The 71,305-nt window shown below is 40.5% G+C and overlaps 3 protein-coding genes and 1 long non-coding RNA gene across 7 annotated transcripts; 1 reads left to right on the forward strand and 3 right to left on the reverse strand.

Annotated features, from left to right (window-relative positions):
• Nucleotides 1-1,823: 1,823 nt before the first annotated feature.
• Nucleotides 1,824-3,171, forward strand: LOC114013952 (maternal DNA replication licensing factor mcm3-like). Its single transcript, XM_055798231.1, has 3 exons — nucleotides 1,824-1,968; nucleotides 2,066-2,219; nucleotides 2,867-3,171. Exons 1-3 carry the CDS (start codon nucleotides 1,825-1,827, stop codon nucleotides 3,007-3,009), a joined length of 441 nt encoding a protein of 146 aa, XP_055654206.1. The 5' UTR covers nucleotide 1,824; the 3' UTR covers nucleotides 3,010-3,171.
• A 5,283-nt stretch (nucleotides 3,172-8,454) lies between these two features.
• On the reverse strand, nucleotides 8,455-40,932 carry MEP1B (meprin A subunit beta). The gene is made up of 15 exons (XM_027795773.2): nucleotides 40,870-40,932; nucleotides 36,070-36,088; nucleotides 35,834-35,884; nucleotides 35,688-35,731; nucleotides 34,591-34,663; nucleotides 33,360-33,477; nucleotides 28,995-29,173; nucleotides 27,335-27,553; nucleotides 24,051-24,203; nucleotides 23,077-23,292; nucleotides 20,141-20,608; nucleotides 18,249-18,431; nucleotides 17,510-17,792; nucleotides 14,876-15,077; nucleotides 8,455-13,878 (listed from the first exon to the last, which is right to left on the reverse strand). The coding sequence occupies exons 1-15, from the start codon at nucleotides 40,930-40,932 to the stop codon at nucleotides 13,861-13,863; spliced, it is 2,289 nt and encodes a 762-aa protein (XP_027651574.2). The 3' UTR covers nucleotides 8,455-13,860.
• A 7,910-nt stretch (nucleotides 40,933-48,842) lies between these two features.
• Nucleotides 48,843-60,065, reverse strand: RNF138 (ring finger protein 138). 4 transcript variants are annotated; one of them, XM_055800153.1, is made up of 7 exons: nucleotides 59,258-60,065; nucleotides 57,709-57,874; nucleotides 56,091-56,206; nucleotides 54,516-54,584; nucleotides 53,921-54,026; nucleotides 53,005-53,078; nucleotides 48,843-51,612 (listed from the first exon to the last, which is right to left on the reverse strand). In XM_055800153.1, the coding sequence occupies exons 1-6, from the start codon at nucleotides 59,890-59,892 to the stop codon at nucleotides 53,040-53,042; spliced, it is 1,131 nt and encodes a 376-aa protein (XP_055656128.1). In that variant the 5' UTR covers nucleotides 59,893-60,065; the 3' UTR covers nucleotides 48,843-51,612; nucleotides 53,005-53,039. The 4 variants fall into 4 exon arrangements, with proteins under 4 accessions (XP_055656128.1, XP_055656127.1, XP_055656126.1 ...); XM_055800152.1 differs by having other exon boundaries at nucleotides 53,005-53,112; nucleotides 54,516-54,581; nucleotides 59,258-60,060; XM_055800151.1 differs by having other exon boundaries at nucleotides 53,005-53,112; nucleotides 59,258-60,051.
• A 3,021-nt stretch (nucleotides 60,066-63,086) lies between these two features.
• Nucleotides 63,087-69,202, reverse strand: LOC114011062 (uncharacterized). Its single transcript, XR_003552804.2, has 4 exons — nucleotides 68,484-69,202; nucleotides 67,034-67,127; nucleotides 64,655-64,760; nucleotides 63,087-63,597 (listed from the first exon to the last, which is right to left on the reverse strand). It is a non-coding gene; the product is annotated as an uncharacterized LOC114011062 (long non-coding RNA).
• Nucleotides 69,203-71,305: the final 2,103 nt, after the last annotated feature.

The following is a 71,305-nucleotide window of genomic DNA, read 5'->3' on the forward strand; positions in this document are numbered from 1 at the left end:
AAAAGGCAATATGCGCTGGGTGTTGGGTTTTCTTAATCGTAAGTATTACTGGCAAGTATTAATACAGCATCTTCCCCCTGCTCTGCCAGTGGCACTTGGTGTCACAGGACACCCGCTGCCTGGGCTGGTCCCGGGCACGCAGCTGTGGTGGGGAGCGAGCATCTCTGGGTGGACATCACTTCAGGTCCCAGTGTCCTTATTTACCTCAAGGCGTTAGCTGCAGCTCAGGGTAAAGTAGGTGCTATAACAGTAATACAGGCAACTTAGGTGCCATCGTGCCCTCCTTTCTTCGCCATACCGTTGTGTGGCTGTACTTGCTGGAGTTGCCATCCATCCTCCTCCGTTGTGGGGAAATATCCAAATATTGCATATCCCAAGAGCCAATGGTTCTGCTTACAATATTACAAATATCACATTAAAGGTATTTACAGAGAAATTATCTTCTTTTGGATAGTATGGAGCAGGATTAAGCAGTCATAAAAATTTCCGTCCATCAGGGTACCTCTGGCTGCACCCCTCCCCAGGCCGTGCCAGCGGGCCTTGGCACAGCACACAGGGGGCTCCCTGTTGGGGCCGGCCTGAGGGAAGCTTGGTATCAGCTAGGAAGGACTGGCATCTACTGCACAGTTAAAAAATTGTCAGCATGGCTTTAAGTGCTATGGGTTCTGTTGCAGATGCCTTCTGTACTGATTACAAAAAAAACCACAGTAGCTTTCCCCTGAGGATCCACTGGGGAAGATCCTGGTTTTTTAGAGCCAGAGCTAAGCCTCGCCTGTGGCTGCTGCCGCCTGCTGCACCCCCGTGCCCCACGGGGACATCTGCCACACCGCTTGTGAAGATGAGAACAACCATCACCACCTACCTCTGTCTCCTCTTTACCAACGTCCCTGTTAGCAGGGCCCGGACCCTGCCCAGTGACAGCCGAATGCCCCCAAGCTGCCCCCCTGCTCCGCCGGGAGCCCCGTTTGTGGGGGGCTGGGGCAGGTCTGCTCAGGGCAGCCGGGAGAGCTCGGCTGGGCCATGGCAGCCGAGGCAGGCTGAGCAAAGCAGGGAGGCTTGCCAGGGGCCTCCAGAGGCAATCCCAGCTGGAAATGGATTTGGGTTTGATTTCATTTTCGTTCAGGTCCTCTTACCTAGGAGACACAGCCGTGCCCTAGGGGGCTTGTGTTTCTCACATGCAGACCATGGGCTGTGTCCACTTCTCTCTCGGGATCGTTTTATACCAATTGCACTCTCCCCTCCCCAGAGCATTCTCTCTGAAGTGGCAGCCATCTCACCAGTGCTTCCCTACGAAGCCTGTAAACCTTCAAAAGATTGATAGGTCCTTAAAATTTCAAGTTAAGGTGGTGTTTCTCTGCTTTAAAATTTAGGTTTCTGAGATGGTGGCTTTTTCTCACCCTCAGAGGTTTCCAAGGGTTGTCTGATTGGTGTGTAGAAGAAGCCCAAGTGTCTGGCAAGCCTTTTGAAAACAAAACAAAAAACGAGTTGTCTCTCTTTCCTTCAAAGGTAGCCCAAACACCAGAGCACGTTCTTTGAAGGGATGTCACACCATACTGCTCCCCACCACACAGGTGTCCCAGCCACCCGTGTTGCAAGGTAAGGAAGACATTAAATCCTCAGTGCTGCAAAGCTATCTGACCTAGTTCTAGTTCTTTTGAATTCCAATGTTGGAACTTCGTTGAATCCTCCTTTAGGGTGGATTTCACTCACTAACCGTAATAAGAGGGATAAATCTAATAATTTCTTTGCCTTTGATTATTTTTGTGTTGTGAAAACAATGGTCCAGTATGTATTTAATAGTTCATCTATTTAATAGTTAATCTCATGACATTTCTCTGCATCTGGAGGAAAATACCCAGGACAATAATGCTGGCTAATAATATCAAACTGATGAGCAAAGAAATAGCACCCACGTTCTCAACTGATGATGTGGCAAAGATCAAGAAATTCTGCAAAACTCAAACTAAAGTAAGTTATAAATTGCACTAATACTGGCTAATGGATAATGAGATTCCATTCTAATGTTGGTAATGTGCAATGTAAGTGTTTGCTGTTTCTTAAATAGGATATCTTTGACCATTTAAGCAAGTCTTTAGCACCAAACGTTCATGGCCATGAGTATATTAAAAAAGCCATTTTGTGTATGCTACTGCGGGGTAATGAGAAAGTTCTCAACAATGGGACAGACATTAAAGAAGACATCAATATCTTATTATTAGGTAAGAGCATGTAGAGTTAATAGTGCATTGATAAGTTATTTTATTATCCCCCCTCCTCATCAAGCCAGTGTAGTTCTGTTATGCAATATTAGCAGGAAAATAAAAGCCAACCCAGTACAAAGACTCATTTCGTCTTATACAAGAATGTTTGTTAGTGTCTTAGGATCAATTTATTTTATCCTTGGGCACATTTTTACAATTATTTCTGTTTTGTCCCACACTTCCCTATTTACGTGACATCTGTTCTATGTTTCTAACTAGTGCCGACACAATGTGCAATCGAGTCTAATCCTGCACTGCTCATTCGGGCAAGACACCCACTGATTTCACGAATGGGCTTCAGTTTATCGCTTAAGTTGATGGAACTATTCTACTTCTGTCACTTGTAGGCACGGTGGCTGTTCAGTTGTGGCTTCATTTCTAAGTGCTTTCAGTACCCATAGTTAAGTTACCTTAGCCTGACAGTGCCAACCTGCTGCATAACAGGTCCTGGCAGAGGTGTCAGCTTCCTTACCTAAATCAAGCTCTTTGTTTCTCTACAGAGCTTCAACCAAATAGTTGATAAATTGCTTTAAAAATAGATTAACCTAAAACAATAATCGTTTTCAAGTCTTTCTGTTTGAGTATGTCTTTTCTTTCCTGAGGAGGGCAACTTGCACACTTCCTTATTGGCAGTACTGAAACAAAACTTCATCCACACGCACTACTATGGCATTTTCACCATGTCGGTAGAGATGGGATCTGTTTTCCAACAACAACCCCTTGCCAAAAGCACTTCCCCAGCACCTGAATTACCTTCCTGTGTATCCGAATGTAGTGCATGTGGAGACATGAAAATTCAAAACAGCTGTATAATGGCACTCAATGACCTGTTAATGGATCTGCTGCACTTTGCAACCCAAAGGACTGTCTATTAAAGCTTTAATAAATCTAAAAGTTGGTCCCTTAATAAAATGCAAAGGTAGGTTGGACATAGGCATACTTCTTTGAAATTAGGAATGAGATCTTAAATTAAAAGAAAAAAGGATTTATTCTGGGAGGATTCTGAAGCAAGAACTCTAATAAGGAAAGTATAGTTCGAGCATTTCTGTCTGTTTTATTGATTTCTGAGGATGTCTAGTACCTACCTGTGTTGCAGTAATGTCTGGAGGGGTGTTAGGTATGTGTTAATAGCATAGCAATACCAGCTTTTCCTTAAGAAAAGAGGTATGGTTCCTTTATATATATATATATTTATATATATATTTATATATATATTTTTAATATATATATATATACACACACATTTACACTCATGACCTTAGGAATGCCAGCTTCTGTTTCTTTTCTTTCCAGTTTGAGAATGAAATGAACAATTGCAATCCTTCTTACACACCAATACTGTTGGTGTAACCTTACAAGTGGCTAAAGCAATTTAGAAGCTAATCAGTGGTGCAAGATTTCCAAGCCTCGTGAGCATTCTAGAGGGGAGATGCTGGAAAAAACAAACTAAAAATCTATAATGCAGAGGATTTCTTACCAGAGCCTATGAAATTTAAGGCCTGAGCACATGTCTCTGTAATGCTTTGCCTTCTTTCAGTTGCGTGAACCTGTGCTTTTGGAGATGCTGGTGGAGCATGGCAGGCTCCTGTACCTGGAATGACCAAAGGTGTTGATCTGATTTGCTTGTAATTTTCTCCCATTAATCTGAAGCTGGACATTACTCCTTATTACATTTATATGGAAACTATGTTTCTGAATAACATGTGAAATAAAAGGCTGCAAGCTTAAGAAAAAAATGTAGCAATGATGTGTCAAGGTACTTACAAGGTTTAGGTGAATGTTTTAAACTTTGGAAATTTTAATCTTCGTTACTTGAAAAGAGGAAAAACTTTGACCTTCTCAATATCCATCTCAACATACTCATAACATACTTGCAACACTGTCAGAGACATCCTCCTCCTTTTACAGGGAAGTAGCTTAGAAAATGCTGAGAAAAAAATACTTATTATAAAGATCAAGAAGTAGGTTATAAAACCTGGCTGTAACTGCTGTTCAGCTGCCTGGCAAACTGTGGGTTTTGAGACCACAGCCCCAGGCTCCCCTGCAGTTAGCAGCATCAGGGTTGGCATCCCCTGACCCATCAGCAGGGACCCCTGGCTCTCCTGCTCCCACCATTTTCATTTAGTTATTGAGGTCTATCTGCCAACAGTGACAAAGCTGACAGCTGTGTGGGTTTGGGGACCAAGGGGGAAGAAGTGTCTTAGCAACGATTGTGGCTGTGCTGGAGCAGCGCTGCGAGAGGTCCTGGGTTTGCTCTCACCAAGTGCCATGCTCCTGCTTGTGACTGCTGGACTGAACAGCACCGTCATCGGGGCACCAAAACATCAGACCAGCAAACAGGTACTGGTGGGTTGTCTTTTCTCAATCTGATTTGACAGCAGTTTACTCTGTGCTCTTACTTAAGCCTCCTGATATAACTGTCTTTCCAATAAATGGAGGGAACTGATTTCCCATTTCCCAGGAATATTTGGGCAGATAATTGTAAAAATACTTTGTAAGCGCAAGAACATTTATCTCATTCAAGTTCATTCCTGTCAGAGCTTGAAAGTATCAAGATTCCAGTGCACTGGAGCAACCTGCCCCTCACATTATCAGCAAATATTTAATGACTATCCCTAATGCCCAGCTCGGAGGTCAAGGCCTGCATCCTGCGGTCCCTGGATCTGAAGGAGGTGACCATGATGCTCCTCCTGCCCTCATTTCTTTTGCACATCCATGGAGAGGAGTCAGGGCTCTGGCTGCTAGGACCCACAACTTTCCCACTTCCATAAAAGTTTTGTACTGCACGCCTGTGTATTTGCATGGGGTTGCTGTGTAAACATAACGAATTCTGAAGTTTAATGATAAATAAGCCCTGCTGCAGCTGGGACAAAGACCTTTAGCAAGGGTAATCCTGCTAATATGTGGCTCCATCTGAGATGATCCAAATGCTTAGGAGTGCACGGCTACGTCTTACACAGTGAATCTTGTGAGGGATGTGCAAAAAATATTCTGACTTCACCAGCAGCTACTTAAATTTCAAATACTTTTAGCGCATTTGTGACAAAAGCCAAAAGTGGTGGAGAAGGAGGGGTATTTACTGCACTCCTGTTTAATAAACTAAGGGAAGTCATGCACTCACAGATAGCGTACAAGTTATTTGGCACAAATTAATCATTCACATATGTGCTGAATAAAATAGTAGTAAAGAAAGGTCAGGACTTCTCTACTGTTTATTAGGCTGTTTGATATTTTACAGTACTCTAAAACCAGTGTGCAAAAGGCTTTGGCCCTACAGCTGAAAAATGGAAAAAATGCTCTGCTTTCTCCTTTAAGAGGTGAACTTCGTATTGCAAAATATTCCCTAAACAACTTCCACCACCAGCAGGGGGGTGCCAGGAAGGCAGTTGACAGCAGCTGTAACTGCTGATTAAGAAACTGATGCTCAGCCTTGCATTTCCAAAGATACCGAACTTTCCATCTTTTGAGCTCTAAAACCTTCCTGTTGTGCAACGAGTCCTGTGCGCCTGGCTGCACGCTTTGCACCCGTGTGTGCAGCAGCAAGCACCCGTGTACCTGAGCTCCTGCACTCCAGCCCGTGGGGTTTTTTGGTAACAGAGCCTTGAAATGGTCTTGATGCCATCTAATACCAAATGGAGATGTGTTTTGTATTTGTGGAATGAAAAAAAAATAATATTTTTTAGCCCACCTAGTCCTGGTCCACCAGATCATTGAGATGCTGTGGGAAACAAGTGAGAAAGTAAATGTTCAAGTAAGCTCAACCACAGCCAATATGAAAGTAAGCTGACACGCCTGCAAAGTGGTTTGTGAAATATGGGTATAAATCAAAGCAAGTGGAAGCCAAGATAACTTGCTATGAGGAAAGCAAGTGGCACCACCTAATCTAGGCACTCAGGCCTAATTGTGGCATAAATGAAAGCATTTCTATGGCTTGGCTAGCACAAAAGGCAGTGTGGCTTGCTCATTTGAACTCCAGGGAGGAAAGGGGTAAATAACCTCTAGGGAAGAAAGGGTAAATAAACTTCTATTCCTCCTTTCCCCACGTTTAATTTCAGAAAGACCTTTGAGGTTGCTGAGACTGCATTCAAAATGGATGTATTTGTGCCTATTTGTATTTCTCAGAAATTCAAATTTGTTCCAGAGCTCAAGATTCATTCTTGGGGGGGGGAGGTGGTTGCCAGCCAGTGCTCTGCAGGTCTTTCGTGGACTGGGGTGTAGTCAGTGGGGATGTTTGATGTCAACCAAGTTGCTATGCACTCCCACCGTGTGACTGTGTGGGGACCCAGCCAGGAAAGCCAGCATGGGGCAGAGCACCGGGACAGGGGCAGCCCCGCTTTTCCTGGCAAGGTAATTGGGTGTGGGATGGGGCTTCCCACCTAAGGGAGAAGGACAAAAGTTTATATCTGGTCTTCAGTGGCTGAGTGAAATAGAGCGTTGGTCTCCACCAGTTCCTCCAACAAATCGTCCAAGGCAAGAACCGCTCTTATTTATTGCCCCTGGCAGCAGCCTACACAGGGATGAGCTCTCCATAGGGACAGCAGAGCAGGCACCACAAGGCACCTAGCACCACTGGCTTTGTCCTCAGCAGAGGCCATGGAAGGGGTTATGCTTCTGAGTTTTTCTTCAATTTTCCAGCTTCCAGTGATGAAGTATGTTTTGTGTGACACTTGTGCCAGCGTAGCCCCTGCATCACCCTGGCAGCCAGTTTCCCACACGTCCCTGAGGGAGAGAGCTGCCCAAGGAGGCTCTGCAGTGCTGTGGCAGGGGCAGCTGGAGGTCTCATGATACTTGTAAGTGACAGACATGCTAAAGGAGCTAGCTAACAGAAAGGTAATGGAAATAGGTTTGAAAAGGACACAGGTAGCAGTGATTGATCTTACTGTGAGCTGGGAACCTATGAAAAGCAAAGCAAACAGGTGGGCTGCTAGGCAGGAGGAATAGTTCAGGCTTCATGTTGCAAAGGTGCATCTATGCTTCGGAGATAAGGTCTGCAGACTATGTGCAGTGGCCCATAGTAGGTATTCACTATCTCAATTTAATTTTCTTTTTTTTCCCTTAGAGCTTTTTTCCCCTTAAGGAAATTCATATTTTCTTACCCCAGTGGCTTTTCTTTTTCCATTCCTCCCAATCACACACACTAAGGCTTAAGCATGATCATTATTCTTTTGGCCAAGGCAAACCTGCAGTTGTCCTGAGTGGCTGCAGAGGTTGTTCCTTAATCGGCTGAGATGATAGATACTTTCATTTTCTGTTTCTCTGCTTACCTTTAGCTCACCCTGACAAATCTTTTCTGGTGACAAAGGCATGAAAGTAGCACCCAGAATGAAACCTGACTCTTCTAAGGAGCAACAGAGACTCCTACCAGAGTTAATAAGCAAAGTTTATTAAACAACTTAATAAGCTAGTATTTTATTAAGTTTACTAGTTACTTAATAAGCTAAACTGAAGTTGCAATGCTATTTTATGTAATTTCCAATGCTCTGTTCTGAGCAGGCAAACATCATTTACCTGAGTGAAAGCTGCTTCCAAACCCAAGTGTCCACAACACGATGAGGAGCATGAAGAAAAAAAGCAATCACAGATGAAGAGGCAGACAGGCTACTGACAAGATTTGACTGGCTTTTTGTAGCATAGACTGCGTGGATGCAGATGGTGTTAAAAAAATAATAATCAAGGGCAAATGCACATATGCAGAGCTCTAGCAGAACAAGATGGCTGGGTCTAGTTACACATTAGTAACTGCTAAGCAGAAGTGCTACCATTAAGTTAATCAAAATGTTCCATCAAATTGTTTAGAGGTAAGGTTCAAATCTGATAAAGAGCACACAATCTTTTTTTCCCATGAGTATTGCACTGGAAGAGCAATCATGTTTATGTATTGTAGGATTAAGCATTGCAGCCTTGGGAAACAATGAGGTTTGATTTTGTTCTTTTAAGTTCCAGACATTCAAGTGAAGCTTCCTTGATGCTATTTTATTTTTACAGTAGGTGAAGTCAAAGGCAGACATCAAGAATGGACAGTTTCATCTCAAGTGGAAGGAGTTTAGGAACTCGTGAGCAAATTAAAATGAAAACTGGAATGTAAACCTGTCTGCAACCTTTATGACACCAGTTATAGCGTACATGGTATAGGTAATAAACTTTGACTGGGGATGGGTGGGTGGGGAGAGAAAAAAAAATTCCATGAAAAAAACAGGAAAAGGTGACATTGGTGATAGTTTTTGAAGAAACTTAACATAAAGGAGACTGATACATTTGCACTCTAGAAAATTATTAATTTGGAAGTAGGAGGAAGGAGGAGTGATCTATCTAAATTGATATGGTCGTTGGGGTTTTTTTCCCAGTTTGTTCTGTTGATGCTCAGAAAGAGGAGAGGACAGGGAGAACAGCTACAGAGAATCTGTCTGCTGCAAAAAATTCATAATCTTCTTGCACAAAACAAATCATTAAAACTTGATGTTAGAGCTGTCTTTTGTAATAAATTATGATGTATGTAGTTGAAAGATGTGGGAAAATGAGATCACCATCTATTTAATTTAATAGCTTCATAACACAGAGCAAAGTACAGATATTTTGCCATTACTGCATCAAATACTACAAAAGTCTCTAAGCAACAACTCTACATTTGAGAAACAGCAACTGAATTTTCAGAAAAAGAAGCTTATTTGGTGGTTATCTTCTTCTTTTGAGACATGACTATCTGTACTACTGGCACTGAAGATGATAGCTTGAAAATGCAGTCCAAGTAGACAGAAGAATTAAGAAACTATTTAAGAGAATCAAAGGTACGTTAACTGACATGTGGCATCTGTGTCTTAGCAAAAGCCCCTGAGCTCGAATAACAGTGGAAAATGAGAGCTGTGACAAAAAAAAAAAATATGGAGAAATACCACTCTATTCTGATCTGTGCCTGAAAAAAATGACAGCTCATGCCTCCTGCCCTGCACCCTGGAACTGTGTCTGCCCAGTGTGAGTGGTACAAGACACCTGACATGCTTAGCTGCAGAAAGAGAGCTAGTGTCTAGGATCAGTCCCTTTTTTTTGCATTTAGACAATGCAGTGCCAGCCAGACTATTAAACATTATGATTCAGTTATTTGCTACTTGTGCAAAAGCTAGACCGAGTGAGCTGATCCGTGTGATGCAAATAGCAATGAAATTGGTCTAGTTTGCCTATATCAGGAATATGAAGCTGTGTATACTGTTTAGCATAGATATTAGGTAGCATGCCTAAAAGATTTTCTGCAATGCTGAGATTCCTGAAGAAAGACTGCTAAGTAGCTAGAAAAACAGCCTACCTTTTCTTTTTTTTTTTTTTTTTGACTCCAAACCTGAGCCACTAACTTGAATATTGGGGTTATTTTATTTTATTTTTAAGCTCATGCTGTGACTCCTGATAGACTCAGCAGTGGGGAATGAGTCATGCACACAGCTCTAAATACAATGTGCACATACTCTGCTGGGTCCAGCTGTACAGCTAGTCCAAAGCCCAGAAAGGGAGGAGCAGAAAAGACAACCTTCACTTAAACCTGGGTCTTTGCTAGGGGGGGGGAGGTCACCAGGTACCAGCAGAAACCCTTTGAATGGGGAACAGGAGCAGGGCAGTCGACCTGAGTAGTCAACATCCACAGCTCAAGCCCTTGTTCTGCACATTGTAGGAACCAAATAATAGGCTTTTTACACTAGTCCTGATCTGAAGAGAGTGGAATGCGCCTGACCAGGGGTGCAGGCAAAGCAAATCCTTGTTGCAAATTTTAAGCTGAATCACCACAGTGTGAGAAGGAAGGGAAAGAAAAGTGGAACTTGGTGCAGATTTAATGCTGGTGGCTTTTACTGTAATATTAATATCTCAGTTATTTCACACAGAGACGTTTACATTAAAGATTTTTAGTAAACCTTTCTGTGAATAAATCTGCTTTAGGAAAGTAAACACCCAGGCTACAACCCCACGTATGGCTCTTTGACTGACCAATGCAGTGTCTGATCTGTGATGAAATCTGTAAATGTGTCAAATGATTGTCTCCAAAATTAAGCTATTTCATTAAAAATAATAGATGCAGTCCTAATAACCATGTAGGAAAAGTCTTTGTAAAGCAGGGAAGTCAGCTCCAGAGGAAAACCGTAGGACCTGGGCTGGTGAATTTTCATTACTGTTTTCACAAGAGATGACCATTACTGAGGCATTGCAACTCTAACCAGTTAAATTACAAATCCAAGTAAAGCATCTAGTCATAAAGAACAGCAGTCCAGTTGAAATGCTTCATTTCCTAAACCACATGTGTACTTTTAATCTCTCACCTCCTTTCTTCACAGAAAAATAACATCACTGTAAGTCAGTTGTGCTACAGCTTTTTAAGAAAAATGTATTTTTTCAGGAACTTGAGCTAGTCATGTAACTTCTGTGATAGACAATAAAGGGCAATATTGAATCTGATGCTGGACTTCCCAAGTAATTTTTTCTGCATTGCACATTGAAAACAATGTATTTTTCTCTTGAGTATTTTTAGGTCGGTTAATGACATTAATAAAACCTCAGTCTCTTTTGGCACTATGGAATCTGCTCACCACTGAAAAGTGAGTTGTTCATGCTCACTGACCAGGAGATTCAGTTTTAAGTTGTACTCTTCACTGATTCATGTTTGAAATTAGTAAGTAGAAGCTTAAAGGTTTTCCCCATGGAATTTTACCGTTTCACGATATACCTTTTGGAATTTGTATTTTGCACAATATATTGTAATAAATTGCTCGGTGTATTAAGCTGTCTTCTGATGAAAGCACGGGTATTTATGCCATTTCATGTAATCTGGATTTCAAAAAATATAAACAATCTCTGCAGTCATAAATCTGGTAGTTCACATTTGAAATTATGAAATGCCTACTGTTTATAATGTTACGTATTTTAGCCAGAGTCGAATTTATGAACAGTCTCATTTGTGTCTTCTTAACTCCATGTAAATCTATGTGCATATCTTAATCCTCCAAATGCGCCTTCAATTATTTGCATGAAAACTGCTGATGAAGACATGTCAAAATAGGGAAGTTATTTTAAGACAGCTATAGTAGGGTATCTTCCTATCCAGGATGTTTGTTAGCTCTGACAAATCTTTGTTAATTTTGGCTGGCTGTTTCCATGAATCTTTGGGTTCCAACAAAAGCTAATAAAACCAGCTATGAATGCTTTAAATATAACTACACTTCAGAGAATATAAATCAGAGGAGGAGTAGATATGTAATGTTGGTACAGAAGCATACACATTTGTTGCTTTGTCCCATGCAGTAGTGTTCAGAGGAAGGCTAGTTCCCTCATCAAATTTCCATACATTTGAACTGCTCTGGCCCAGAGTTAGAACAAATTGCATGGCAAATGTTAAGATCATCAACATCCATTCCAGGGAATCAAAGTAGCTGCTGACCTTTAAACGTGAACATATTAACATACCAGTCAACAAACCATCTGGCGTGACCTGACATTTCTGTTACTGGCATTCCTGCCTCTTGCAGCTCCCTTCCAAAACACTGAAAATGTGATGATCTGTGCCCATGGTGACTGCCATCCCTCTCTGCAAAGTACCCTCAGGGAAGTATACATTGCTTCCTCTGGCCCTTTTATTTCCATGCACTACTTTCTTCTCCAAATCCCACTGAATTGTAGCCCAGCTTGTCAAGGGCGTTAAGGGAGCCACCAAATCTAGCACCCCTGGGATCCTTCCTCCCCAGCCAACATGCCCAGCCAGGAATGGTCCCAGGTGATCTGTACATCCCAGTCCCAAGGGTGCAGCATGAAACCTGTTTGCAGGTCTGGCCTGTAGCAAGGTTTAGTGTGTATCCAAGAGACACGCACACAGGCACACAGAGGTCCCTAGTGCACAGGCTGCTGCACACACAGAGCTGTGCGGGTAGCACCACCCACCTATAACACTACCCAAACACACACAAGTGCAGACAGCCCTGTCCTCTTCCTCCCCTCCAGCTGATCAGAAGGGAGGTTCTCTGGTGAAAACATGTGTCCTCATCATAAACTCAGCCACATTCACAGTCCCCTTGAATGTTAGCATGGCCTCTAAATGCGTTTCATGTCCATGGCTGGACCTGGGGTCCTTTAACTGGTATGCAAGTCACCTCCTACTTGCCAGATAGAGCACTGTGATGCTTGCTAGTGAAACAGATGCACACGCTCACAGACTCATTGCATAAGCATTCCCACAATCACAGATCCCTTGAATATTAGCATGAACTCTCAGTTTACCTAATATCCATGCCTGGATCCTGAGCTCCCTTACCCCAGCCACTGGCTCAGACTGTGTCCTCCCGATGTGGAAATGTTTCTTCCAACTCATCAGCTAGTCCATCTTGAGGTTTGCTAGTGAATTATACATACACGCACAGAGAAATAAAATCACTGAAGAAATATGTATACACCCAGGTCTTCCCAGCTGCCAGCACTTAGACCTCTTACACATCCCCATACAACCTGATCGCTCCCAGTTGCTGCCACCCAAACCTACAGCCCTGGTGCCCTTGGCCTCTCCTCCAGTTGCTCGCACTTGGACCTTCAACACACATACAACGCACATGCACCCCAGTCCCTCAGCTCACAGTTTCACCAGTTACTGGCACACAGACTCTTGCATGCTAGTCCCTCCATGGGCTAGTACCCAGGCCCACAAGTCCTAAGACCTGTGGTCTCCTCTGGTTGTTGGCACACAGATCTCTTTTACAGGTCTGTCTCTCCAGTTGCTGGCACCCTTTTCCCACATGAGTTCCTCTCTGAGTCACTGTGATCCTTCCCTTTTCTTTGGATCCTTGGGCCCTTCCCCTAAACATCCCATCGTCATTTTTACTTAAGTCCACAAACCTCTTCTGATAGCTCATATCCCAAGCAGCCTCAATTTTCCCATAATACTCACGTTAATCATGTTTCCCCCTTCCTATCAGTTAAAAATTCAGGTTGACATTCTTGAAGGCTCTGCCTGAGTAGTTCCTTTAATGGACCATCAATCAGCAGCTGAAGCATTCTGGGTCCTCATTATCGTCTCTATTGTGACTTCCTCATTAATGTTTGTGTGTCTGTGTGGTTAATTTATCACTTTCCTCATTAGTTGTTATTTCTTTTATAGTGAATAGATCACAACTAAATAACTTAATGAACCAGACACTCCCACACTGCACGTACCCTGACATTACTGACTGACAGCTGTTGCAGGACTCAGAACAGCTGGGTAACCCATGATTACAGGGTCCAGCTCCCTTTTATTAAAGATGTCTGTATCATGATAAGGTAGCAAACCTAGACTTTACTGTGTTGATTGAAACTCAGGATGCAGTTTTACATGTTTTCTTCATATTCAGGTAGACTTGAAGGACTGGGCAGGCATGTCACACAACATATTTCCATTTTTCTCCGTTGCATGGAGGTACACAGCACCGTCAGACACTTCACTGACTTTAGCATAGTATTTTATCCAGATGATGAATTATTTTCCAGACTTTACAAACCTTTATCATGGTGGTTGAGATAAAAGTAATAGAAAGAACGATGACGCAGTTGTGGTTTTCCAGTGACGTTCATCTTGTGACTTTGATGCTTGTTTGCATTACCTTCAAAAGGATGTTTTATTCTAAATGCGGGGAGAAAAAACAAACAAATAAACAAACCCACATCTTATAAGTGTGTAGGGAAGGGAAAAATGTGTATAATGTAAGAGTGTTACTTGCAAAGAAACCAAAATTATATATTGGAGGGCCATAAAGTAACAGTGTCAAGTATTTGGTATTGCACAGAAGTACTGCACCTCAACAGGATATCACACAAAGAATATTAGTACAAAATTAAAAATGGAACTCTGCTGTCTGGAAAGCCATTCCTATTCTATTTGCTTAAAAAACTTCTCCTGTGCCTTGTGAGTCCCTCTAAGCTACATCACTGTTGCCATTTCCAAGTTTAAGTCTCTATTTAAACTAAGAGTCCATGTGCCTCAGACTTTATGAAATTTTCTACCGAAACCTGCCCAAATGCCAGTGCTATTCACTACATGGGCTTTCTGATCCAGCCATTCAGATAGTTTTAATCTGCTGTCTTCTTTTACCTCTCCCTAAGCCATGATTTCCATGGCTACTTTGTTCCTTGCATAAAAAATGGCCATTGCATAGGGAAACTAATTTTTAGATTTGCTTTTTGTTTCAGCATTTTGGGTTGGGGGTTTTAGCACCATATTCAGCTGTTTTAAGGAGAGATCTTCAGTAGAAAATGCAGTAAAATAGATGAAATACAAGTCCACTAAGTGGAAAACACAGTTTAGTTAACAAACTGAAAATTAGCTCCTTTGTTTACACTCTCCCACTCAATGTAGACTGCCATCAGGGCAGTAAGAGTTGCGGGGCTGGTGGAGAAGAGATTTTGAATGTATTGATTTTTTGGTCTTTGATAAATTAGTAGCACTTAATGGAGCTCTTTAATTCCTAAGCTGGTGTCTTCAGACTTCAAAAATGTAACATCTTCCAATTTACTTCTTACTAAATTTGATTGTTTACTTTTTAGTAAATATAGATAAATATGTGTGTGTGTTTTATATATATGTGTATATATATGTATGTTGAAAGAGGCAAAATACTTACTTCTTCTAAAGTCAGGCTCTCCCCAGTTTCCTTTCCTTGGCTGTATTTCTTTTTAAGGCACACTGCAGTTGTGATAGTGACAATAAGCATTACAACAAATACAGTTATGGTTGAAGAAACAGCTATTATAGTATTTTCTTCAGTTGAGCCTTTCCTTTCGCACTTTTCTCCCATGTACCACCAGTTGTCACCTGCTGGACATCTAGAAAGTAAAAGAACAAATGTGTGCTATCCCCTAAAGATTAAAGGCATGAAAACATCTACTTAAGAAAAACAGCATCTCTGATGCACTGTTTCTATATATAACCCAAAGCACAATGAAGTTATCTTAAAATGGACTTCTATTTTAAAGTTGTCTTGAGTGGCTCACTGTCCTTACACATCTGGAGTGCTTCTTTCAGCTTCCCACTCTTTTACAGGTCACATCTTCAGAGAGAGTCTATGCAGGAAACCCAAGCACCATCCTGATACTTTTGACTGCTAAACGCTTGGCTGCAGCTGATCTATAGAATGCTGCTGCTGCTACAGAATGGTCATCTTTCGCTACCAATAGAGAGGCCCTCTGGATCACTCAGTTCACTTATCTGCTTCCTTTTCCTTGAAGTTTATAGCACTTCTGTTGATAAAAAACTCACTTGCTGCTCCACGAAACTGAGAGCAGTCAATAGGACCAGTGCCATGTAATATTTGCTTGTGCTATAACTAATTAGCCTCATACCCTAATGCAGTTCTGCCTTTTGTCATGCTCAGCTTTTACACAAAGCCCTTCTACCTTCTTTCCTCAGTCAATCTAGAAAAGACTTTATAGGAAGGAGTTGAATCAGCTCCTGTGGCAACTGGTCCAGAAGCTTTTAACTGCTATTTTTATCCAATCAAGCCACATTTACCACCCTCCAGAAAACTTCATCCTCCTGTTTCCTCACATTTCCTTTGGTGTTTTTTTTTTATTTCTCAGCTCACCTTATGCATCAATTCAAATCTGTGAGATAAATGAGATGGAGACCACACACAAGCTGGACTCTCAAGGCATCTCTGACCAGATAGCAGCTGAACCAAAACTTTGATGCAGGAACTCCTCAGTTCAAGAACTGAGCTAGCTGAACGTGTTCCCACCACATTCTCCTTTCCCTGCTTGGTGCTTCTCCACTGGTAGATGTGGTATGTTCTGATCAGACCTCCTCCTTGCCAGAAGGGGCTTATTTTCAAATGTAAAGAACTTGTATGAGCTGGCTCTGCCCTCCCCCAAGAAGAAGGTAAGAAAAGAAATTGACATCCTAGCAGTTGTCTGGTTTTACAACTAAAAACAACCTCCAGGCCTCGATTCCTTCACCTTATCCAGCATCACAACCAGCTGCGAAACATTTTATGGGGAGCACATGAGGGTCCCAATGATCCAACTGAAAAAAAAAAAAGCTCTGCAGTACTGCTGAGTGCACACCTGCCCCTACATTTCTCACCCTGGTTGTTCCTTATGTATCGTTTTTCTAGCTCCTAAGCCATTTATTCAGAACTACCCTCAACCCTCAAAATTAGTCTGTTGGCAGTGTGCTGCAAAGACACTGACTATTGGGGGACTTCACGTGATCCAGCTCAGAGTTCTGTATCGCATTCTCCCTCGTTTCCCAGTAGGAAATTGGACTGGAAACTGACTGCTGGTCACACACTTCTCTAGGATGGAAAATAGTTCACATAGCCACTAGAGCTTCAAATAGTCCAGAGCTGTCAGAAAATAAATGTTCTCTTTCCATAATTTTGAAATCAAGCATAACAATCAGCACAACATTTTTTTGTCTTCTTGGAACAGCTTCTTGACATTTACTCATATTGGTGACCTGCTTCTGATGGGTTGCACAAGAATTGTTTTTTAAAATGTTTCTAAATGGGGAGATATAACATTTAATGAGTATTCCTGACCCTTGTTACTCTCAGGATTTAGATGTTTGCCTCACAGCATTCCTCCAATCTACCTGTCCTGGCACAGCATCACATAAGGTTACCATCTTCAGCCTTAGAGCTTGTTTGAGAGCTGGGACAATGCTAATGAGTCAGGTGGGTTACACAAATGTATCCACAGAGAATTAAATAAAAGTTGATATTCATTTCCTTGCAGGGCAAACAACATTTTTAGTCCTCAGCTTTCATTGCTGCTTTCAAAAGCAAGCAACTACACTTAAGTAATTCATGGTTATAATTTGCACTACATGATATTTCTGAAACAAATTCTAAAATAATATCTATGCTGCCTCTTGCCTGCAAACTATTAAACATCTTTTCTACTGATATGAATGCTCTTTTGTTTCAACTGCATTTATATTTAACTCTTCTAAATGTTGCTGCAGGGACTTCTAAGGAGATGCACAGTCCATTTTATAACATCACTGAAAATTATAAACACGTTTAAAATACAATTTACAGGGAAGTCAAGCAAAGTACTTCAAAATGGTCAAATGCTGAAGTTAGGAGCTTTGTTGCCCAAACTGGTCATAAGCTTTAGTCTCGCAGTAGCAATTGGGAATATTTGCCTTAAATCAGCTATAGTCTGTCTTTCCTTTCATTAGGAATAAAGATTTATTCTACTAGAAACTTCCATTATTCACCCTAAAACTGCATTTGAGAGTGAGTGAAGGCAGTTACCTGCACACCGGTGCTCCATGTACGATAATGCAGACACCATCATTTTCACAAGAGTTGTCTGGACAGAAACCTGGAACCTCTGGCTTTTCAGTCAGGGTGACAGAAGCTGTTGTGATGGGTGTTGTGGTGGTGGTAGACATAGTGGTAGGCTTGGTGGTCGTGGCGGTGGTGGGCTTGGTGGTGGCAGTGGTGTTAGAGGTAGGTTTGGTGGTGGTGGCACTGGGTGTGCTTATAACAGAAGTGGGTGAAGCACTTGGCTGAGTTGACAGTAGATGTGATATATCTGCATGATAAAAACACAGGAAATAAGATCTTTATTTCATGTTATTCTACCTCTTATTCTAATGGTGAGTTCTAATAGTAAAGAGCAAAAAGCCTGTCCACAGGTAGAATAGTCAGATAAATAGTCTTTTTTACCTTTAGGAAGCATGATGTATTTTGGAAATATCCTCTAGGGTTTTTTCAGAAACAGACAATTTTATTCTAAGTACTCTATTCAAAATAATTTGCACAGAACTAGCATCGTGTTATACATCTCCACATGAGATAAAGGAATTAGACTATGCATGTACCTATCCACAATTTATTCAGATATATGACCTGACTTCAGATACATGCGTAGTTCCAAAACTGCTCTTGTGCAAAGTATCACATGTATTTATATCTGTAGCACTAGTGACTTAGTATGTGCCATTCCATGTTTAGTGTATTGTAAAGAATATCAGCTATGTTTACATACCTTCCATTGTTATAAGAATATAAACACCATCTTCTTTAATAAAGTTGCGGCTTCTAAGTCTCTGATGAGTCAAAAATGAACTCGTTCCACTTCCTGGACCCCTCATGAATGTAGTTCCATTGGGAAAAGATGCTGTGGATCCCACTTTATCTGGTCTATCCCAAAAATAAGCTGATGAGGAAGCTGGGGAAAAAAATTAACTTCATGTGAGTGTGGAACCACTGTGAATTTCTTTCTAAATAGGGTCCTTTCCTTCTCAAATAATCTCTGCTGCAAAGTAGTACTGAGGCCTCTCTCAACAACCAAGACACACTGTGTCCTACTTTGCCTGCTTCTGCTTAACTGCTCAGGGATATCATGAATATGGAGAAGACAATAGATTACCTGAAACTCAAGGAGTAGGAGCAATGCTGAATCTGCCTACAATATTTGCAGGGGTTTTTTTGCCTGAGATTCCACGCTAATGAGATGCACAAAACAACGGAGATCTTCAAAGGCTTGGTTTAGCTTGAGGTATTGAGAAAAGAACCTGCTGGAGACGAGGTTAGTGGAGAGCTAGTTGAAAACCTGTTGTATTCTCTTTTTAGTTCTTTTAAACTGTGGTGGGCAAGAAGATGAGTAGCATATGAATCAACTGTAAAATTAATTAATTCAGTGCTTCTCAAAAAAAAAAAAAAAAATCTGTTAATGTGGATGTAGAGCAAAGGGTACTTGAACAACCTGAATGGTCACAGGCGACTGATGTTCCTTCCATAAGACCCTGTTCTAAATCTCAAAGCTGAGCCTGATTGTCTATGAAAATATCTGGCAGAGGGAGAAGAAACTGCCTGTTACCTCTGATGGTTAGAGAAAGGGTAGGAGTTACAAAGCTTCCCTTGGGAATCTGAAGCTATTAGAAATATCTGATTCAATTAGGGAAGGGAGAAGGAGCAGAGTGCAAACAGACTGCATGTCCACAGGGTCAGGGAAGGAAAAGGGCTAAGCACTATGGCCATAACAGCAGAGAGCACAGGGAAAATGTGAACCACCCATGGAGAACCTGGTGTCGTGCATCTTTCATTTACAGAGAGGACATTTAGTCTTTCTAGTTTACATGCTTTGTTTTAACATACAGTGTCATAGAAAAATGAACATAAATCATAAAAATTTTAAAATAATACTGTCAAGTAGACATTTTTGTGCCTTCCTTTCTTCACTAATATTACAATCTGAAAGCTCAGGAAGCTCGTTCAGTGGTGGAGGTGGTTTCTTTTGGCAAAACTGTTACATCAACACAGAAAGTTATTATGGCTTAAATCCAATCTCTATCCAATGATGCATATGGGGGTTTTCTTTAATACCTCTTTTTACCATGTCTCAGGGTTACATCTTTAGTTCAACTGCCTCCTTTCCAAGTTACTGTGGACCATTGCTCCTTATCTTCTCACACCTTGAACGAGTACAGATTATGTAATATGAATCAGTACTTTGTCCATCTGGAGATTTGCTGTACCATTTATGAGGGCAGGGATTTGTTTCCTAGTTGCACTTTTATCTGGTATGAACTGTGTTTATTGTTAATTCAGTATTTTTCTTTTCAAGCCTTCTGGAAAACTTCCATTCCCATTAAAGCACATATAAATGCATCTTCACAGAGCATATGAAAGAAATTTTAGGAGTGGATCATCCACCTGTTTCTTATGCAAATCAACTTTGAAAGCCCAGGTCCCCACTTAACCTACTTCTATATTTTATTTTTTCTTGTTTGTGGATCAATTATATTGTTGCTGCAAACAAATGAAACACTCCAGAAGCTGAAAAAACAGCACTGATTTACACAAAGAGAAAATCTGACTCCTTTTCTTTTGGCTGTGTTTCAAATGTACTTAATAGCACATCTGATTTTAACTAACCTGATAATTTCAGGGGGTCTGTTGTTATGCTTCTTTGGTTTGACATCCGTTGACGAATATCAGGATGCTGGTCAAGCAGAATCACTGTACCTTGCTGCCATGCACAGGGCCATTGCAACTGATCGTCATTTGCTCCAGAAATCAAGTGCAAGTACATTGCTAAATTAAATGGGTTATCGGTGGTACCGTTTATATACAAGCTGACCTGAAAAGCATATCCTTTACTAGAGTAAAAAGGTGGGCTGTATATTTTTCCTGCTGTCCCTGCTGGACTTGTGTTGAGGAGATGTGTGAAATTTCTGATATGCCAGACATGGTGGGGACACTGAGTTTCTGATAAGTTGATGTCATCAACAGAGAGGCCTCCGTCTGATAAGCCACTTCCTCTCACACCTTGAAACACAACCCGGAATTTACATGTGATATTCAAAGAGACATGATGGAGCTGCCAAGAACTCACAGGTGAACCTGAAAAATAAGGGTAGAGATTTCCGAGTAAGAAGTCAAACACTACACAGGACAGGTCTACAGACCCTATGCCAACACTATGTAAGAATTTCTCTGTTCCACTGGCACTGATGTGATGGAATATTTCTCTGGTGGGTGTTACTTTTTGAATGCAAGATCATATTTTCTGAATTCAATTTTTCAACTGATTTAGTATGCATAACAGCTCTTTAATTTGAGTGAAAACAGTGTTCATGGATTTTAAGGCTGTTTTTATTTTATATTTTTAAAGAACCGTGCATTAAATTAGTCCAAATGTTGTGATAATTAAATGCACAAAGATGGCTGTCACCTGTATTATTAAAAAGAAAAAAAATCATAACAAGGTATATTCAAGTTACTGAATAACAACATGTCTCAACAAAAAAGTGCCACAGAGGAACCTGGGAGCCCAGAATGACAAGATTGGTTCACACGGTTGTTTTTGTATGTTTAAATGGCTTGTTGGAAATTTGCCTATGCAGAAGCACTGTTCACCCATCAAATGATTAATGGTACTAAGTTCAAATTAAAGCCAGTCATTTGCAAAACCTACTTCATGTGATAAAACCTCACTGTGAGACTGGTGCTGCATCCAAAAGTGCCTGCACTGGAAAATTCCATTTAACTCCAAAAGCAGCTAACACAAATGCAAAGACCTCTGCACAGGGGCCTTGTAAGGCAGATGAAAGTAGGCCATCCTTTGTTAATAGCATGTGCAACAAAACAGTTTCCTTTGCTGTCTGATTTATGTTAACCTGTGCAGTAGACCAGACTTTCAGCTGCATTTATGGAATAAGCAGTGCCAATCCCAGGTACAGAAATCATGCTTCACTCTCCTAACGATTCTAAACACAACACAATGGATCTCAGATATGAGTCTTAATTTCTTGCCATTTTTCATTACCGTTATAATTAGGAGGGAAAAAAATAAACTGAGAAACAAGAACAGAAGCACCCCACTGTTTTCCATTAAACTGCTTTCTGCATGAATGAAAGGGTTTTGAACTGCACAGATTATATGCAAGACTGGGGTTTCTGACTTGTGTTCAATGAGCAGATCAGCTACTGTGCTGTAAAATGTCCCAGCCCCACAGCCTCCCCTGCTCCTAGCTGAAGGCAGCCACAGCTGCCATAGACCAGCAGAAAGGGTTCAGGGCTTGTCCGTCAGCCCCTCGAGCATGGTGGTTCAGTGCAAAGCCATGAGCAGCTCAGCCAGGGTACCGGGTGATGGCTGGAAAGGGCTGCAGTGTCACTGTTTCTCCAGTTCATCAACCACATTGGTGAGAGAACTGAAACAGCTAGGGGGAAAACATTATCTTAAACCATTCCTGAAAATTTTACGAGAGATTTTCAAAGGAGGGTGCCCATTTGGGGATATTTACGAGATCAGAGACTTAAAAGGAACTTACGGACTTGAGAAAGCAGGAATGGGAAATGGGACCTAATATACATGAAAAAGGATTTATGAAGAATGCTGAAGTGTGGAGAAATTAATCTTGGCTTCAAAGTAGAGTTTGAAAGAGTCTGGAGGGCTCAGACTGATCTGAAATCTACACCTGCTTCAGCAGTCCTGACACTTACACTAAGGATTCCTGATGGTACACAGGAATGATGAAAGCATTAGCTTGAAGAAAAGAGTGGAAAACAGAAAAGAAAAACAGGCACCAGCAGCAGTTGAGCCTAAAGGGACAAAAAGGGGCAGAAGAGTGGACTTGATACCTGTTTAGTAAAAGAACTTGCTCAGACCCTTATGTAACCAGAAGACTGAACTAGTCATAGCTGTAATGGAGACCAAGTAATAGTTAAATATTTGAGAAAGTATCTAATTATAAGGTGACTTTGGCAATTTTAGCTTAAAGAGCTCTTGTCCATTGACTGACCTCAGTTGCTCATTCTGTAGGTCATAGGCTCCTAAAACCTCAAGAACTTAATTTTCTTCAGACTACAGCTCAAATCGTGATCTGCTGCCCATATATTTCATTTAAGTACTTTTTAAACAAGGTTTTAAATTAAGTTAAATCTTACTTATCTTCTTTAAACTGGCATGTTAGGTATTCCAGGGCACTTTCACTTTCCATTTCTTTACTATTACTTTCTTGTTTATTGCAATTTACTTTAATGAGCAACTTCATCTGTTGCTATTGAGACCAGCAATTCTAGAACAGTTAAAATGACTGCTCATGGAATTTTAGCTATTTTGGTGAGAAAATTATCTTGATAATGCAAGAGTTTGTAATTCGTGGTAATCGATTATATTACAGGAAAACAGCTGACTGAGGATCCACTAAGTATAATTTCACCAGCAGAGAATCAATTACATAGAGAAGAAGCCAAAGAATAATGCTAGGACATGAGTCACTTTGCTACAATATTTTCTCCTCCCTCCCCCAGTACACTGAAAAGGTGCTGGAGCATATATTAAACCAAAATGCAATTTTATTCCATACCTTTTATCTCTTCAATGAGTCTCAAAGTACCATTCGGATGGGCTGAAGTATACTCCCTGACCCAGACATACAGCCGGTTGCTTTCATGACCGCTGTTATAGAAATAGAATTGTAAGCACTGAAAGCCCCTTTTGGGATACAGAATTCGGCTCTCCAGGATAGCTGTGCTTCCCTCTGCTCCAGCACTGGTGTTGAAATGCATGAAGTAGCCAGAATCTGTCAAAAGTCAAGAGAAATGAATGGCAGAGGAAGGAGAGAGAAAATAAGATTTTCCCAGTGTACTGGTATTCTTAACGCTGTGTTGTAATGCTAAGAGACATGGCCGAGCCAGGGTAAGGTAGATCCTGTATGAATTTGCAGACTGAGGACCATTATCGGTTCACATTCCCCATAGGCAGAACTGCTCTCCTTGCAACTTTTTTCCTCATTTGGCTGTCTCTAGCAATTTGTTCTCAAAAGCACGGGCTTTTACTCTTTACTCAGTGCCAGTAATTCACAGTTGACTCTCTCTCTGGAGGACTGGTTTAAGCTCCTGAGCTGAAGAAGTTTCCTCTGACAGGTTCAGAAACAACTGGCTATATTCTCAATTAATTGTTCACCTGAGCTCTGGTAATATACATAATTCCTAAATCCCAATCCTTTCCAAAGACCTACCAAGCAATTACTCAGAAAAGTAGCAGTCTTTCTGGTGTGCTTGTACCATAGGTTAGCACATTTTATATAGTTCTTGTATCAGGATGTGACACCAAGACTCGAAAACAGATCAAGAGGTAAGGACATTCAGTCTTCTCAAATTAGCAGAAAATCAAACATATCACATGATGTCCCGAAGTATGTAGATTTATGTTGCTTAGTTAAAAAATAATCTGTAATTTGACAACAAATAAACAGAGAACAAGGCCAAGATCAAAGTCAACTCACATGCCTCTGCAGAAAATACTCCCCAGAGAGATAAGAACAATTTTTTCTCATACCTTCACATTCTCCCATATTAGTGTGATCAGTATTTGGCCCAGCAGGAACCTGAGACAAACGCTGCCAATCACTGTTGTCATCTGAACTTTGAATCATGCCACATATATTTTCAAGTTCAAAACTGCATGTGTCCATGAAACTTATGGAGGAGGCTATAACATTTAAAAAAAAAAATTGTGAATCTATTACATGACATACATTTTAATTGTGAATGTCCAAAGCCAAGAGCAGAGAAAGACTAAATGCAAACACTAAGTAACCAGCAGCTTAAAATACCATCAACATTCATAGGCGTAACGATCAGGAACTCAAAGCATCTGGCGATTAACACTGACTTTAATAAGGTGTCAGGACCACTCTGTGCGCTAAGCAAGCACAGGAGGGTGCCAGCTGATTATCATATCACATCTTTTATTTACAAAAGGAACACTAACACCAACCCAAATCCCCCAACCTTCACACAGTCAAAATGTCCTGAGGCTCCCCATTCTTTCCTCTGCTTTCTTTGGGCCAGTCCACACATATCCACAGATTTTGATAAAAGTTCAGTAGTATATGAGCTGGAGTGCTCATTTTGAAATACAGTAGGGCAGAAAGTATTTCACTACAATAAGAAAACCTTGGTTTTCAAAACTCTGAATTGAAAAAAACATTTGGCAAAGGTACATTTGGGACCAGTCTATATCTCATCTCATACAAATTTCTAAGGTGTCTTGCATATAACAAGCGAAAAATTAAGTGAAGAAAGACTATGAAGTTGAATAGGAAAGGGAAAACACTGTATGAAATGTTTTCTCCATCCAAAGCAAACCCTGGATGGGTGAGAGAAGACACAGCCCAGGTTTTCCCCTGCTGTTAGTTTTGTTTCCCATTGTACCATGTCTGACCTCCGTCTAATACCAGTCATGATTTGAAAACAACTAAGTTAATAAAATGCTTTTCAAACTGTGTATAAAATATTGTGGCAGGTTTAAAGGTTCATTGCACCACAAAAAGGACCTTGAGCATCACAAAAAGCAACCTCAATGGCATGCCAAATGCTTCACTTAGGCTGTAGCTCAGAGAAGCACTTAAGTATGAACTGCTGCCAAATCAGTTGTACTGCTGAGATATTTTATACTGTCCTCATAGAAAGCTAACAATCCTCTAGAGCCTGCAAGGCTATCAGAAATCTTGTGTGACTGATACCTTTTAAGACACAGTATTGGTATGATGCTGTAAAAACCAAGAAAAGATTTTCACAGTAAGTTTTATGTTGACTTCTGGAGAAAGGGAAAAAAAAACGAGCTAGGGTGTCAGCAAGAAAGTAAGCATAAATGGAGACTCATTAAATGAAATAAACTCATTGAAATCAAAATACAAAGCATAATATGAAATGTATTTACCCAAACAGAAAGGAAGTAGCCTAACTACCCTAATTAGAAAGTATGGCCTGAAGTGGTGACCTGGACAACAGAAAGGAGAAAAGAGCAAGACCCAATAGCTTACAATGTATTTTTTAGATTAATTCCTTAAACAGGGGATGGGGGCACCGCTTGAAGCATCTCCATCTCCACCAAAAGCCAGATACTTTCTTGCTATGTTGTGAAAGGCTCGACTTGGAAGGAAATACATGGGGGAGGAGTGCTGAATCCTAATTCCCAGTGGCTGAGGGAAACCTCATGGTCAGTTCTGTTGGGTAATATGCTAGAAGGGGAAAGCAGACTACAATCTACTGTTACCACATGGTCTGAAAGACAGTTCTGAGGAAAAGATAAGAACAGCACTAAAGTATCAGTCAGGACTTGTCATGCTTTGGGTTCGTTGGGTTTTTTTCAATTTAAGAACCCAGTTTCCCATTTTCAATGCAATTTCCTAACCACACAGGCCTTCAGCAGAATTTCAGCTTAAACTTTTCCGTATATCACGTTCACCAACAGAAGTAATCTTTTGATTCCTCTGAGAGGATGCATGCCACCCAAACCATGTCTAGCATTCTCAGTCTTCCCCCTAACAAAGCATCAGTCTACCCCAGCAGCTGGGTAGGCGAGGGCTTGGACCTGCAAAGCACCCATCCTTTCCTAGCACAGGGAGCACTTAGTCAAATGGTGGCTGATCTGAAGACCACTTACCGCCCTGCGAATATTGTGCACACTAATACGAAGCAAAGGGACAGACTGCGGAGCAGGGCAGATCCCGACTGCACCGAAGGTGGTGGCAGTTTTGTTGCTAATTTCAACATGACTTGGGGTTTGTTTCATTTGGGGAATGTGCCTCTGGGTTAAGAAGTTAAAATGTCATGAAGTATTTATGTAATGCACCAGAATGATGGAAAGTATATAAGATTAATGGAGAGGAAGAAGGGCTTCATCCACTGTTAAAGACATCCCTGGCTGTAAGCACTTCTGTAACGCCTAACTGACTGTGTGCCAAGTGCTAGAAGCTAAGGCTGCATGTGTATGCTCAGGTCAGACCTACATGGAAAGAAATATTTTCATCAGAACTGCATACTCAAAAAATAACAGGGCAGTTTAATAATTATTTAAGGTACCTGTAGAATGAGGCTTAAAATATAACTGTAAACCGGTACTCGCTACTTGGGATACTGAGGCAGTGAAGTAAAAGCTTTTATTTGAGTACCAGGACACATTTGATGCAGTCACAATTACAGAATTATATTCCAGTTTGGTAATAGATCTGTGTATATTTCTCTGCCTCTTACTTCCACTCAGCTGGCAAAAATAAATCCCACATGAGAAAACAACTCTTTTGACCATTTCTGTAAGAGACTTGGCTTGAAAGTAAAAATAAAAATTTTAAAAGTCTGCATTTTCTTCGTAACAGCATCTGTACCGTGTCTGCATGAACACACACTTTGTCTTACAGATTCCGTGAAAGCAGAGTAGGTGTGATAGTCACAGCAAAGATATTAATTTCTGTACGGTGTCTGAGAAACAGCTGTGGAATAATGGAGGGGAAAAAACAAAAAGCTTTGTGCAGAAGCACAGATTTTAAACAACCACCCAAAGAATGAACAAAAATCAGCTGCTGAGTAAAGCTGGTTTTTAACTAAAGGTCAGATAAAATTGCACAGAAAACTCTGCTGCGCAGCAGTGTTTCTGCAGGAGGGCTATGTTATTTCTAGCTGTACCATTATTTCTGGTGTTCTTAACACAATTCACTTCTCCAGATATGTCAGCATCTCTTTCACTTGTGCCTGTATGACTCCAGCATGTATACATGACCCTCATTTCTGTCAAATACCAGAAACAAAAAAAAATTAAAAGAAATGGGAGAAACTTACAGCAATTGTACAGCCGGTTCAGTTTCTGGATATCATAATCACTGAAATCCATTCGCTGTCCTATAACATCCATGAAGTCTGGTATGTTAGTGATGATGGTGGGTTCAGTTCCATTCCTAAAAGCATTTTGGCTATAGTGCATCACGGAAGTATAGTCATAGGGAGCATTCAGGGAGTCTGATGTTTTATCATCATATTTTTTGAAATTATGCTCTTTACCTAAATGGGAAAAATAAAAGAAAAGATTGTTTGTTGCCCAAGAAGACCAAGTTTTAATGTAAAGACTTAAAGTAACAGAGAATCCATCAGATCCCCAAGTATTTTTTTTGGTAGTCTTTACCGGTACTTACTCTGTAAAACTATTCTATTTTTGCCTAAAGTTATTTACTTTCCTCTTTCAGCCACTAGTGCTGGATGAAGCAAAGGTTTTTTGCTACCAGAAATCTTTTTCCCATGAAACTACCTGTAAATTTTGACGGGCTTCTGATATCCAAAAGCAGAGATTCTGTTTCAGTACTCAAATTAATGCAATTTGCAACTGTAATGCCTCACTGTTTCTAATCTGTATTCTCTGACATTTAATTACCGGTCATTTTAGCTTACAATAAACAAGTTAGAGTTGTTGTCAGATAAGCTTCCAGAATTTAACTTTAGATTTTTTTTCTGGAGTCTGAGCAAAAAACATTACTAATTATCCAATGGAAGGTAAGGTTTCAAATGTTTCAGATTAGTCAAAATACAGTAACTATATTCTGGTCAGTGTAAAAAAGCTGCAGCAGTTTCAGACAGTTAACAATAGTGCAACTTGTCATTAAAGAGTCCGCAAAATATAATGGAAATCAAATAACGGAGTCTTAAGTCATTTTCTGTAATATATACTTGCATAGGCACCTGACTATTGATCACAACTAAATAAGAATGCATTAGATTTAATCATTACCTATTTCTTCAGTCTGTTGTGCATACCTGTGTTAGGAAAGCATCAAGTCTGTGTATACAACTTTGGTTTTGAACTGCCTGAAAGTCACAGAGGACAAAAGCAAGCTGAAGAGGCAGAGACTGATCAGAGTCCTGAGGAACCCAAATGCACCAACACTCAAGTTCACAAGCTGCATCGTTAAAGTCACCACTCATGTGATGCAGACTCTGAAACGGGTCTCTCCTCTCTGCCCACCCTCTCTGCATGCTCTGCTGCCTGCACTGGGTGTAGTGGCCAGGAAGAAAGAGGACAAACTGTGTTTTCTCTGGAGATTTTCTACTGGCTTTGGCCACACTGGGTTTTTCAGAGTCGGATTTTTTTTTCAATTACTTTCATTTTGTCAAGGGCTCCTAGAGTAACAGTGCTTTTAGACCATTCATTTAAAACAAACTAAATTATTCTCTTCCGCTGCTCTGCTGTACAATATGTAGCATAACAGGACTCAGATCTCTAGTTAGGGCTTTGGGAACTGCTGTGGCACAAGGAATAACCACAGCAACAACAAACAAGGCTTTTGGTCCCAAATAGATGTCACTTGCTATTTAATGTATTGATATGCTGGCTTTGAAAGAATAAGTCCGGGTAAGAGAATAGTGTGACCACCAAAGTGTGACTGGAAGGGATGTTCTGCAACTAAATCCCCAAATGCCAGAGCCTGAAAGGAAGAGCAGAGTGACTGACCAGACTGAACCCTGTCCCAGATGATGGACACGTAGTCATCCCGGTCAGACCGTGACTGCTCATGCCAGAATCCCAGGGCATGCAGGAACTCGTGCTGGATCGTCCCAATCCTGTCACAGTTGTCTCCGATGGAGAGCTGCTGCAACCCCTTTTGCTGGTTTCCCACTGAGGACCAGCAGCTAGCATCGGAATAAAGGGAGAGATGACTCTGAGATACAAACCATCAACACACCACGCAAACTCCAGAATCAGTCTATTCAACAGGTATTTTTTTAACTTGAGCGTTGAAGTTCTATTTTGCTATAGAGAGCATTTTTTCATTGATCTGTTCCTTACAGGACCCTTTCCTCTCACATTTAGCTCAGTTTTGATGAACAAGCAGTTCCCCCACTCCGTCTCTACTGTTTTTAATGGGTTTTCTTTAGAATAAAAATATTGAGCAATTTGTGATGGAAGAAAACTGATGAGAATTTCATTGGTACTCTAGCAAACATCAAAGACTATGGACATGATTTAGAGCAATTAAGTTACTGTAAATTAACAATTTTTAGCTGGACCACAGTATGTGACTCTGAGCACACTCTGGGCCTGTCCCTGTCACGAGGGGAACCAGGTTCATGCACATCTTCCCTCTGCCATTGCAGCTGCTTCTCTCCTTATTGTTTTGGCCTTTTGCTTTGCGAGGGGCTGTAGCTGCCAGGTAGGGTACGCTTCTATACGGCTGTGTTTACCTTCTGAAAGGCTGGTGGATCTGACAATGCTTTTCATAAACTCTTTTCTTTCTAGCTACTTGTAAGCTGCTGTACTCAAGCACTTGCTGCTGACACAGGCTCACAAGGAAGAGCAAAATCACAGCTGTGCTGGAAGTTTTTATTAAAGGATAAAAAAATTCAGTGAGCTATCTGCACAAGCCAATAAAATGGCACCCTGTGTCCACAAAGTAGCAAGCACAGAGAGCTACATTTAAATTGATATTTTACGCAGCAAATAAATCAACACTTACCGAATGAAGTCCATAAAATTAATCGGGCACAAAATATGCCATAGGATTTGCAGTCCTACCCCCCCAGAAATTTAAAAACACAAGCACACCATGTGCTTGCGAACCCTGTAACTTATTAGTGCAACATATTCCCTGGTATTTCCCTTTCCACAAAGCAGCACAGGCCTTGGCTATTGATTACTCATTAAAATCACAACATGAGACCTGGGAAGGAGCATATGTGGCATCCATAATTTCATGGGTTTCCCTTGAACAAGGCCTCACATTGATCATGAAGCTTTTTCTTGTGTTGTGCAGAGGTCTAAGTCCATCACAGTTCTGAGTCCACCTCATACCAAAGCAGCTGCCTCTGGCTTCACAGCTGTGCACAGCACACGCAGGCTACAGGCACATCCAGGACACTTGGCAAAATCAGCATCCAAACACTGGGGGATGCAGCTTCCCCTTGCCTTCAGATGCCAAATGCCTACACCACCATCGTTCTGCATCCGCAGAGGGAGTAAACACATGGTCTGTGTCAGCCAGCACTGAGAATAAAACGAGGTGAGTAGGACATGGCACTCCAGAGCAATGGGCACCTGGAACGCCATATTAGCAGTGTCCTCAGGAAGAGAGAAAATGGGGAAAGGTCCCAGCTTCCCCAAGTGTGAGAACTGTATCTCCTCTGATTCACTGCTTTCTGCATTGCTAGTTGCTCTGTCAGAGGCCAGAGGAACAGGGAAGTACCTGCTCTGACTAGTCCCACCAGCCTCCTGTTGGAAGATGGGCTTTAAGTAGATACATGCTATCAGTAGCCATGATGTGACTTCTAGCACATTTTTATACTAGTGTCCCGCTAGTAAATAACTTCCCACAGTATCACAGATCACCCATATCAGCACGCAGACGCTTTGACTTATCAGCAGCAAGCTAGTTAGCCAGGGATCTTTAACAATCCACTTCTGCATGGGTTCCCTTTGCTGTGTGCCACAGTGGCAAATGCTGAAGTGACCTCCCAGGAGAGCTCCAGGAAAACCTGATTTTCCATATGGAAATACTAGATATGGCACCGATCCTCCCTCGCCTGCTAACCATTTGACTCTACCACACCATGCTATTTTTTCTGCTGAATGAGTCCTGTTTATGAGCAGAGTAGGGAGAAACAGCACAACCATTGAAGGTTCCCAGACTGTTCCATGAGCTTTGCAGGCACTTGTCACATTTGATGCTCCTGCATTTCTGTAACCCACAAGCATCCCTCACAAATTCTGTTCAGTGCACAGGCTGGAGTCAAGAAAAGGTCATTAAATAGATCCACAGTCTAACCTCCACTGCAGATGCATAGACCTGAGGATGAGGTGAAAGGCTGTGTGCTACAGAACCTTATACGCACCTCCACTCACTACGTGTTATAAAGATATACCTGTTAACACAGGTAGTAGCCAAGGCTTGGCAAATGGTAGATAAAGAACGTGGGCAGGAAGGTGGCTCTTTGCACAGGGGTTGATGACACTGTGTACATACATCAGAGACTACAAGTGTGTTTTTACACAGGGCAGTCCACACAACAAAATGGCAGCTGGCTTCTGTAGTGGCTGCCTTCATTTGAATTCAAAAGGATGATCCAGACGAACACTTTATGGCCCACTACAAATCCTTTTGACACAAAATTCCTTCACTTTCCTCTGTTTTATAGATGCAGGCCAAGATCAGAAAGGCAAAGGTGATTTATCAACTTTTTCTTCGTGCAATAAAACTTTATGAATCCAGCTGGTGTTGCCAGGAACTTTGTGCTCCTGTCGGCACTGTACCCTCTGGACTGAGGTCTTTAGTCTGCAGTTACAGGAGTCATAACTGATCTAAAAAAAATAATGAGGAATGGCAGAGGTGAAATGTGTTGGTTTACCCACCTTTCACCTTGTCCCATTAAATCAGAAGAGAGGAATGGAGTGAAATGAGAGACAGTTAATGCAGAATCAGTCCTGGTAATTCCTCTTTAGAACCTGAATCTGCCTCACTGAAACTGGACAGCCATTTTCAGGAGACTGCGCTGTTTAGCTCCAAACTTTTAAAAAGTGCTGCTGAGCTTTAATTGTTTTGTAGATGTGTCAGCTGAGGTGATAGAAACATTTCAAAGCAAGCAACACACCAGGTAGTGAGGGCAAGATATGTTATCCAACTAGAACGACTTGTCTTCTTCACCACCTTGACTCATCTCTTTTTAATAGATATATAAATGAAATACCGTGTAGAGGCCTCTTACTTGCCATAGGCTAAATACTGTGGTTCTTTTTCAGGTACAATTATTAGCAAACTCAATGCATACTTTATGTGATGAAGGATTAAAAAATTTAGCTACATGAGTTTTCCATTTGGCTCAAAAAGCCGAAGAGTCATTAGCACAGGAAAATGCATTGCTCCCTAAGTCTCCATTTATACATCTTTTAGGGCTGAGTTTCAAGGTCATGTGTACAGTATGAACAGTAGAAAACATACAGAGCCAGAGACTGAAGAAACGTGAAAACAATTATCTGCTACAAACATCTCAGAACAAGCCAAAGGGAAACATTTTTATTATCAGAAAATCTTTCCCTATTTCTGAATGCATTCTTATACCAGGAAATTATTTTCTAAATGTAAATTTCCTCACCAGGCTATCAAGTTTTCCCTGATCTCCTTTTCTAAAAGAGAAATGATTCAGCATAGAGTAGAGAATATATTTGTTCTTGTTGCACTGTTTTGACAGAAACTATCTTAGAAAGGGAAGCAGCTGGGACAATTTTGACTTCTTTACTGGAGTCTCATCTTGCAAAATTTAAGGTGGAATAGCATAACTATTCCTCAAAAGAGGTAAATAAAGTGAAACCTCTGTAAAATATCCCAGTGTTATGCAGCATTTTAAAATATTGTGTTATATCTGAATGCTGGTGTGACATTGTTCAAATGCAAATCCATTCTTATATTCAAGCAAATTCATTGTCCCACAGTTAGAACTATCATATTTCTGCTGGGATTTTTTTTTTCCTAAAACCTAAAGTATATTAAGAATGACTACTGAAAGTAATACTCCATATATCCAAAGATCAGTCAAGAAAATAGTTGGCTTGTTTCTGAGATTTTTACTATGCCCAGAATATCACCTCTTAAAGGACTTGATTTCCTCTTACATTAAAAAAATCAGTATCAGCAAGAAGTTTTTCATTACTACCAGGTAATACCTGTTCGGGAAACTACTACAATTTCCAATTAAAAAAGGACTGGAAAAATGGACACAACAAAAATAGAAAATTATAATCATATATATGTGTTTTAGAGTGAATACTGGCCATGAAAATAGCCTGAAGCCAAACAGGATGAAATTTATTTTACATTACTCCTCTTACCCTGTTCCTTTGAACACAAATATGTAATTCTTCTCCCCTTCCCAAGGTTTGAAGTCAATACAGGTTTTCAGTCGATACTGTTCAAATGCCTTGAGGATGAGTCCCTTAGCATTCATTTCTGAAAAGCAAACAGTGTTCTTGTCAATACTGAGCCAATAGGTTTGTACTATTATCTGTATGGAGCAAGTCCTAAGGGTGGGTCTTGCTCCAGCAACCTTTGAGCAAAATAAGCAGGCTTATTGCTGGATTGAGACCTGAGCAGGGACCTAAAACCATCAATTGTACTGTTGTGACATTTTATCTTGCTCTTTTTTTTTTTTCTGTGTAATTTTTCATTGGTACTTGCATTTAAAATACGGCATGATGAGTATATAAAGTATGATAGCGCATGGTTCTTAATTTTTTAATTCTTTCATTTACTTTGCTGACATTTATGTGAGCAAGTACTACGTAAATAGGGAACGAAGACATCAGATTTTGCTTAGTGCGGACTGCAGGCTACAGATCTCTCACAGAATCTCTCCAGGACTTGAACAGCTAACATCGTATCTGGTTACCTCCTCTAAGTAACTTGCATGGTTTCAAGCCAGTTTAGATCTGAATCTAAACTGGGGGGGTGGGGGGTGGGGGGGGGTGATTATTTTTTTTTCTATGATGTACCAGAAAGATGACTCCATGCATAGTGAGAGTGCAATCTCTCCATGTGGTATACAGCAAGAAACGAAGCTCCCTGTCTCACCACTTGTGTCTGCCCTGAAAAGCCACAGCTGGGTGGATTCAAAGGGATGGAGACAAGCTAGGATGTGTTGCTGGCCCACATGAGGGGACTCAGCAAAGTGCCACTGCAAACTGCACTGTCTGCCAGAATGAAAACTTGTCGTCGCCTCTGTAGATGGTGTAATGGCCAGGTAAGCTTCCTGGCTTTAAAAAGATCTTCAGTGCTCTGCTTCTTTTTCTGCTTAGTAGAGTTTCATGTCTCAGACATATACACCAACTCAATCTGCTGGGCCATAGCAATGACAGGATAAGAACCACCCAAGAGAGGAGGTGAGGGCCAGCACCAACCCAAAGATGGTACACCCTGCTCGTGCACACCCAGGCCCAGCCCTGCCGCGGGAAACGGCCTGCTCTAGGCTTACAAGAGGAAAGGGTGCCACAGTATCTTTATCAACCTGTATTTCACATTTCTATCAACACGACATACAGACATTGTCAAGGGCAAATACTGTACCCAGGCTGTCATCAAGGACGTAAGGGATAACGTGGGGCCACCGATAGTTGTCACCAATGATGGAGTTTCGTTCCTGCATTTGAGAAAGAAAATAAGCATGCAGTCCTCAGTAAAAAGTGATTTAGAATCATAGACTAACAATAGCGCTAAGGCAAAGCAAATTTCCTACAATTCCATGTAAGACATATAAGAAATCAGAGAGCTCAAAAACTTTGGAAGCTCACTCAGAGGTCTAAGGTTTGGGCTGAAATCCCTTCACTCCCTTCTATCAGTGTCTCCAACTTCTGCAGCGTTTTCTCCATAGGAATTACCTGAGATTTTGATGCATGTGTGAGGAGAGCTTCAGCTCCTGTGGGAAGCGTTAAGATCTAAAGTCCTGAAAACCGTGCAGAGATTAATAATTTTGTAATTTTTCATAACGCAAGGGTTTGCTCCTGTGCCCTTAGCAAGTGCTGTCCTTGTGTCCACTCACATGCTCAAGCCAAAGCAGTTGATCAAAGTGAAGAGTAAAACACTACCAGCTTCCAGGGGTTCAAGACATTTTGGAGGTTTCTACTAGGTTTTTTTTGAGATGTAACTTGCTATGTAAATAATTTTTTAATTAATCAGATAGGGATATTGGACAGATGATTTAAAATGTGGTATTACAAATCTAATTTTTCCATTGGTTTTAGTGAACTACTTATATGATGAAGGTTTTGCAACACTGGTCTGTAAATTTAGTTGGCTCAGAATAAACATTGTGTACAGACAAATGAAGAACCTTTTATATAAACCTGCCTGGATGGTGATCAGTGCTGCTGAGTGTCTTAAAAGCTCAACTTCAAAAACACAGCAAAGGAAACAAGAAGCTAATAACATTGATCTAGTGGCTAAACCAACCTTATTCGGGATAACGTTTCCGCAAATGCACCCGACTCCTTCATTGTCTATGGCATTTTGTAGAAATCCATCCCCAAACATTTTCAGTTTATTGTTACATAAACAGCATTTATTGTCAGCAGGAGCAGGATGCATCAATCATTTCCACGCCAGCGATACTTTACATTATGTAAGTCAATGACACATCTCTGGTTTTATATTTTATTTGAACTCACCCCATCAAGTTTGATGTCTCCTTCAAAAAGGTCTAGTCCTAAAGCTAAAGGGAAGAGGAAATTAACACCCAGTTATTATATTGATCTGTGGTTACCATCATGAAAATAATAAAAAACAATTAAGAGAAACTGAATTTTAAAAAAACCTTCATTGATGTCAAAGATGTCTTGATCAAGTCCTCCATCTACATCTATTTCTGAAAAATAAAAAGACAAGAGAAGTAGGACATTAGCCCTTGCTGTTATCTTTATGAAGTGTGAAAATTAATGCAATAACAATAACAGTAATTATAAATCTGTGTCTGTCCTAGCAATGTTTATGAGCAGCTGGTTTTGTTGACTGCCTCCCGTGCATACAAATAGATCTCTAAACAGAACTCACCAGTTGTCTCTGGAGCAGGCTGGGAAGGGGGAAGAAAAAAAGATATTATTAGAAAGGCACATAATGAAATGCAGCTCACGTTACTCTCTCAACAGTATTAGAGATGCAATTTAAGCTCAACTGACAGCACTTAGCACATGGCTTTGTACTGGACTGACTGGACCCACAGCGTCCTCATTTGACTGGAAATGTTGATTTGCTTCTGTGTCAGCTTTGTGTCCTCCCCACTTCAGGCTGCCCAACTAGTCACCCAGGACTGCTTCTGTGAAGTTTTCACAACTGCTTTTCTCTCACAACTCAGGCAGTACAGAATATTCTTTCACAAACAGGAAAAAGAAGCTGTTATTTCTGTGACATCTACTACTGCTACTAATCAGGAGCTGTACAGAACCTATGGAAGTTATGCTAAACTTTCCATCATACAGCTGAAGATGGAATAGAATGAGTGGTCTGGTGTCACTCAGCAAGTCTTTGAAGGACTGGGTACAAGGTCCAGGTCACTTCAGCCCCAGTTAGTGCCTTAGCTGGACTCCAACTACCTAAGCAATCCCAACTCAAAGACTCTTTCTGCAACATGTAAAATCCAGAGACCATAATGAGATATAATGGGATAAACATAGTACACTTTCTTGCCATAACATGCCTATAGAACATAATCTATAAGGTTTTATCAGACTAGATGCTTCATTTTGGACTGTCTTGGACATACCAACATAACATTACACAACATTCTCACGCAGCGAGTAAAATAATGAACAGCCTCTCTAAGCAATTGTTGCTGGGTGGGTTTTCCTGTTTCTCATCCGAAGTCTTGTATTTGTATGTTTGAAAAGAAGGTCACAAACTGAAGGTAAAGAACACCCTTAAATTCTAAGCTTCGACAATGTAGCAAATGGTAAGATATAACATCAATTCTGCAAAGCAGTGTAGGATTTTTACTTTTATTTGTACTATAGTTCCCCCCACCCCCTAACTGTTTTTCTTTCTCCGTGTAAATAGCTTGTTATTTTTTGTACATGCAGTTTTGCATGTCTGTCATATTTTCCTAGTGGGATAAACATCTGCAACCTCCATTAAAAGCAACAAACAGTACAAGACCAGAGTGCTGAAAACTGGTAAAAATCAAGTCCGTGCAGTCCAGAGGAATATTAATTGTGGACACTTCTATCACCTGTATGATGGATAAGAAAATAGTATGGCCAGAATTTTCAAGTGAGATTCAAATGCACATGTTCATCTAGACCTGATTTTTGGCACATAATTTGAGACCAAACATAACTATGGGCCCTAAAACTTATGATGTTCATATAAAAAATTTAAACAATCGCAGGGGGAAAAAAAACCACCAAAAAAATCCCAAACAAAACAAACTTCCATGAAATTTCTTCATTTGGAAAAGGTTGAGAAAGAAAGCTTTGAAATTGTCAGAATGTCCTATTTTAGCTTTCCAATGAAAGATTCATTTTCAATCTGAAATGAGTGTCTCGTGAAAATTTCGGAAAATGGCAGAAAAAAATATTGTAAATACAAAAGCCTGAAATCTCATTTTATCATTTTGATTCACCTCAACTAAAATTAATTCAAACTGTTGCTTCACAGTTTTTGTCAGATTTTGATCATTTATTCTGATCGCCTAAGAGGAGAAAATTATTATTTGCCTAACCAAGTAGAGGCTATAATTTATAGGTCTAAGAGATAATGCCTAATTGGTATGAGCTGGCATAATCAAATGCTTAATATCTAAATGTTACATAAACAGGCAATGTTTTTAATCAACAACAACTGCTTCTGAATTTTCTTAATGAAAACTACCACCCACGTATATCCTTACCCAGCCTAAAGGCAGGATTCTGACCCTGAAGTGCCAGTTACAGAAACCATTGAGTGGAATCTGTTTCCTGACCCGGTTTCTCCTGAAACAACCCTGTTTCAGCACTTCACGGTTCTGAGTCGTTTCAAAATTTGGTAGATTTTAAGATACCCGACTCCTAAAAACCCAACATCATCGTACAAAAGTGACCGAGTCCATTGAAAAATTGTTTCCAGAGTTGGGCAGAAAGTGAAGGATTGATTTTGATCTCGCATTTCACCGAGTAATTGGTATTATTCAGATTTACATTGATACATGAGAAATAAGGATGCGGATTTCAGAAAAAAGAATAAGCATATAACTGTATACAAATACAGTTTAATAACCCCAAATATCTTTTCTAAATTTATGGATGACAAATCATCCATAAATTTGAAATGTCAATAGATTCCTCTTACATTTTGAAGTTGTATTCCACATATGTAATGATATTCTATCATTACATTTTGTTATTACTGGATCTGCATAAGACAGCATCCACGTATTCAAGTTTTGAAATGAAAGTGGAGCTTGTAAAAAAGGCTGAAAGTACACAGGCAGAGTCTTACACACATTTTGAAGACTTCATTTTAAACTCCCACTCTCATACAGATTTATAGGTAATGTAGAAGAAAAAAAAATGACAAGTAAAGATTGTGGTATTAAAAAATTAAAATTATGTTATTGTCTTGGGTTAAACATTGTCAATGGAGGAGAAGAACTATACCCATATTTGTTGAATCCCCTTATAACTGTTAATGGGGATTAAAATGTTTCTGCAGTTTCAATAATTATAAACTGCAATGTACCCATATCTACTAATCACAGAGTATAACAGTGTTAAAGGTAAAAACTGGCTAGGTCATGGAAAAGCTCCTCCATCAGCAGCCAAAGCTCACAAACTGAAATCAATGTAGCTAAGTCCAGCAGTACTTTTGGTGCATAAACCAATGTGAGTCCATGACTAATACCAAATTCAGCAATCAACTGAAACCCGGGTTGATCCTCAGTGTCTGAAAACAGTCACGGAATGTTTTATGCTGAAGGGATCCCTTCCATCATTCCTTTCTGCTTCCTTCTCAATAAAACTAGGTCTCTAGTCCTGTGAATCTCAACAGCAAAATACTGCATTTCAAAAGGATTATCTCTGCGTACAAGTACTACTCGTTTGAGTAGCAGCAACTTCAGTTTCAATGCCTGCCTGACAACTGAGACCTATATCATGGATTTCTAGTTTCTGAAAGTTTTGTAAATAATCAACAGATTCACAGTTCAGTCACATACAGAAGAAGGTTGATTACCTGAGGTGTACCAAAAAGGAATCTAATTCATGTGATCAGTGCTGCTTTTAAATCTACACACACACACAAAATTCTAAACATTTATAATATTAGTCCTTAACTTTAGCAAACAACATAGTTCATGTAAATTAAGTTACAGTAAAGGTTGGTCAAACCATGGCTTGTGACCACATTTAACTGGCAAATAATTCAAGTGCATCTTGAATAGGTGGGAAATATCTCACCTACTGTAATCATGTAAAAACTAAGTAAGCAGACTCATTAAGTGATCAGTGGAGAAACAGATAGGTAATTCATCTGTCCCTAAAATATCTATGGCACCACCATGACGGTCTGGAATCTCCAGAAGGTGATCCATCTCACCTAGCTTGGACATCTAACTCAAGGATGATAAATCACCCAAATGAAAATTTCCCTGTATCATCACCATGAACTTCAGTTGGAGCATAGTCAACCAGTTTGGATGAGACACCCTAACTATCAGTGTTTTCTCCAGACGACATAACTCCTAGTACTGGCATCCAGAAATATGAAAGAAGCTCTTCCTGGCCATAAGGCACGTGGAAATGAAACAATTACCCCTGGTGATGAGAAGCCCCTGTCTCACACAGGAGCCAGTTATGAGGAGTCCGTTTGATGTATGATAGCTTGTGGATATTAGTAGCACCTACATCACCTACTACAGGCTTTACAAAAGCCTGTAGAGGAATCTAACCAAAGCCGAGACTTGACTTTCCAAATGGCTGGGAACAGGCAGTCACGATGAGTGGCAGAAATACAAGTGCAGTGTGGGGCTGGGGTAGTGGGGATACAGGAAGGCTACGGGAGTGTGGGGCACATGAGGTTGAGCTCTTGACTTAGATGTATGAGCATGTGTTAGTGGAGATGAAGAGATTATGACTGCCACGGTGAGGTAATTAGAGCTGGATTCACAGAATCAGTTTAGTTGCATAACTTAAAATACATAACGTTATTCCACTTAAGTAATGTCACAGTAAGTAACATCTTACTCTGAAGAATACTCTGCAGCTACGAGCAGCTGAAATGAACTTTCAACAGCCTACTGGTTTTTGTTCTCCAAAATAATTATGTTGTGTTTTACCAAGATTCCTTGCCTCTACAATAAATTATCACAAGATGAGCAAAATGCTACATTTCACTACAAAAGACAGGAAATACAAAAATCTAAGCTGGTTATTTTTGGCATTAAATGGTTTGGCTGGAGTGGAGGAAGAGAGAACAGTCATTTCCAAGTATGTCCCGCGGCTAAAAAAGCTTCAATTTCAGTATCAAATATACTGTGTTGCGGGGTGGGGAAGAATCGTATTTCCATTCAAATATGGAGTAGTAAAATAAATTTTAATACTTATCTTGGTTCTAACCACAGATTTGATATTCTGATAATGATACTTTGAATATTATGGGACATTTTAGTTTGGTGGGGAATGCAAGATAAGCTCTTCCCATGTATAGCCAGGCCTACTAAAAATAGCAGCACTAAAACCCCAAAGAAACTGAAATCTTTCTCTCTTCCATGCAGATGACAACATGCAACATGCAACATGTCTTAAGTCTTTTCCTCTGAAATTTACCTTAAGCTGTATTGCTTACTCGATCAATATAAAGAATATACATTCTTTGTTTTCTTACCTGACTCCAGACCACCTGGAGAAGCAGCCAAGTTAGGACCACAGGCACAGAAAACCAGCCCATGTTGATCTCCAGTCAGCAGTTGCATGGACACAATTTCAGACCTCCTTGGTATTTAAGACAGTAAAAATCATAAACAAAAACCTTTGTCCTTTCATTGGTAATTAACCTGCCTACCTTTTTCTTGTCCAGTAAGCAAAGTCCATCTTTACTACATTATAATAACTAACATATACTTGAACTATTCTTAAGCACTGTTATGAGAAAAAGCATTGGACACGAAGGGAAATACAGGGTGAAATGGACACAAGAAAATGGAAATACAGAGGAAATGGACATACTGAAATACAGGGAATTCCATTTAAAGATAAGAAAACCTTTTTTTTTTTATTCTAATGGTTTTTAAGCGCTGGAGTAAGTTGCCCAGAGAAGTTGTGGAGTCTCCATCTTTGCAGACAGTCAAAACCCAACCAGATACAGCCCTGAGCGAGCTGCTGCAGGTGGCCCTGCTGCAAGCAGGATTGGGCTGGCTGATCTCCAGCGGTGCCTTCCAACCTCAGCCATCCTGTGATTCAGTGAATAAAGCCAGCACTACCTTTTGAACAACAGAAAGCTAGCAAGACTCTTGGCAGTTGAGACATACTAATAAATACGTATTTTTTGACAAAAAGTGAAAATGAGAAATGTGTGCACATTTAAAAAAAAATATCTGTCAGCAACATAATTTCGGTATCTTGCTTTTAGAAAAAGCAACGTCATTTCTATTGTTGCTTATGTGAAACACTGTATTTGTCACTAACTCAAATAATGGTATTCTCCTGCATTATTTAAAAATTACATTATTTAAAAATTCCATACCATTGTACTATCACCACTCTCTACTCTTTGGAGTTTTAGTTTCTTCCAACTTCAGTCATCTCTTCTGCTTACTAGCTGCTAGAGTGCTGAAGTTGCCAGTTTCTTCTTATGCTCTAAACTGCTCTTATGCTCAATTACGTGTGGTAATTGTATGATCAGACTGGGCTAACCTTTTACTTTCCCAGACCAACTATCTGGTTAGACCACTGTAAAAACTAAAAATGTTATTTACATTTTGTAGTGTAAATAGACTCCCAAACAATTATATCAAAATTAATAACATTTCCCATGCTATTTCAAGTATCAAAGCTGATAAGAAAGAACGAGTTGATCCTAAGTAATGAGGGCACCTGAGCAATTTCTCACTGCTCAGATCCATGCTTATTGCATTGCTGATCCATTGGGAAGTAGCAGTGGTAGATACTGTTTTTATAATGTTATGGGTTTTTCTAGAAAAGTAACACTAAGTATTGTAATCCTTTACCCACCAATAATGGTGGTGTCAACTGTTTCTCAAATCAGTCATGTTTGGAAGGTTGAACAGCTCTTCTGTCAAGGTTTCTTCTGCAAGTCCAGCAGTCCTTGAATGCTGCATGCTGTCATCTTCATCTGCTGGGAGATGAGGGTACAGGTCATTTTGGAGGCTCTCTAGGTTAGACTGGCTATGACCACGGTAACAGGTCCTTGGAACCAAATGGAACGGATCCATACATTGAAACATTTGGTGCTAAGAACCTGGCCATCTATGCCATACACGTCTCAAAGGATTTTACTTCACAGGCCGATTCTGATTTGGTCCCAAGGACTGGACATCAGTGGTGGCAACCGGACTGCATTACATGAGGATCTGAAAAACATATTCTGGTTTAGTTCCAAAACGATTAAATTTGGACACACCAAAACTGCCTTGTGATGTGAACTAAAGCATGGTAAGTGGGAATGATGATGACACTTGCTTAAAAAGTACACTCCTGATCAAAACTAAAAGACTAATGCAGCTGCACCCATTATTCCTTGATTGTAGTACCTTACAAGTGTTTTCCTGAGATGGTAGAATATGAACTCAAATGAAATAGCACTTTCTTTGGTCTTACTACTTGGTGTTGGAAGAAAGCCTAAAAGCCTGTTTTTCTACTTCTTCGCTCCCTTTTACATGCAAATGATCAAGCCAATCTGCTCTCTGTTCCCACATCCCCACTTCTAAGATACATCAACCAGCACAGAGACCTCACACCAACCTTTTCACAGTAGGAGATGGGAGGATGACTGTCCTGTTACAAAAAGGGGCTGTATGAACCTCTGTGTCATGACCATCGCTGCTCTCAGGACTGGCTGAAAAGTGAGTTACCCAAAGAAAACACTAGAAGGTGTTGGAATTGGCACTTAGTGACATCAAACAGAGAAGTCACCAAAGTTATATACTAACCCTGCATTGTAAAATACTCCCCCTATACACATTTTTCCTCCAATTCACACTGCTTTTTAATTAATATTTGGATAGATGGTGAGCATTTTCAGATGTACAAAAAGAATGGCAGTCTTAGATTGTGCCTTTATTCTACAGTTACCAGGGCACATAACAGCCCAAAGTAATGCACGTCCTTTCTTGACACTGTTGGGGACCTATGGAATTCAAGGATGTTATTTCCATTACCATTTTGATCTGCAGGTAGAATCCACCAGTTTTCTAACTACAAGCTCTATGTTTGAGGAAAAGTAAAAACATTAAACACAAAGCAGAAGGAGCAAGTCTTTAACTGGTTGATTGCTTTTTCCTTTCTTGCAATTCTTTGCCTTGAACATGTTCCACAACTTTTATGGGTACTAAGCTATCTAATGAGCCCTGAGTAACTATGAGAGACACCTGCAAAATCTGAGCTTTTGCCAGTCAATTACATTTCTTTCCCCATAGACCCACATGCTCCCACGCTGCTCACACAGAAGCAATGAAAAGGAAAGACATCAGAACCTGATGTGGAACTTGTTGCGGATCTACTGCAGTGACCGCTTGGCTCTCCTTCCGAGTTCACTTCCCTAGCACCAGACAGATGGGGACCACCCTGGGGGCAGACTGAGTGTTCCCTTGGACGGGCACCGTCTCTTTAAAGCCTGCCCAGTAGCACTGTTTCTGGTGGGCACTACTGGGGCACAGGTAATGATAATACTGCATTGCTTACCCCCCTGCCTTGCTGTGGAAGAAGGAATGTTCATCAGGCGTTGTCCAATGCAGATGGGAAACATCACCTGTTTTAGTATTCTTCATAAAGTTACATCTGCAGATAATAATTTGGGGATAGACAGTAATGGGAGCAGAGAGACCGGGAAAAAATGAGTGAAGTACAGGAGAGAAAGAATGCTCTCCTTAAAAACCAAAGGAACTTCAAAATGTAATGCCAAAAAACTAGAGAACCATAAAAACAACTACAAATAGCTCTATGGGGACAGTGATTTTCTAGCATTTTTGGTAGGTAGTTTCACATTTGACTAGTTTTGTTGATCTTCTGTATTTCAGCACAGATACTGTGGTAATTCTGCTATTGGTATACTGCTCAGCAAACAATGGTGATTCATGGTTGCTTGTTGACATTTGGGTGGAACCTGACTGATCGTAAATTTTAGTGTCAACTTCAAGTGCTATGAATTCATTAAATATTCTTGAAAAGTGCTGGCTTGTAGAGCGTTACGTACCCCACTTAGCCGTGCTTATAGACCAAATGTTAAAGAGTAGGAGTATACTCAAACAGTCTATTATTCTCAGATGGCAGATTGTTCCTTGCCCTGCCTCGAGCTCCCTGCATTATCCTGCACAATTAGTTTCACGTTTTCAGTTAATCTCCCAAATGTGGATAACACTGTAATAGTATCTCCTTGGCTGATAAGGCAAAAGCAGTAATGAAGATAAGAGTTGTCAGATAAACCTACAAGATAAGAGACCCTCAATCAAATCCAAAATTTTTCAAGTTGAACAGCTAAGTACTTCAAGTTAAGACACTCCAATGTTTTCAAAACCTAGTGGATGTCACATGGAATACGATGTAAGAAAGTGAAAATCCCAACATATCAAATACAAGTGTTCCATCTTCTTGCAGAGGAGCAAAGAAGGCATGTTTGCTTTGATTAAGGGTTATCAAGAAAACAAAGCAGACCTTCAGTTTCCTCGCACTGCTTAGCTACAGGTAAATTAAAAAGCAAGGTTAAAAAGCAAACAGCAGAAGCTTGGGTGTGCAACATTTCATCCCTTCCTGCCCACTGCCACTCCAGACATGTACTTTAACCATTATCTTTTATTTTGTGTGAGAAAACAATCTTTCGTAAATCAAATAATTACTCATACAGGATTACACCTCTCCCCCTTTCATGGGAAAGTGAATCATGTCTGACATGTTTTCACACAAACATATTTTATGGTAAATATGAATCAGATTACAGCGTGAAACAAACTGTGACTGATACACAGCTACTGAAGTGGCTGTAGCCAGCCACTAAGTATCATGCCACTGCAGAAGCATACTCCAGGGACACTTCATCCTCTCTGAGAATGGAGCATGAGCCTTAGCAGAAGAATTTCCCTCTTCGTTCCAGAGGCCTGCAGCAACCCCAAACTATTGCACGTGCTGCCAGGGAACAACTTTAAAGGCCTAAGCAATACAAAGGGTTACGGAAACATACCTGTACTTGGCACCTGGTGGACCTCATCCCCGCAGCAGATGGAATTAGCGAGGTCGTTGCCATGCGTGCAGCTTCAGCGAGCAAGAAGCCAGGAATCAGCGATAACCCCCGGCGCTCACGACGGCGGAATGCAGCAGTCCTCAGCTGCCCTCGTGTGACGCCGGTGTGCACTGCAGCGCCTCGGGCTTGAAGGCGACCCCTAAAGAACGCGTTTGGGGAAGGAAAGGTCCTGCAGGTAAACGGAGTTGGCGTGAACACGTTACGGTTTACGTTCACTCGTGAACTGGGGAGCGCTCAGGTCTTCCCGGAGTGGATCCCTGGGGGAACACAGCTTATTTGCCACAGGTGATAAAGCACCCCAGTAAACCTGCAAGTTGGAGGTTTTAAAGTTAGAAAGATCCTTTCTGTAGATTGAAATGATCCCAGTCACTTAACCTCTAAAACATAGGAAAGATTTATGACGTTTTATGAAATACCTGGATAGAAATTCCGTATCTAAGAGTCTCAGAGTACAACTCCTTAGTGAATTAGCATCCTTAAATACTATCCTTACTTAGAAACAAGCCAAAAATAGTCAGTGCCCTCTTGTGGTTTGACTTACGAAAGAAGAAAAATTCACAAAAGAAACTTAAGTTGAATACAACTGAGGTGGCACATAAAACACACCTTCTGCGACACTAGTGCCACAGAAGCTACCCTGGAGAAAAAACCCACCGTCTTCCTACTGTCTTCTGCCCACACGTGCAAAACCAGAGAACCTAATGCAAGGCTTTCTGAAAAACAAGTACTCATTGCCATTAAAGACCCTGTCTGCATGAGATGGTTTTGATCTTAAACATCATCCTAATCTCTTCAATGCAAAAAGACATCCCCCAATGAAAAAAACAAAACAAAAAACCAACACCAAAGTAAATACTTTAAAAAGCATATTAAAGCAATAAAATCTGACTTTCAGATTCTTTCAAACTGCAAAAATTCTGAGATATATAAACTCCTCCAGCTGTAGAAGCAAAGATGGCAGGCAAACTCTGGAAATTATTGATGCTAAGTTTCTTAGTTACTGTATTTACCCCTGAGGCTCACATCAGCCCCCAGATGTTGAGGGCACAGCCAGAGGAGCTTATAAAACATGCAGATTACAAAACCATACTTAGCAGCTAAGTCATATAACCTTAGTTATCCAGTTGCTGATTAACTTTAAAAGACAAAAAGGGGAGTGGGAGGGAAACAGCATAAACTCAGGAGAAATGCTGTAGGGAAATACATACAGAGGAAAATGGGTGGTGGGACACTGGAACAGGTTGCCCAGAGAAGCTGTGGATGCCCCATCCCTGGAAGTGTTCAAGGCCAGGCTGGATGGGGCTTTGAGCAACCTGGTCTGGTGGAAGGTGTCCCTGCCCGTGGCAGGGGGATTGGAATGAGATGATCTTTACAGTCCCTTCCGACCCAAACTACTCTATGATTCTATGAAAAAAGAGAGAGACAGAAACAAAAAAGAATGTAAATGAATAGTGAGGAGCACTTTTCTCTTGCTTAAGCATCCTCACAAGCCACAAAAACCATATTCTGTCACTAAGCCCTGGGAAATGGGCTGCAGTTTCATGGAGCTAAGGAATGCATTCTAAACGTATGCAGAGGATTACGGCAAAGATTTAAAATTGAATTACATATCTTCCACAGGATGCATTTTGCAGGGATGACCTTTTTTTTTTTTTTTTCTTTTTCTCCAGTTTCCTAACAGCTTGGGGAATGGTGGAGGAATAAGCATAAAATTTACTTTCCTAGCTTTTTCCTGACCATGTCCACAAAAACAGAGAAATATGACTGTGGAGGAAGAAAAAAAACCGCAAAAAACAACATTACAGATAGAATAAGGCTGGTTAGGGCTGGAAAATGAAAAGATGAAAACAGTTTGAGGAGAAACAGTAGACCTACTTTACTTATGGCAGTGGCAGGAGAAGCCTATACTTTGACTTAAAGTCTGGTTATTCACTGGGAAGCAGCAATTTTAACATTATTAAAAAACCTTCTCATAGCAGAGGCCTGAATTTTTCTCCTAAAGTTTTCAAACATACCCACAACAGGACACCAAAGAAACCAGCTATCTAGAGCAAGTTTAAATGTACACTGTACGGAGAACAGACTACGTAGTGTTTGTCCCTTTTCATCAGTTTCTCCAATTCCAAAAGAAACCTGAAGATGCTTTTGTCAGATACTCTTGTAGCCCTGCTTGCCTGCAATAAAACAACCCTTGGCTGCCAGGTTTGGCAGCTATTTCACAGATGGCACAGTATTTACAAGACACAGCAAACAGCACATTTCTTACGAGCACCCACGAATTAGTGTGTCTGTTTCAGCATAAAAAAAAAGGATATAAAAAACACACTTAGCTGTACTCTTTTATAGCAGTCCTCACAGACACTTACGTGTTCAAATCTTAACTCTGAAGCCATATCTAAAAAAAAAAAAGGGACCCAGGAATGCTTCCGAAGCACAGAAAACCTTCCAGCCCTGACTACCTGTCAGAAGTTGACCTGGGTGCACAAAGGTCACCCTCTCCTCCTGGGAATGAAGCCCTGGAGCAGGGCAACAGGGGCTTCTACAGAGCTCACATATCCTACAACCAACATGTTGCCAATGAGAATCAAACGCACTGAGTGCATTCTCTCTGAATAATGAGATATGCATTGCGGTAGTAGAAGGAAATCAAATGGAATCTCTAATAAAGGGCTTATAACCAGATTTAGAAGATACAGTGATTTATTTAGAGCTCAGAAAACTAGATTCCAAGGGGAGAAATAAACAAAAAGTAAATTTGCATAATTTTGCTATATTTCTATAATTCAAAATAAGGCTTTAAGTCAATTCCATAACCATATTATCACCTGTATGCCCTTAGAATGTAAAAGCACAAGAAGTAACTACGGTTGTTTCAGTTCAAAAATACGGGGTGGAAGAATAAATCATCTAGATGCCACCTTGCTAGTCCAACAATGCAACCAGCCCAAACTTACTGACAAGTCTTTCCTCAGAACACCATTAACCCTTCTTAGTAAATCTACCTTTAAATAATGAGGTTTGCTATTGGCCCCGAGCGTTACATACCTCTTTCTCTCTGCCTTTAAGGATGTTATTTCTCTATTAACATTACATGGCACAGCAACTTACAAACATGGAAGGGAAAAAGGAAGTATAAAATAAGTTTTGGCCAACTTATCTTTTCTGCTTCATAGAAATATCTTAAGATGCGATATAAGTTAGCTTGTCAGCTCATTAATGGATCATGAGCCACAACTCATCGGTTCCAGCAGCATACATGCCATTCTAATCATTTGAAGTGTGAAGGCATACAACTGACCACGTACTTAAGTTTAGAAAGCATCTAAAAGGGAAGAAGTAGCATAAAGGAGACTGATCATCTTTATTATGCAACAAAAAGACAAAGAGAAAATAAAATACTTTAATAGGAGAAAAAATAGAAGGAACAATTCAAACATAACATGGCATATTGAAACCATACACAATGCAACATGAACATGAAAACATTGTTAAACAGCAATCTTCTAGTAAAGGTTGCATGTTTTGAGTACAAGCATCACCCACCACAAATACACAGCTTTTTGTGCATGTCTGGGTTTCAGTGAGAAAGATCACGACCAGCACCATCACATTTAAACAGACTGTTTCGTTTTCATTAAACGCTTACCTAGTGAATGTATTGGATGCAACCCCTTCATACTAAAAGTATAAAAACTTCAGCAAGGCAGTGCCTGCCAATACAGATTTTAACATATGCAAATAAAGAGGATAAAAATTTTGCAAGGTTTTTTTAATATTGCATTTATACACACTTGTTGCTTTAAAATGTGTATTCAAGTCTCTCAACATTTAAACATGACTAAAATGCACAGCAACTATGCACCTAGTGACAACTAATTATTGCTATAGAAAAATTTGTTTCCCAGAGTTTTAAAATAGATGTTAATTTGTTCAAGTAATAGAAATAACTAGTTCCAGTGTCCATGAGGCATTCTGAATCTGTATTGGCTGTAGGCATTTATTGCCAGTTCATAGAAATATTTTACTGAATCTAAAAAAGTTAACTAAACTTACATAACTATTAAATTCCTTAGGAAATGTATGCAGTAATAAAACCACCATGGTAAGCGTTTTTAAAAAGCTAAAACTTTAGCATCAGGCTACCTTGAAAATTCCTTTCTGTCTAAGGGCACTATTTCATAGCTGGCTTTATAGAGCAAGAGAGAAAGTAAAAATCCAAACAACTTTCAGTTGGGTCAGTGAACCACTCCAAATCAGCATGTGGTCACACAAGTACTAGAGCTGAGAGACAAGTGAGAATATGCAGACAAGAGTATGGGGGGCAAACAGGCAAGTTGGAGTACAAGATCAAAGCATGGCCCGCTGTCAAAATACTGCATTAAGTCAGTAACAAAATGCAAGACATGTTAAGCTGTTATAAAAACGATATAACCTCCAGACGTTTCTGAAATAGCCAACTCTCTCTGTATGTTAGCCAGCTATGACTTCAGTAATGTTTTACACTCTTAAAAAATATAAGGTAGTAACGTTAAGTTACAGTGTATATTGTTTTAGTTCCAACACTCAACAGGCTAGAACCAAGATTCAGTTCTGAAATCAATTACATTGCAGAGTGAGGCATTTCAATCTTACCAGTTTTGGAATATGAAATAGCCCAGTATTTAAAGAATAATCAAAACCCCTATTTGGAGAGCAAATGGGAGCCAGGGCACAAGAAGCATACTGTACTTTGGCTGCACAACTGATATTATTACACAGAAATCACCAACTAGAGTAGGAAAATTACTGGGGATGTCTTCCACCACATATACAATACCCATAAAGTAAGGCTTGACAACAGCTGATGGTGACACAGGATGAAAAGTCAGTCCCAATAGATACTCAGAACAGTCTCTATTTAAAACTCCAAAATGTAAGCTGTGCAGCTTGCTTTCCCCTTCTCCCCATTAGTATTAAATAAAATACCTCGAAGTTCTTTTACAGATGGATTTTCCATTTAAATTCAAAATTGCATTATTGCTGTTTTCTGATTTTAATGACAGTCTTGCTGGGAATGTGGAAATCTAGAATAGGAACTCTTAAAATATGTTAGAGCAAGTTTTTCTTCTCAACTGTTCTTTCAAGCCTTTGGATACAGGAGATGACCAAGTTTTAAACAGTCTTACCAAAATAAACAAGTTAATTTATGAGCGTTGGTAGGTCTGAAGCCAGTTAGTTCTCTAGTTACACAGCCTTCCATGAAAGGCAGGACCAAAACTTGAATTCCAAATACAGCAACAGAAGTTTGTAAAAAGTTCTAACAAAATGAAAAACTAGCTGGTCGCAGTCATATACCCAAAAAGTGTATCTTTTGCATGTCATCTTGAATTTCTCACAAAGTACGTCATCTTCCTTATAGTTGGGAGTACAGGGGAAACTCCTGACCCATCACTTCAGGAAGGAAGTATCCTTTCTCAGTTATGCTCCAAAAGGGGAAAAAAATAGATATAATTATTCCCAGGCAATGGCATCATTCTTTCTCAGTGAAAGGTGGAAAAAAAAACCTGCTCTGCATTGTTGATCTATAGAAAACAAATATTTTTATTTCTGAAGTTGTTGTTATTTTCATTCACATTATAACAGTAAAAAACAAATCACAACATCAAACAAAACTTTGCTCTTGGGCAGGAGGAAAAAACTTTCATCTCATAGATAGCTTAGCAGATGACAACTGAACTTAAACTCAGTGCAACAGAGCACCTCTGCATGTCTTTCTAAAGATACTTTCAAAGTTGGTTTTGGTGAATTAAAATACCTGACATTATAAAAGAAGCCATGTAATTAGCACAGTAGTAAAAGTTAGAGAAAATAAGACAACAGCGAGCGGTTCCAAAAAGGTCCCTAATTACACAGGGCCAGATCTCAGCAAAGATGTCAAGCTTAAGTTTCAGCAAAATCATTTATGAAAAGTCCTTATGAACACACAAAAAAATTAAGCCTGAAAAATGGTTACTGAATAGCATTTTTATTAATATACACTTCAGATCAGTAACAGAATTAATGTAATTTTTCTCTCAGATAATTAGTAAGATGACGGGGGGCTATACTTTAAAAGTTCACATGACAGGATTCTTGAACCGCATTTTGGTATTGGGCTTCTTCATCAAGCTGAAGATTCTAAACAAAACAAAAACATAATCAAAATGGACAAATACTCAAGATGTACCATAATCCTTAGCTTAATCATTCATTTTCCACATTTTTACATAGGAATTAGCACCTAGATGAAGACTTTCCATCTTTATGTGTACTAATGATTGTTTATGTTGCACAGTATCTTTTACTTAACCAAGTACCAAGAGATACATGAGATGGGAGAAGAATCAGAAGAGTGGGGCAAGGCTCATTAAGCAGAAGGGTCCATCTCCTCTCCCTGGCACAATTACATTACAGAACAGCCAGCTCAGGCAAGCTGACTGTCACACAATTCTTAGAACAGGGCTTCCAACCAGCCATAATATCCTCCGTTAATAAAACCAAAATGTGATCCCCAAACAACAGTAATCATAGATTGTTGAGAATATACTGCTTCAAATGAGAAAGAAAACACGTAGCACAAAAGATGGGTGGTTAACCCTGCCACTTTTGAAGAGCTATCTTGCAAGTCATTAATAGGCCAAAGTAATACACCTTTTTAATGCAATTCCAGCAGCTTCCCAGTTTTACATCCTCAAACATGCAAGATGCACTCATATTATATTGAAGAGTCCAATAGTTCTTTGTCACAGATCACTCAACACAAAGAACCATATGCATCACCTTTGCCATCTTTAACCAGTAAGGCTGCCTATGCCTCAAATACTATGCTTGTCCCACACAAAGCTCAAGCAGGGTACCCCAAAGCCTGTCAAACTCTGTAGAAACTACAACACAAACTCTCTAGCTCTCTGGTCCCACCTGCAAATCAAATGGTTGGCTTGACTTATGATCCATCCCCTGTCTACATCTGTGTATGTAGTTCTGCACCTGCTCCAAGGTCATTTACCCAAAGCAAGACTAAAAGGCGGCAACCAGAACAATGATTTAATGACGTATCTCTTTTTCACATTGCAGCCTCTCTCACAACACACTGGAAGAGAGGCTGTAGCAGCAATACCAGCTAGTCAAGCTGCACTTTGAGTCCTGAGAATTGTGATTTTGGCATTTCTGCCATAAAAGGTCAAAAATGTCAATAAAACAGAGTAGCGTCTATTTTATTTCCCCCAGAAGCAGCAGCAATAAACTGTTTTGGAGGAACAAATAGTTCTGATTGAGAACACTAAGCTAAAGACTTAAGTCATCAGTTTGGAACAAAGCTTAAATGTTGACAACACCTATTCCCAGTAGCACTTCATGTTGGTAACAGGAAGTTTAAGAACAGACAGGCCTACTTCTGAATTCTGTACAGTGCAGGAACACAGCATATCCAGAGCACAAACACGTTTGGTACAAATGTTTTATTTGGCATTTTAATTTGTAGAAAAAAATTTACCATTTACTCCCCTATGCATCGAAGAAGAAAAAGCTTACCACAAATTCTCCGTAGTCAAACCGGTGTCTTAGATTTAGATGGCTAACAAGATTTCTAGTAACCTGGTTAGTATCTGCCCAAGGAAGAGATACACAAATAGGACAAATCTGAATTTGGAGAGGAAGGGGAAAGAGAGAGAATTAAAAAAAAAAGTTATTGGTAATACAGAATGCATTAAACACATGTTCTACAGGAATAACTAGTCTACTACTCATTCACAACCAAAACAAAACAGCCATGTTCACATAGAATTGTAGTCATAAGTATTCTTTTCTTCATTTGTGTAACATTCAAAAATTACATTTCAACTTGCCAAATTTTTTAAGTGTTTCTCTTTGGAGTAGAGGATTATCATGTCTGTCTGGTACTGTTTTTGTCAATTTCTGTTGTTTAAAGTTTAAAAAAAATGTGATTACTGCATCCTACTTATTGTTTGGGAGAACTGTCATACAACTGAGATCATCAAGTAAGCCAAAAGAAAAAATAACACACCCTATCCAGATGAAAAGAATAGAAAACCAAACAGATTTTTCTCCTTCAGTCCCTCTAATTACCTTAGATTACTTTTCAAGTAACTACAGGTTTCACATGAAACAATAGTTACATTACAAATGGGATTCTATTGAAACAGATCTGAAATACTAAATGAAGAAGAGTGTCAGGCTCAAAAACCGAGTCTGTTTCACATCAAGATAAATGAGACAGAAAAAGTCCGAAATGCCTTAGAACCGACAAGCTGGACAAGAAACATTATCACATGAAAGTCACTCAAGTTACATGCACTGCATTAAGTATATTGCCTTTCTCAGACCACAGTGATCTTTACAGATACAGAATAGCTACTGCACATTTTAAATTGTCCATGTAATTATAATGAAAGTAGCTTAAGAAGCATACATAAGCAATTCTACTTACTACAGGAACTATCTGATAAAGATGTCTATTATTACAGTGATCCAGCAAGCGTTGTCTGGTAAAATTGGCTTCCTGACACAAGGGGCATTTGAAGGTTGGGTGTCCACTGTAAGAAGAAATACGCAGTATTAAACAAAATAGTTTTAGAAATAGTATTACAGAAAGCTTAATTCATCTGTTGTCTTGTCATTGCTTTCCCTTAATTTGATAACAAGAACACCCCATCCTCACTGACATAGTAGGGGATGTCGTGGACTTCCAGTGTTACTACCAAATTGTAATTTAAAGCACATTTCGTATTTTTATGCCTAAATGCATTCTTCTGAGACTTGGACTTTAGAAAATTCTTTTGTTCCAACTGCATCTGCACCCTGCTTTTAGTTACTGGTAACATCTTTTAGTGCGTACCCTTCAGGAAAGTACTGAAAAAAACAAAATTCTTACATATAGATGCAAATGTAGAAGAAACTATGGGGGTATTTTAATACAACTTATTGTAGGTTTTTGTGTGAGTTATTTTTAAAGTTAGTAGAAGCTTACACTATGACTATCTGGATCTGTTTTAATAGTAACAACAGAAAAACAAGCGGCCTACCTTGTTTCTCCTTGAAGTATTTGATTACTAGACATCTCGCCATTATCAGATATTGCATCACTTCTGCTACTTTAAATGAAGTCAAGAAAAAAGAAAAAACAATGAAAATTGAGATTATTTTACTCTACTATCAAAATTTTTATAAGCTTCACAGTAACAGTGTGGGGGAGGAATCCATTAAGCCCCATTAATTTCAAGGTAAAACATACGGCAGCACATATTTTAACTCTCACAGCTTTTCCTTTGGATCAAGGTTTGTCTCAGTATTTAGCTACCATGATGACCCTTGGTGGAATACTACAAAACTTTATAGGAAAGTGGTATACAATACAACAAACATTTAGCCAACAAGAACGGCACTGGAGATTACAGCCAAGTAGCTCAAAAAGCATTATGAATTACGCGAATGTAAGACAGGCAGCATCTTCTAAATTTTTTGACTTAGATCTATGTAAATAGGCATTTAACTGCCATGTGTTTACACAAATGATTGACAGCTTTCAACTACAACAAGATAAATTTTCTTACACTGAGTATAAACTAAATTATCTTCTAAAGTAAGAGTGACAGACAGGAACATTTTAGAAAGTAAAGTTGACCACATATGCACCTCTAGCTAAGCCACAAAAACTGCTCAGACACTGATCATTCTAAGACCATGAGTATTTACAGTCACAAATCTGGTCACTGTACATTTTTTATACTTCTGTAATATTATAAACACAGGTATTCTACTGTGGTGTAGTCAGTAAACAGTGATATAACAATATCCAGACACTTTGGTGAAACATTGCTGCAGCTAGTTCTGGTAACAGCTTAAACTTCCGCTTTCAATATGCTGATGGGTTGAAAACCAAACACAGAAGTTCAGACTGCTAAAAATAGAAAACAGATGTCAAAAGAAAGTAAACAAAGGACAGGCTATATATAATAAAACCCTATGAAACTAATATGTAAAAAAAGGTCTTCCAAAATAAGCAAAAATCCCCAGCCAAACTAAATACATCAGTGAGAAGGTATGAAAAAAAGTTTTTTAGCCTTACTGCCTGAAAACAAATGATACGTGTCATTTGTATTTTATGGTGTGTAACGTACTGGAGTTCCTTATACATTTTATAAGAGATCAGTTCAAAAGTTCAAAAGAAATTCAATCAGAAAGCAAAAGCTTGCACAGTTATGTTTTGAAACAGGATACCCACTAAAACAGACTTAGGAAATGCGGGTAGGGGTGGGGTGGATGGGTAAAGAGAGAACTTCCCTGGGGCTAGATATTACGAAATATGTTACCAAGTAAGCTGCTCGAACGCTGTCAAGGCAAGGAAAGCAAGCTACAAATTCTATACACCTTTAGGAGTCCCTAGAAGACATTTCAAACCATCATGCAGAAAGGTTTTCTTCTGTATGCTAAGGGTGAAGAAAAAGACCTAGAAGAACTGTCAGTTTTTTTAAAATCACAAAAATATGGACAATAATTGTTGCAAAAAGAAAGCACACCCTGGAAAAAAAAAATACTTTCTGGGGGCAGGTGAGGGGGAAGAAGAAGATGCATTATTATACATAAAACACCCTAATTACCTGTTCCCTGTTGAATCTTGAGAAATCTGTAAGTTTGGAATAATAGAAGAAACACCATATTCATCCTGATACTTCTTACACGTTTTATAATGCTGTCTCATCCACGAAAATCTAACCTGTAAATGAAATGCCAAATTATTGAATTTATACTAAACAATCCAGGGATAGAAGGAAGAGAGAATTCTGCCAACAGAAAGCAATGCGTGCAGGAATTATATAGACATCATATGCAGCAGAAACAAGAACCTGCGTCTCCCCTCTCAACATGAACACTTTCCTCAACGGGAGATCTTCAATTCCTTTTTCCATAGAGCTTCTGTCACACTGTGAGATTGGAGAACATTCCCACTCCCCAAATCCCCAACATCCAGGCATCTGAGAGCTCTCTCAGGGGTGAAAGATGCAAGTGAACTCCATTTAACTGAAACAAAGTCACAGAAACTATACCTCCCACATCCAGGATCAGTAACTGATGAGCTACAACAGAGACGGACCGTGAGGATGGGATAAGCACCACTGCTCCTTCAGTCTTCTCTGGCCTGCTATTACCTTGTGCAGAGTAAAATCTTTCTGCATTGGGTGTGTTCCAATAATATATAACTTTTCTCTTTTGGGGGTGGGGAAGAGGTGAATGAACACCAACTTAAGGCTGCCTATCCATCTTAAATGCAAGGTAAGCCAAGGAGTTCCTTAGATTTGTCAGAAGACAGCTGTACTGGACATGACCTAAGTCAGAATTTCAGGTCCAACAACACTATCAGAAAATGCTCGCAGGTTTAGAGGCTGAACAAATCACATCTCACACACCTGTGCCTAAATTCCATTAAAGTTCTTCTCGGGATCTGTTTGGTTCTTCCCTCCTGTTTACCAGCTTGCTACCGTTTCTTTCTCCCAGCTTTTCATCCTAATGAATCATGTGGTACAAAGCAAGCAGCTCAGCTTTCCACTAGTGCTAGTCTTCACATTGGCAGAACTAAGTCCCAAGTGAAATGAAACAAGCAAAAAGACTATCTGGATTTGATGCATTTTGATGTAAACAAAATGTGTGGCTGAAATCCTGCATCCTTTTGTACTAGAAGGCAGATTAGTCTTTATTTCAGTGGGGGTCAAGATTTCACCCAATGTTCTGAAAATAATGACCCCTTTACAAAGGGAACGAAGGGAACACATTGATGGGGCGGGGGAAAACTACATATGATTGTATGAACACCAAGAGTAATTAACCCATATGTATTGGTTTTAAATTTTACAGTAGCTCTAAGCACTTCTCACAATGAAAGTTTCTGAGGTCTTCCATGTATCTGCAATTCTAATTTTCAGTTGTCTAATTTCTCTTTTTCCAGTTTTATAGCTATATCCTACCTTCACATTGTTTTGGGGAAGAACTGGCACTCCACTTAAAAGGTCTTTATAGACAATACAAGGATCCTCTTTCAGTTTACACCTGTTAGGCATACCTAGCAGGCACTGCATGCCTGGTTATATGCACAAGCCATACAAAGCCAAGTTCAAACTGCTATAGGCTCTTTAGCTCCAAGACAAGAAGGACACACAGTAAAAGTGTGTCTGGTCAAAAATAAGAAAAAATAATCCAACTTTTTGTAAAGTGTTACTCTACCTGCTTCTCACAGCATCTACAGCCCCCAGAAGCTTTCTTCATACTGTTTTCAACATCTAGAGCCCTTTTGGGATAGGTTCTTTCTTTTTTAGTCACGCTCCCCCGGCAGAGAGGACAGTGTGTTCCACTTTCTCTGATAGCTGTCAAGAAGCACTTCCTGCAAAACCTGAATTAAAAAGTTACCACAAACACAAGTTAGCAAAGGAAGGGGAGTTAGATATTTCGTCCTTGAAGAGAGCTGGGTGATTATTGAGGGGATGGGGGAAAACAGGTATTTGAGTAATAGAGCCCACCGAACACAAATCTTTACAGACATAAGCACAAGGCAATAGCGGCGCTTACAAAGAACTATACGGAAACCAGGGGCACGTGACCATGCACTTGAGGTAAAGCTCGCACCGACCGGTGCTCCTGAGCCGGACTGACCGCTAATGAGAGATTAAATGGCGCATCAAGCACGTGAGATTAGGAAAATCTTATCAGAGCAACTGCTGTTCATTGTCCTTAAGGGAGCCAAAGGCCGCTGCGGAGGCGCCGAGCCCCGAGCTCCCGCAGGCCCCGCGCCCTCCCGCCCGCCCGCCGCGGCCATCCCGCCTCTCCACCGAGTCGCGCTTCGCAACGAAACGTTCCCCTGAAAAACGCGACGGCGGCGCACTGAAAAGAGAGAACAGCTAGCTTCGGTCCTCGTTCGGAAACGAACAGGAAACTACGAAGCCGAAACCGCGAGTTAGGTTAGACGTGCGAGATGCGTTTCCACCGGCAGGAACACTCGGCCGCCACCCACCAGGCAGCCGGGGCGTGCTCCAAGAGGCGGCTGCTCTAAGCCGCCGGTCGCCGTCCGCTACAAAAGAAAGAGGCGAGGGAAGGCTGGGGCAGCCCCGGGCACGCCAGCCCCGAGGCCGGCTCCCGGCGGAGGCGTGTCAGCCCCCGCGGCGGCGGGCGGCAGCAGCCGGCTCCGCGGGTCCCGCCGCGCCTCCCGGCTCCCGGCGCGGCCGGCGCCGAGCCCAGGGGCTGCGCGCTGGGGGGGCAGAGCAGCGCCAGGCGGACACCCGGCGGAGGCGAGGCGAAGCGAAGGCTTGTGAAGGGGGCGGGGGGGGGAGCGCGGGGAGGGGGGCGGCAAGGGGGAATACCCACACGTGCTGGCAGTTCGCGGTCCTCACGGGCGTTTTGAACACCTCCTGGCAGACGGGGCAGTAAAAATCATCCTCGCTGAAGCACTCCGCCGCCGCCGCCGCCTCGGCTCCCTCGGCCATGGCAACACGTCAGGGCCTCGCCGTGAGGATCGGGGACGAGAAACAAGCCCCGCCCCAGCGAACCGAGCTCCGCTTCGCTCCCTCGGGGCGCCGCCGGGCAGCCCGGGCCGGGCACGGGGCGCGGGTCGGAGGGCGCCGGGGGGCCGGGTGAAGACGGCGGGTGGGCACCTGGCGCCAGGTGGGAGGCCGGGCTGCGGCGGAGGCGGCGGGGGAGCGGGCCCGGCCTGCGCGCCGCACGCCCCGCCCCTCCCCGCCCTCCCTCCCCGGCCGGGAAGCGCCCCCGCCCCGCGCTCTACCTGGCGGCGTCCGGCGGGGGAGCCACCGCGGCGGCCGTTCCCTCCCAGCCGCGGCTCCGGCCGGGCTCCTGGCGGCACCCACGCCCCGCCGCCGCGCTCCCGGAGGGCAGGGGCGGGACCGGGGCTTGGGTTTCCATGGCGATCGCCTCCCGGCCCGGAGGAGCTGCTCTGACACGCCGGGGCGGACTCCGCTCCGCCCTGCCCGGGGAGACTCCCCCGCTCCGCCCGCCTGCCGCCCGGCGCCGGCCCCCCCGCCCTCCCGGCCCCGCGGGTGACGGCGCCGCGCACCTCCCCTTCCGCGGGCGCCTGCGGCCGCGCCGGACAGGGCCGAGGGCCGGCGCCTCCGTGGCGGCGGGCGGTCCCACCACCCAGCATATGCCCGCCCGGGCCGGGGCTCCTCCGGTGCCAGGCGGCGACCTCCGGCTGCTGCCCCGCACGGGAGGGCAGCGTTTACGACCACCTTCTGCGCAAATAAGGCAACAGCGAAACCGTTGCTGCCTAGTTTGTCGCTTATTCGTAGATCGGCTGATACTGGCGGTGATGTTACGCGGTAATATTAGTATTATCTGGGCCAGGATTTCTGCCTCCTGAACGATGCTGACAGAACCATAAGTCAGCAGTGCGACTGTGCGCATTTCTTCCAGAATAAGGAATTATAAGAATATTGTTACAGCAATACAGTGGTGCCAACTCATTTCTCCAGGCAGAGAAGGCTTTGGGCCTGTGAAGCATGTCTGTCACTGACCTCATTTGCTTATCTGCCGAGTTATATTCAACAAACAAAATGTGGGCAATGGTCTAAAAAGAAATGGATTTGTAGCAAGTATATCAATTACAATAATTTGTAAAATTGTATTCATAATAAAATTAAGATTCAGGCTAGTCCTGGTCTCTCACCCTGTATCACAGATGTGGGACAAGGGTTGAGGAGAAGTAGGTCCAGCACCTTCTCTTCCCCCATCTCCTCGGGACTGCTGCTGTCTGTACCATAGCTAGGTGTCCACAGGGGATCGCTGGGTGGGGAGGTCCCTCCCTCTCTCACCTGAGGCTACACTTTTGGGGAAGAGAGAGTGCAAAGCACCAAGATCTGTGGTTCACATAGGCCTTCAACTTCCAGCATTTCAAAAGTGTTTAGGCCTCAAACATCCGTCAAAGCTCCTCCTTGTATCTGCCAGTGATTGGCAGTGAGAGGCAATGCCCACACCACCATCTCAGGGTTTCAAGGGGAGAGAGGGAACTGCAGGAAACTAGGCTGAAGTTCAGGTCTCCCTTCAGGTGAGGATGAGAGGCGAACCATCCTGTGAGGATGCTGTCCCGGTTCTCTTCCTCAGGATCTATCACAATTACTATTAGCTAAAAATGCTAGTATCTTCCTAAGCAAAAGCCAATGACTGCCCTGAATACCTTCTTTTTAGACCACACGGAGGCAAAATTTGAATGCCTCTGAGTACCACGAGGTCTGAAAAACTGAAGAGAAGCATGTCTGAAGCAATGGGCCCAACATAAGAGTTAAGTCACCTGGGCTGCAGTACTTACTGCCCATGTTTCAGGTCAGGGGAAAAGAACTCCTTCCTAGGCAGGGATCTTCCAGAAGACAAGCCTGGGATTTGAAGCGTTGCAGTAAGAGGTCCTCTTGCAATTTTGGCTGTGCTAGCTCAGGAGGTTACTGCTCCCCTGTGCTCTTCACTGCTCTGTCAAGGGTTAGCTAAGCTGCTAATGGGCTGGCAAAACCCCCTGCTATTTAAAGTGATTAACTGATTATCTCCTTCCCCGAAATGAAGTAGGAAGCCAGGCTGGTAGATCTGAGCAGGCTCAGGATGGGTAACATGTGGCAGTAACCTCTTCAACAGTGCAAGTACAGCCAGAAGAAGACATAGAACTATACCTTAAGTGGGAAATAGCCTGCAGAACACTTCTTGTGTTTTTTGTGTCAGTTAGGACTACAGCACAGCTGTATAGCCAGCTTCAGATGTGCCCTATCCATGCTGTGACAGTACGTTAAAAGGAAGAATTACAGAAGCCTGAGTGCAGATGCCACACAACCACCTTGTGTTACTCATTGAGTGAGAGGCCGCATGGCCTTTGGCCTCAGCATGTGAAAGGCTGGCAGAGATGGGCTTCCCAGCCTTTTCTATCTTCTCGTATGACTTCAGCAAAGCACGTCCTTGTGCCTCAACTTCTCAATCTGTAAAAGGGAAGCAGTTTTTAATCGCCAAATAAGGCTGCTGTGAAGTTAAATTAATTACTGCAGGTAAAGAGGGTTACGTCCTTCAAAGGCAGGTGTTAAACAAAAGCAAAGATTTATTACTAAAGGAACAAGATAGGTCCATTTGAACTTTGTTCAGGAGACCACAGTATTTATTGATTAGTAGCTTTTGGCAGGGGGAGAAATTGCGCAGACGACCTCAGGGAAGAAAACTACAGGAAGGTGTGTGTGAAGGCATTCATGCTTTTGCTAACGTTATTGTAAATCTTGATCCTTTAATAAAGCTGTGACCTTGGAGTTGACAACTAGCATGCCATGGAGCAATATATAGCGTGGCACCAGCCTTGTAAATCTTATGTAGCTTTTGCCATTGACATAGACAACATGTAAAGAGAAATCAGGCAAGCTAAAGTTTATGAAACACATTTATTTGAAGAAAAGCATTTTGAATCAGACTTTTTAGATTAAACTGATGACCATGCCAACTTTTTATTCCTCATAATAAAATGTGTTTGTGAAATGAAATCTCAACAGTGAAAACTTGTAGAACTGCTTATAAAATTTTGACTTTGCAGGGGGCAACTCCACCGAAGAGGTACATTTTAGATCATGTTTGCATAGCTGTCATACAACTATTATTTTGGTTGCTTTCTTGACAACGCTGCTGCTGCTACTGCAAGAACAGCACATTTCCCTGCCAACATGAAAAGAGCAGGGATATGTTCTGTGGGAGCAGTCAAAGATGGATATGAGCAGAAAGGGAAAGAGGAAGCTGTGTAACTGCAGGGGGATCAGAAGGTGTCACATGCAAGGGAAAGGACATCTTTTGCTCTTGCCAGGTGTATCTCTACTGACAAAGAACGCTTGAAACCACAGACAAAACTAAGGACAGCACTCCTATGGTGGTTGCTTATTTGATACATCTGAAAAGTTCTCTATACATTATTTAGATGTGCAGAAAGCCATAAATCCAGTAACTTTTTCCCTATATCTTTGGCTGCTTTGCTTTGGCAGACCAGATATATTTTTTTTTGTTTGGTTGGTTTGTTTTGTTAATCAAATGTTCCCACAAATTCCACCCTTTGGAGCAGCATTGTCCATCTTTCCGACTGAGGAGTTCTCATTTCCAAGGACAGTTCTCAAGGAGAAAGGAAACACGTTGCCCAGGCACATGGAACATTGAATCTTTCTCCTCCCCAAAACCAGCTGCTTTCTCATTCCAAGAAAAACTAGTGAAGACCCAAAGTCTCTTGGGAGTTTCTTTGTTAACATGTTACCATGTGATTAAAGCTACTTTAATCACTGTACATTGCATGAACATGAATTTTGTTACAGATCAACTGCATCTTGGAAAGATACTATGTTATACTGTACATGAAAAAACTACATATTTTTCAAAGTTTATAGTAAGTATACAGGTTAGTTAAACTGTCAATCTCTTGAACAGGTTTCTATTTTTTTATTGTAAACTATCGTAATCTCTTGCTATCATTTCGAGATTATGAGTCTCATTTTGTACTGTAAATGGAAACTTACATGTGGTCCTTGACAGTAGGTAGTATGCCCAATACTGCTGGGGGGGGGGGGGGGGGGGGGGGGGCGGGCGGCATGGGATGTGTGTGTTCCAATTTGTTTGGTCCTGTAGCATCCAAAATGCTGCCGTTTTTGTCATCTGACTCCAGCATCACATTGTCATCATCAATATACACAAGACTGGCCTGCTCCTGGAACAGATGGGAAAGGCTGTTGTCAAAGCCAGTGTATCTGCAATACGGGACCTGCAGCTAGTTCAAGACCATCACATTTTAGGCAGAGGAACTGACAATATTTTCTTTTATCCTTAAAAAAATCCCCACACCAAACAACACATTTTTAAATTAAACTGAAATTCAATTTAAAAAAAAATAGTTTAACAAAGAATGTGTAAGAAAAAAAAATTAGGTCCATGCAGGTTACTAACACTCCATTAATTGCAAAAGGCTAAATTTTAATGACCATGTTTATCTACAGAACATGTTCTTCCACTGTTCTGCAGTGGTTCTTACGTGATGTTTGGATGATTCATGTGCACATATTCTAAGAATGACCCATCTAGAACTCTTTCAATAAGAACTTCTCCAATAGTGTTTGTGTCCTGAAAGAAAAAAAAAAAGGATATTTTATAGACTATCAAGATAGTAATTGATATGTTAATATATTTAATTTTGACTGCTTGAGTTACCAGTTAACAAAACACTGGTTTCCATGTGTTTACATCCATGTTTAAAGTTTACTGCCTAACTTTCTACTCCTTGGCAGTAAACACTGCAACATAAAGCAAGAGAAATCATTATGAAATTTGAAATAAATGAGAATGTCAGATGGAGAAACAGATTAATTCACTGATTATGCAAAGCCCAACAGTGCTACTGCTCTTTAATAAGGAGTCCAATTTGGTGATGCATATTACTGTGTATAGAAATAAAAACTCTAGTCTTAGCTGTATTTTATGAAGTTATATGTGTGCGCTATCATTAAAGTGCTATCATACAGAAATCTTTTTCTGCCATGTGCATGAATTACAGGTTTGAATTATTAAGATGGTTTTTCACCCTTGCCCTCCATTTGGACATAATTTTCTTTAGTGCTTTTGCACCATTTGAAAAAACATTTTATATCTTTCTTTGGGATTTTGTCTGGATGAGTATCAAAAATAAATAAAAGAAAGTACTAACTAATATTCTTGAGAAATTCTAACAGCATGTTAATGATTGTGCTGCACTTTCTGTTTTACAGCCTGCTTAGACAGCAAACAGCTGCGGCAGCTTTCACAAGTACAACTGTGTCATCTTAGGTTCTTACTAAATAAAAATGGGTTGTTGAAACAACTTTCATTTAAAGTACATAGGTTTTCATTTGAGGATCTCCAAGTAATTTATAGTCATGAGTCACACATAATACCTGTTAAGAAATGAGGAAATGGGTTACCTTTCCCTTGTCCCACCATTAGACAGCAACAAAACTGAGGACAGAATCCCTGAGTTGGCACCTCTGAGTACCAGGCTATGCTGTTTCTGTACACATCTACCACGCTTAGTGACTTCCTGGTGAAGTTACCTGCTCAGTTCTTTTCACAACTTCTTGATTGTAAAAGGTGTGGAAGATACACATAAATAAATCAAGTCCAGTAGTTTGCAAATACCATTACTTACTATGTAGTCTTTGTAATGGCGCGTGTCTGAGTTGAAGACGCCTTACAAAATTTCTGCTGAAACAGTGTGGATCTCTCCCAGGTATTTAACAACAATTTGGACAACGCTATAAATAAATGGAAGGAAGTACTCAGTTTTCATCTTGGAGGTCTTAGAGAAGAAATATTATCAATGTTTAAAAAACAGGAATATGAAATAAGTGGATCTGTTATGGCCAAATAGCATTCTTTGAGCAAAACAAATACTCCTAAGCACAGTACACTTTCACATCAACTGTCAATTATGCTGATCCCTGTTGCGTAATTAGTGCCTGCAGACATTCCAAGGATTGTCAACCTATATAGATCTGATGGTTAATATATTCCCTCCTACTAGCTACAAAATAACAGTCACTCAAAAAGCATTTTTTAGGCAATGCAAAACTTGTTTATCATCCAAACAATTCATGTACCCATTTGTTTATCATTCAAATAGCAAACTAATAACAAATAACCCATTGTTTGTCATCCAAGCCACTGTTTGGATGATAAAATGCTACAAGACACATGCAAGACTTCTCTGGTCATCAATAACAAATTCATTCATGTGTGTGTTTACAACAGAAGTGCCTAAACCACTTCACCAAAAGAAAAGCTGAATTACTTCCTGTGGGTTCTTTGTAATATAAAAGTTGCAGTTGCTGCAACATTTATTCATTTAAGCAATATCATGAGAACACTGCATGTATGCTAAAAAGATGATTATCATGGAATACACCATGTGAATATACTACATGTAGACTAAAACCAGCTTTATGACATGTTATGGTAATGAGCATTATGATACAACACGCCAAAAAATCCTATGCCTTTCTTAGAACTAGAAGTCCAATGTGTTTATTCTAAGTTTGAAATAAAACCATTGAAAAAGATGTGCCAAATCTCTTTTTCAGGTACTCCTGAAACAGTTACTCAAAAGGTATTTTAGGACTAAAGGGAAGGATCAGCGTGGCAGTAGCAAACAATGAAGTGCATCTCTCAGCATGTTCCCTCTCGTTGCTTTGTATTAATGGTGTGGGATCTACAGTTTATAAATCAACTACAGCAGTTATGAAACCAGTATGACTTAAAAGATCACATTTTCATTTCCCTGGTTATACTTTTTACATTATTTGCAGGCAAACATAGTTCTGGGCATTGTTTTTTCCATTGGGTTTCACAGAAATGTGCAAAAGAGGCTGTATAATGCATATTACAAGTCTCAGGATCAGCTTCTATATGCAACTCTGAATTGAGCTAAGCATTTAATAATTTTCTAAGTTTTAAGGCTTGATTCTGCTCTACAGATACACAACACGGCTATTTATGAATTTGCCCCGAGTGAAAAAATAAGAGCTTATAGACTGATAGGTGTGATAAAAATTACTGAGAAATATTTCAGTTGCCTGAATTAAATACAGAGTCTAATCTGAAGAATACAAAATTTGGCAAAATGTTATGCATTAAAGCATTAACTCAGGCAAATGTGAACACAGTATATACTCTGAGGGAATGCTTCCTTTAGTTTACTCAGAGCTCTGGCTTCACAATAACTTACTAATATGATCATGGTTAAGGTGGTGAAAACTAACCTGCAACGTAAGAGGGAATGGAGCCGGTTTCCCCCTTCCCACCTGCTGCAGGAAACAGGAGCGTTGGTTGATTTGTCTACAAGCCCTTCAGTCTGTAACCTCTCTAAAACACTCCTGCCACATGTGAGAATTGGAGTCGAAAATGCTGCAGCAAGTAACTATCAGGGAAGTAAATTACACTTGTCCAGATCTGAGTCTACAACCCTATGGACCTCAGTCCTACAGGCAGGGTCACAGTAAGACCTCGCAGCCCCCATGGACCTTCAGAATGAAGCCATTTATGTAACATTATCTTAAAAAAAAGAATTAAAAACCCTGCTATGACAGACTCCTATATAAGGTCACATAAGCAGTTCTCATAACTTCAAAACCCAGATGAGAATACACAGCAAATGCTGCACATAAATCTGAGTTAAGGCAGTAGAAATAGCACATGTGGGATTTAAAAACAGGCAAATTGCTGAAGCTAATAATGCTCGTTGTCTTGGCTGTAAGTAACTGTTGTACCCATTACAAGATTTCCTACACCATTTTCAGCGCTCCTATCAGCACTCACAGTGACAGAAGTGCTAGTGTTTTAAATATTATGTGCATACACACTTGGTCAGTGAGAGATGGGCAGAGGGAATGAATATAGGTATGTTTTTCTTTCACTGTCAAAATCAATTAAACAATTAGTAATTTTTTTCTTTGTCTATTATCTCCTATCAGTAATGCTTGCTAGAATTAATCTGTTTAACCTGTGAATTCAGTAAAATACATACTTATACATTTCCACTGCTGCTCTTTCCACTCTGACATGTGAGACAGTGGTCCATCAGCTCAGCCTCATCTACTTCACACTGGCAAAAAGGACAGGAATATCTGGGAATAAGAGGTAGGAAGTTGTTACTGGATGCAGATGTAATTGATACATTTTCAGCAAAAACTACAAGCAATAAAAGTAGTATTTAGATTTCTGTGGTCAGGTATCATCAGGAGCTCCTTTTGCCATAGCTAAAATGCATCATGGGTGTATGACATGTACCTGGGTGTGATGTATGCTATGCTGGCAAAAGGTCAGCCTTGCTAATGGATGCTGCAAGCACTGCACAGAACTGTGCCAGCATGTCAGGATATCGATCCAGAAAAGCACTCTTAACATAACCATGAACTTAGAGAAGCACAGATGAAAATACTGAACACTACAACTATAGACATTTGATAAAAGCATCATTTAATTGCTGTGATACACTTGGAACATGTGTGACCCAACTACCAATTCTCGGGAGCCCCCATTAAGTATCAGTGCTTTCTTGCACAGGATTCCTACTTAGTTTTCAGGATAGAGTATGGTCTTGTTGCATGGTGGAGACACTGTTTTCAGGTTAGTGCAGTTTTCAGATGTGTGCGGATAAATGTTCAAGTTTTTCTGAGCATCAGAAGAACAATAACTGATAAGGAGATAGGTCTTCTGAGCAAGCAGCCTGAATAATGTGTCATTTATGAATTCAAATAGCAAAGAGTATAGGGAATTTAAGTTACATAAATTAAAAAGCATTTTGATAGTGATATCTAAATTGCTTCTAATCATTAATGGACAAAACTAAAGGCCATTAAACTTCAAGACCTCTAGAATTACTACACACCTAATTGATTGCTCTAACAGGTCCTGCCCTGAAAAAGAATAGCAGGGACTAAAGATTTAAACTTTTAACATACAATACATGTTCTGCAAATATTTATCTATACTATAAACATATAAATAAGGAAAGCTGTCAGTCTTCTTAACTCAAAACTATTTCTGAAGAACAAATTATTAGAAGAGAGCCAATTACATTTAGATTATTATTAACCCTATTCATTCTGGAAATAACCAACATCTTTAAGGAGTTTTATTTGAAAGTAAACATAATTGTCCCCCAATTAAAATAGCAAAAACTGCTGACTTGTCAAAACACAGTTGTTTCTACAAAACAGGTCATGTGGAGCTGAATTCTATCAAAATCATACTGACTGCAAGTAAAATGCATTATTTTTTAGTCATACACAAAAAAAAAGCATCCATTTTGAGTACTATTTGCATATTCTGTTTTAAACAATAAAGGATTTGTGTTGAACTTATGAAACAGAAACATGTTGCAATTAAAAAAAAATCAGATACTTCTACAGTTTGACTTTACTATGTTGGGATAACAAACTCAAAAGTGGTTTTACAGTGTCATCAACACTGAGGTCTACCTTGTTGCAGCATCTTCAAGCTCCCCTACACATCCATATTTTTCTGTACATTTTTCACAGGTTCTTAAATGAGCTCTCATTTCACTCAGACATACCTAAGCAAGAAACAGCAGCAGTTTGTTATGTTTTATAATGTGACACATTTATGCTAACACATCACTCAACATTTTCTAGTGTAAAGGCTTATTACAATTATGGCTACACCTAGGGAAGCAAACACATCTCCTTCGACTACTGGCTCTGTTGCTCAAGCATTTTGTTACTGGTTCAGTATTGCTGTAATACATTTTATAATAATAACATTCAGCTTATGAGAGTAAAGTCAATTTGAGTGAAATAATTATTGGTTTGTGGTGGTTTTATTTGTCCCTTACGTTGGTCCTTAATATTTTGGAATGAAATTTGGGAGGCAAAAGGGAAAGATTTCTAATCTGGGGAGGGAGACTCTCCCAGTTCATATCTTGCTCTGTTCTTAATGGTGAAAATCTAGACCAACCCTGTTAAACCAAAAAATATTCCAAGGTGAGGACCCAATTCTGACCTCAATGAAGTAATCAGCAAAACTTTTGTATAGATTCATTAAGGGTAAGATTTGGGTTGTATATTGCTGCTCTGCTGTGCCGGCTGTCCTGTTTCCTTTAACTCAGAATCTCCATATAACAGATCTGATGAAGCACAGTCATGAGGTATTTTCCATGACAAGAAAGAATATGAAATTATATGAAGCTGTCATGTTGAGATATTAAAATATCATTTGCACAGAAACAGTGAAGAGACATTAATATTACTTATAGGTTATATTCTATATTCTTAACCTTTAAACATTGATGACCAGTTCTGGTGAATCTTGGTGAAGAAATTTAATATAACTCTGTCCCAGATGGCTGTGCCATGGGTACCCTACAAATGATCATCCTGACTGCGGATCAGGCAGAATGAAAATGCTCAGAGCGCAGTCACTTAATTGCAATTCCCACTCCCCAAATGGAAACGGCAAATGAAATTAGGTTTATACTAATACAGTAATCTGTGCTTTGGCGCGACTCAGATGCTGCAGGAGCATTTGCCAAGGGTAGTAGCCAAATACCAGAAACAACACTCAAAAGTATCTTGATGCTAGAATGCATTAAATGCATTCTCCTTTTCAACATATCTTAGAGGCCTCACTGATTGTTTTACGCAAGAAATACAGCCAACACTTTCTGCAGCCATAAGAAAGATTATAAACCACTGCAAATATACATCATCAGGTCACTTGTGCTCTGCCACTGAACAGCAAAAAGCAGTTCTTAAGCTATGCTAAGTATTGAGACTAGGTAAGCCATACGTAGGTCAGCACTTCTTAACATACCTGTTTCAATTGGCTTCCTTTTGCAAAAAATGAATTTAAAACAATATTGACATTAAATTCAATATTTAGCTACATTAAATTCAATATTTAGCTACTATTAATACCAAGGTGTTGCAGTTTATGTATTTCATTGCTAGCTTTAAGCCGATCTTTCCCAAACAGAAAACCCATGGCATAAAGGTAAAGAACCGATAGTGTTAAAAACAAATACACTTTTTTGCTGGTTTTCTTATGTTCTCTGTAATTCCCCACAACCCTGCAAATAACAGTCTTTCTGAAGTTCATACATTTACTTGCTGGTTTACATTTTATGGTATTTTTACCCTGCTGCTGCTAGACAAGAAAGAGTTAAGGGTACTGTTTTGCAGCTACCAAGACAGAAGAAATTATAGAAGTCGGATGCAAATCCATTCAGAGAAAAAAGAGGGAGTCAGTTCTAAGTTGTACAATCTTCTCCCACAAAACAAAGGTATAAAAATATGAGGAAGAGCAGGACTTAAAAGTGTTCATTATACAGAAAGAGACACAGATTTAATTAAGGAGAAAATGCTTGCTTTTATATGAATTTTCAAGTAAATTTATATTAATTGAATCTTGGTTAACTGCTTTTCTATGGATGCCCTGTCCTCCACCAGAAAGCCCCATTAACCTTTTGCTTTGCACCTTGTTTTGATGAAACATGATAAACACCTTCCAGTTCAAACAGTAGCATTTAAAACTTCATTTGCATGTAAGTGATGTTTCAAAGGCTTTATTTAGATTTAAGGAAAAAGGCTCAGTTTAGGTAGCTTTACTGAAGGGAGTTGGGGGGTGTTTAAAAAAAAAACAACCAACAACCACCACAAAATTTTCCATCTTTGTTCTGTATTTTAACAGATGCAATTTTGGCCAGGATTTTTCTTATGCAATCGTTAAATATTAAATTTGTCATTTGTCCTTTCTCCAGCCAAAGCCAACGTAGGTAGTCAAGAAGATTCAGCTCCCACAGGTTTAGGCTTGAGCTTAATATTTGCAATGACACTGGCAGAGTGTTTTAGAGCTCTTTTAGATATGGAACTTGATAAATCACAAAAATCTATTCTTCCATCATCATGTTGGTAGAGTTTCTCTGTTTAGACATGTCCTTAAAAAGGTATCTTAATAGTGTTAGTTCTCATGCATGGATACAGCTCTGGAATTATTTACTAGTTACGTGTTCAAGGCTGCAAACCTGTGTTTTGCATTTTGTGCAATTTTGGTATGTGTTCCCATCTTCTTGGCAATATTAGTAGCTGGAATTCCTTCAGAGGGAAGATAAGCATGGCAGTAAGGGCACATCCATGCCTTAGTCTTTAAACATGCAGAAATACAGGAATGACAGAACCTGTACATAGAAAGAAACTAAAACGAACATGATAATCCCCCCCCAAACATGCTTCAAATGAGGCAGGGTATATAAAAAAAGAATCAAAATTTTGCACCACATGACATT

This window comes from Falco peregrinus, chromosome 3 (assembly GCF_023634155.1).
Source record: "Falco peregrinus isolate bFalPer1 chromosome 3, bFalPer1.pri, whole genome shotgun sequence".
Classification (NCBI taxonomy): Eukaryota; Metazoa; Chordata; class Aves; order Falconiformes; family Falconidae; genus Falco; species Falco peregrinus.

What these genes read in the sequence shown, in the direction of transcription:
- LOC114013952 (XM_055798231.1), top strand. Translation starts at nt 1,825, where the DNA reads ATGACATTTCTCTGCATCTGGAGGAAAATACCCAGGACAATAATGCTG. An exon ending in TCTGCAAAACTCAAACTAAA is followed by an intron (nt 1,969 to 2,065) that starts GTAAGTTATAAA and finishes TTTCTTAAATAG; the next exon opens with GATATCTTTGACCATTTAAG. An exon ending in CATCAATATCTTATTATTAG is followed by an intron (nt 2,220 to 2,866) that starts GTAAGAGCATGT and finishes TTTCCTGAGGAG; the next exon opens with GGCAACTTGCACACTTCCTT.
- RNF138 (XM_055800151.1), bottom strand. Translation starts at nt 59,892, where the DNA reads ATGCGCACAGTCGCACTGCTGACTTATGGTTCTGTCAGCATCGTTCAG. An exon ending in CCCCCGCCGGACGCCGCCAG is followed by an intron (nt 57,875 to 59,257) that starts GTAGAGCGCGGG and finishes TTTTTAATTCAG; the next exon opens with GTTTTGCAGGAAGTGCTTCT. An exon ending in ATACTTCAAGGAGAAACAAG is followed by an intron (nt 54,027 to 54,515) that starts GTAGGCCGCTTG and finishes TTCTTCTTACAG; the next exon opens with TGGACACCCAACCTTCAAAT.
- MEP1B (XM_027795773.2), bottom strand. Translation starts at nt 40,932, where the DNA reads ATGGGCTGGTTTTCTGTGCCTGTGGTCCTAACTTGGCTGCTTCTCCAG. An exon ending in TTTGTGTTCAAAGGAACAGG is followed by an intron (nt 29,174 to 33,359) that starts GTAAGAGGAGTA and finishes TTCCGATGCTAG; the next exon opens with CTGCTGGTCCTCAGTGGGAA. An exon ending in TATTCTTATAACAATGGAAG is followed by an intron (nt 17,793 to 18,248) that starts GTATGTAAACAT and finishes TTTATCATGCAG; the next exon opens with ATATATCACATCTACTGTCA.